Below are 72,089 nucleotides of genomic sequence, written 5' to 3' on the forward strand. Positions count from 1 at the left end.
CACCAACAATCTAAATCCGTGGATCAAATCCGCCACCAAAAGTCATCACCCTCAACCTCAATCCGCAAGCTCTGCCTCCGCGAAGACACAACACCCCAGCGTCAAAAGTGATGTGACCAAAAACCTAATACCCAAACAACAACCCACAACCACCAGATCCACGAAACTGAAGAAATAGAGGCGAGCACACAACGCCAAAAAGAACTTAAATTTTAATACTTGTTAAGTTTAAAATTTTAAATTGCTTGTGTTATACAATTAAATTTTGATAATATTTTTCTCATTTAATTGTTTCAAATTATTATACTCAAATAATTATTGAAAATTTAAAACCAAGTTTTGAAAAATTATAATTAGTTAATAATTTCATTAATATTTTTCATATGAGTTTTACAAATATATGGAAAGTATTTTCAATATTTCATATTTTAATTCTATATAATTATTTTTTTAATAACTAATATATAAACTGTATTGTAAAAATAAGAGTTTAATTACTATGAACTCACAACATAAAAATATTTTGCTCAATCATCGAATTAGAATTAAGAAATTTGCCAAATATGGATTTAACAATTTTTAAAATGAAAAATGGAGTGGTATGATTTAATATATGTGTAAGTTTCTTACACTGTTAATATATATATAAAGTGTCATTAGATATATTTGAACTTTTTAAATAAAATAATAATTAATTAATATTGTTTATAGGAAATAATTATATGATTGACCCAATGAAATGACCCACATAAAAAAGTCAATCATATTAAAGAGAATGAAAATGATTAAATATATTAATATATGTGTAAGTTTCTTACATTGTTAATATATATAAAGTGTCATTAGATATATTTGAACTTTTTAAATAAAATAATAATTAATTAATATTTTTTATAGGAAATAATTATATGATTGACCCAACGAAATGACCCACATAAAAAAGTCAATCATATTAAAGAGAATGAAAATGATTAAATATATTAATATTTAAATTACTTATAAATATATTATTTGATTTATTTCTTTTTATTAATTAACTCAAAATGTATAACAAGCTACCATATATATGTGAATGAATTATGGTATATAAGTTACACATTTATTTTACCCTCATAATTATTCTCCTACACAATGTTGACTTGATGGTTAAAGTCTCTTAAAGTTACCAAAGACCATAGGAAGAATAATAATGATAGTCAAACATTCATTTATGTTGAGAATAATTTTTATTAATATTATCTAAATTTAATTTCATTAATATATGTATATATATTCTTGAATATTTTATTAATATATATTTATATATATATACTTATATTGTTAATTAGTTTTACACAATTAAACAATGGAGTTGCTGCCAGAAGCATGCATTGCATCTATTCTGTCTCGTACCACTCCAAAGGATGCTTGTAGGCTCTCCTTGGTTTCCAAGACATTTTGTTCTGCTGCTGATTCCGACACTGTTTGGGATCGTTTTCTCCCTTCGGATTCTCATTCCATTGTTTCCGAATTTCCTTCCCTTGCCAACGCTCCTTCAAAGAAAGCTCTCTACCTCGCTCTCTCTGATGACCCTGTCATCATCGACGAGGGTAAAAAGGTACATACTTTCATCGTCCATCTCATCTGATTGTTGAATTTCTTAGATTAGGGTTTCCAATCGAAGTATCAATTGACATTTGGGTGTTCTCTGATTAATATATGAAATGCATGTAGAGCTTTCAATTGGACAGAAAGAATGGGAAGAAGCGTTACATGCTTGGAGCCAGAGATCTTTCCATTAGTTTGGCTAACGATGAGCGTCACTGGTGCTGGAAAAAGCTCCCAGAGTCAAGGTCAGATTTTGGATACATTGTAATTGTTTTAACTTAATGTAATAAATTGGGCTCCCATAGTGAAAACTTTACAATTAGGGTTTTCTTTTGTTTGTTCAGCTTGTCGTTTCTTTCTTTGATTCAACACCCTCTTGTAAACTTTGGAGTATATTAATGTTGGGTAATAGTTGATGATGTTGCTGCAATTACCATTGCCACTTTATGCCGTAGTACTCTTAGAAACAAAATTCAGGTTATTGCTAATTACTATGCCTAAATAAGCTAGTTTTGACCCTTTCTAAGAATTTATTTAGCAATACCTCTAGATAATGTTAGACCTTAACACACTCTCTTAAATTCATTTGTCCCGTGGCAATTTCCGCATCATTGAAATTCGCATATTCAATTTGATTTGTTGATGTTTATAGAAATGACTTCTTCTTTTTCTTCTTCCCGTATTGTAATATCTAGTTCTAATATAATTACATAGATGTGAAATATTTAATTTTAAATACATTAGTAATCTGATGAGATAGAATATCATCAAAAGAATAGCACCAGAGTTATTATTCTTTTACTGAGCTATTGTTAATTAGCATTATCCTAAAAATACTCCTTCAGTGAGGCAATGAATCACTCTTGACATTTTTTTTCCTGTATCCTTATCTTTTCAACTTGTGCAAAATTTTGGACAGGTTTCCTGAAGTTGCTGAGCTTCTTCTTACGTGGTGGCTTTTAATTATTGGAAGGATAAAAAAAAATTCCTTGACCCCAAATACTCAGTATGGAGCTTTTCTTGTGTTCAAGATGGTCCGTGGCTTTAAATTTTATGATTATCCTGTGGTGTTATCAGTCGGCATCGTAGGTGGTCATAGCATCAACAAAAGGGTCAATTTGTGTCTTGAATCATTGGAAGATGAGGCGCACGACCAAGTAGAGAGATTACCAGGTCCAAGTGTGAGAAGAGATGAGTGGTTGGAGATTGAGATCGGGGAGTTCTCCAATTCAGGCCTAGAAGATGAAGTCATCGAGATGCGTGTTATGGAAATTAATGGTTTTATTAAGAGCAGTCTCATTATTGAAGGAATAAAAGTTCGACCTAAGGAAGACAATTAAGCAACCAAATTTATTTCATTGAACTATGCATGCATGGGCCTTGGTCTTGGATGGATTATAGTGCTTCCAGATTTGAAGCTTCATGCTTTGAACATGCCATGTGCATGTTAAGTGTTCTTCTACCATGCTATAATTCGTATCATAATTCTTATAACATGATTATGTTTATGTATCCTGAAATAATTATGTGTTTTGGATATTAGCCTCGGGTGAATGAACTTTTGATTGAACTAGATTTTTAATCCGTATAAAAGTATTATTCAAATATTTAAAATTAAATATAAATATAAGTTGAATATTAAATTTAAACATAAATATATTGTAAATTTCAAATGACTACAAGAAATTAGAGTCATAGGAGCACTTACCTTACAACGGTTTACCCAATCGTCGTTAATCCTTTACAAAACAAATACTACTAGCGGTTCAAGCAACTGCCACAAGTGACCCAATCTTATGGCACCCCGAGTGTTAAGTTATAGCTGGTTTTTCAAAAGCACATGATAACTGCAATATGATATTAGAGTAACACAAATAAGACTCAAAGAAGTCTCACATTGTATAAATTTACAAGTGTACAACAGTAAATAAGTTAAAGGACTTATACACGAATTGCCTTAAGTACGTTAAGGTTTTGTGGTGGTGTGGATGCAACTTAAATTCTACCATCTAGCTTTAAACCCTTGTAACCACAATATGCAACCACCGATAACATCAAACCTAGGGTCACCTTTTGAGTTGAATTTTTTTTTTTGAATCAAGCTTCTTTTATTTCATTTAATTTCCTGAGATCTACCTGTTTGAATCAGTATTGTTTGATAATTTATGATTTGAAGGCACATGAGTTTCTGGGGGAGGAAGATGTTCTCAGCACTGCCGGTACGTCTAGCCCAAACTCATTGAAGGTAGAAAACCTTAAACTTCGCCTATTCCTTTCCTTGTGATCTTCCTTCGTGTGAATTCTATTTGAAATTGTATCATTATTTTTAGAGTATGAGTTCTCAATTAGGTCTTGTTATTTATTTTGTAAAAGATCTTTCTCAGTTCATGTTTTGACAGCTTTACAGCCTTATACCTCGTCTTATTGAGGATGAGTCTAGTCTGTTTGAACTCCCTTTGTTTTATTTCTTCCACTGTTTTATTAAGGTTATTAGAATATATACTGTCATCTCTGCAATTACTTTTACAACTTTCTTATAAGTCATAGGGATAAGATTTATCTCCGACAAGATAGGTTATAGTAAACACAGTTCAAGTCAAAATTCTGTGCGTTTAAAACTTTAAATGAATAAAAGAGTGATGATAAAAATGCATTTCATTTATTAATGAACTCTTGCATGAAACCTTTTTGGAATGATATTATATATGAGTTAAATTCACTTAAAAATATTGTGCGCCATATTTGAGGATCTGCAAATCCTGTCATTCTTTTACAACCATTCAATATCAAATTGAATAGTTTTCAATTCATTCTAGTGACGGTTAACGGATATGGTATCATCCATTGCTCCCTCTGTCATTTAATTGACAAGCTATATTTAAACTCTGAAATGTTCCATAGTGCATCTAACGTTGCTTGCTATACCAATTTCCATTACATTTCTTTCGAATTTTACAAGTAAAAAAATTGTTTCTTTTCTAGAGAATTTGATATATGTATATATCAGTTGGAAGTTTAAAATTTGCATCTTATATGGGTTTTTCACTATTTTTTAAATGCATCTTACCTAGCCCTAGTTAACCGAGTTTTTTTTATAAGCAAAGAGATTTTATTAAGGGGGTACAAGGGGTACCCTAACCCTTAATACAATAGAAGCGAGAAGAGAAAAAAAAAAGGGGTAGAAAAATAAAAGGAACAAATGTAATAGTGCAACCATGTGACATGTCAAGCTACCCAACCCAACAAGCAAAACCTCACAGCTGCTAAAAAGCATATAGCAGTGAATATACATTTAGCAGTGAATATGCTTTTGAAAGAGAGCCTACACAAGATCAAAAAGCGTGATGCCAGTAGCAGCTTACAACCCCTTCATGCCCAAGGAGTACACAGCAAACAGCTGCACATCCTAGCAGGGGAATTGCAGGGATCCCAAACAGATGCAGGGGTTCGAAACCAAATCCATGCCTTTCACTTTGCATGTAAGCCAAATCCATGCCTTGTATTGAATTGTATCCAATGCTGATGACAAATCAAAGGAATCTCCATTAAAAATAACATTGTTCCTAAGATGCCAAATGAACCAGATTGTGGAGAACCAGCTCTTGAATTTTTACTGTGAAAGGCCTATGCTATTGGGTGGAGGAAAGGGCTTTTGAAGGTGAAAAATGGGCAGTATCAAAGGTAAGAAAAATCATCCCTCCTAAAATTGGCTTGCTATTCTGGCAAGTTTGCCATAATAAGATTGCTTGCAAAAACAATCTGTTGAGGCGTGGAGTATCTCTTGAGGATAATGGTGTTTGCTCACTGTGTAATCTTGAACCCGAAACTACTGAGCATCTGTTTGTGCATTGCCGTGTAATATGGGGATTATGGACTGATATAATCAGCAGAGAAGGAGTCCATTGGGTTGCCCCAAAATCTCTGGCAGATTTAGCTGAGGAATGGGAATATTTAGGTGCTGTTTCAGACCCAATTCTTTGGAACCTAATCCCTTATTCCATGATATGGTCTATATGGATGGGGAGGAACGATCTGGTCTTCAGGGAGAAAGATTTTAATAAGACTGAAATATGGGACTTGTAACATCCCGATCTGACGACTGGCCTCACAGAAACAACACGAGTCTTTTCAGTGCGCTTTGTCCTCCTCACGCACTTCCCGGGAAAACTTCCCGGGAAAACTTCCCGAGAGTTCACCCATCATAATATTGCTCCAAGGCAAGCACACTCATACTTGGAGTTTTTATGAGTTGGGCTCCCGAAAAGAAGATGCATCTTGTTGTTATGAGTAGTGCCAATCAAATCTTTTATGTCATCCTCAACTGTACAGTCTCATACCTATATAGTCTCGAAATACCTCTTGTTCGGGTGCGAGATCGATTCATTCATGTGCGATGTGACTAAATTTTGTAATGGTAGTCGTCCAATAGTCCAAGAGAAAAGATTAGGCAGCACCTTCTTGTGAAAAAGTAGCACCATAAACATGAGCATAAGCTTTAAGTAATTTTTTTTTGCTTTCAAATTGTTGGAAAATTAGGGAAAAAGAGTTGTGCCGTGGACGAACCACTGCCTTGAAAGCAAAAATTCTGGCAGACCTCCGGTGCAATCCATTGTCGGGTTTGCTCCCCAAGGTTAACACAGCCGCATGTAAAACATTGTGCACTCAGAACCTAAACATGCTGGAATCTCTACAACAATGCTCAATATACACAAAAGGAGAGGAACGCACATTTTGTATTTTTAATATCTATCAATCCTATTCTCACTTGTGTCCACGTAAAAACCAACGGACATCACCTATATTACTCATCACTTGACCAAATGAAACCAATCTTATATAACAACCATGAAATAGTCATACTCGTCCCTCTCTATTCAACGACCATCAGCCATGATGATCATATTAAAGGGTGATTAAAAAACCATTAAAAAGGAGTTTTAAGACCAATAAAACACAAAAATGTAACCGATATAAAACTTACTCAAGCTACTCAATATTTGATAGAGTAACAGAAAATGAGAATAAAGATGAATTGAATTTCTTGAATGTCATTATTCCAACAATTATGTCAATGAGCTAACCAGTGCATCAATTAAGCCGTGGAAATGTTTAGTGATTAGTTAATGCTAATTAATCTTTCGTAGGATTTTAAACAAGATCATGCATTTTAATATTTGAACTTTTGGGAATATCACTTTTCGGGCTTTCAAATATCATCTTGCCAAGACTGAATTTGTTTCTCATATTTTATGTTTGAGTGATGAGTTTCGTTTGATAATAACGTTTTTTTTTTTTGTTACAGAGAGGAGTGTGAGCACCCGAAAAGAAACAAAGAGAAAACTAGCCCGGGATGAAAACGTTTTTGAACATTGGCTAAACATCATTTTTAAAGGGTCAAAATTCATTGATGTTATGACAAATCATTTTTGTCCCTAAAAGATAACTCAAGTAGCAAGAGCTGGGGACATATGAGTTGGGAGGGGGAGGTCCTGAGGTCAACATAAAATTAGGAAAAAAACTATTATTGAATGTGTTATATAATGAAATAATAAAGCAATAGAAACTTCAATAAATAAATATAGGATTAAAGATTTTTCTTCAATTTTGTAAATGTTGTTTACGCACATCCCAATTGATTTTCATCAAATCAGAAAAATATTTTTATTTTTTGAATTTGCAACCCGTGATGAGAGAAGGCAGAAATGGAGGCTATGGTCGGGAGGCTCCGCCGTGGTTGCAGCGACCATGGAGTCACCTGACAAGGAGTTTCGCATGGCGTAGGGAGGAGGAGCAAACAGGGCGACAGCGAGAAATTTTTTTATGGGGCTCCAAACGAGTTCCAAACCAGAATTTGGGACAACAACGTTATGGAAGTGCTCGTGCTGGACAATGGCAGCAAAATGGAGCTTCTAGGAATTATTCAGAAAGAGGGATCCGGAGAGATAGATCAGGGAGGTTTCAATCGAATCGGCAGCCACCACCAAATTTTCAAGGGGGTGCAGCACAATACAGGCAACAGCAAGGTACCCGTTTTCAGACAAGAAGCAATGGGACTCAAAGATCCAATCAGTTAAAGGAGTCTTTCTCGATTTTTGTGGATGGCTTGGGAGATTGGATGACACTACAGAATTTAAGAGCAATCTTTGTGAAGGCAGGGAGGCTTCGGCATGTGTTTATTCAACAGAAGAAGAAATACCAACGGCGCTTTCGTTTTGGATTCTTGCGTTTTTACAGTGATGATGAGGCATGGAAGGCGATCCGCATGTTCCATGGCCTGCAGTTAGACGGTAATTATCTTGTGGTTCAGAAAGCGAAGACTCAACGACCATTTCCTCACCTGCGGTTCCTTCATCACGGACACATAATTTTGAAGCCAAACGGAAGGTGTGGAGACCAAAAACACAGCAGCAGAAGAAAGAACAAGGTTTTCCATAAGAGAATAAGGTTATTTCAGTTCAGACACAAGGTGTTGCTTTCCAGTCTAAAGAATGCCAGCTACGTCTCGCTGTGTCTGACGTGGATGAAGAATGGTCCAGAAATGTGCTAGGGCACGCACTTTGTTGTCTATGCCTATGGAAGTCTTACAGGAACAATTCAGTCAGATTGGTTTGTTTAAATTTCGCTTAATGCCGCTTGGTGCAGATGAAGTGCTCTTGGAATTTGAAAAGAAGGAAGAAATGGAGGAGACAATTGCAGAGTGCAGATTTTTATTAGAGCAAAAATTATACGATATGAAGTCTAGCACTGTCTTTTCTTTTGGCATCGTACAACATGTCTGGATTCGTCTGTGGCAGGTTCCGTTGGGTTTATGGACTAAATCTTTTTTCGCTTCTGTTGGAAATAGGCTAGGGACCTATGTTATGTCTAGTTATGCTACCTTGTCGCGCCATAGAGCTGATTTTGCTCGCATTTTGGCACGTATGCATCATCCAATTCTACACAGTTTTACCATGTCGGTTGATGTTAGCGGAACGTCGTGCATAGTTCTGGTTGAGAAGGATTTGGTAGCGTATGACTATGGGACGGTAGAGGTCATGCCGTCGACGCCAGTCAAAATCTACAACTCAGAGGATGATGAGAGCTATGATGACGGGAGGATGGGGGATGTTGGTAGAGAGGATGGTGCAGTTTTGTTGGATGTGCAAAACTCTCATGGAAAAGATTATGAATATGCAGTTGATGTTGATTCAGACGAGGAAGACGAGGTTTACAGGGACGGAGTGACAAAAGGTTTACAGTTTTGTGGCGGTTCGACGTCAGAGGGAGTGATGGCGGCTGCGTGCGTGGTGCTACCGGAGGGGGAAAATTTGCCGGGGAAGGAGGAGAAGCCAGCGGAGGTTACGAAGATGATCAAGGCGTCAGTTACGGGTGAGGAGGTTGAGAAAAAATCAAATTCAAACAATTCAGGAAATATTCAAACCTTGGAAGCCATCAAGTCAGGAGAGGAGCAGAAGGAATGTTTACAGGTGCTCATTGATTCTGGTTATACGTTAGAGGAGATTAAGGAGTGGAGAAATAATTTAAAAGCTGAAGATATCTTGTTTAATGGGAATCAAATCTTAGATAAATATATTCAAAATCAAGGTAAAGGATTTGCAGTTACTGGTTATTCTTTTAATGCCCAGGATCTGATTCAGAAATCAAATATTTGTTAGCCTTTTAATTCACCTAACTGGGTCCCGCAGAAATTAACTCAGTTTAATGGGGTTGGGGCATGTTTGCCTAGCATAACAACTCAACAAAACGAGTTTTTGGGTATTGAGACAACTCCAACATCTTTGCCAGCTTCTGAGATGCGTGGCATTACAGACCTTTTTGTTCACACGTCTCCGCACCAAATAATTCGACAACGCGCATCCCCTTCTGCTACTGTGTGTCTCGCCTCTTCTCCAACGTCGCCATCCCTAACGTGTTTCCCTCTCACGTGTTCCCCTGGCCCTCATGCTTCTGTTGATCCGGTGACTCTGGCAGTATAGAACTCGCCAAACACAAAGTCCACCACGAAGAGTTCTCGCGAGGGTGTCCAAAGGGAAGTAAAAATAAGCCTCAACCTCTCCCAGTCGATTTTGTAGAGCCTGTACAGGGGGAAGATGGAGTGTCTACTATAGCTCAGAGAACTTGGCTACTTGGTAAACAATTGGGTTTGAAACCGCGAGGGTCGGAAGCGTTGATGCTTCGTGGTTTAGAGGCTCAAATTCGTCAAAACCACCCCCATCTCGAATAATATGGTTCTCATTCGGAGGAGGAGCAGGTTTACATGCTCTAAAAGAACATGTTTTGCGGGCCTGGTGTTGCTGATGTTATTTTGATGTTGTTGTTAGTGTGTAATTGGTTGTTGTTGTTGTTTTCTGTCGTTGATCGATTAATATGCTTCGACAAGAAGTAGATTGTAGAGAGGTTAACCATGTCTGCAGGGAGGAAGTCTCGCAGATTGGAGGTGCTATGAGGATTGACTGGAACAGAGTGTTGTACCCTGTGAAGGTGGTGTTAATTAATATAGTCTTTGGGTACCATTCATGATCTGATGGTGATGAGGTGTTGGTCGCGAGCAGTGTTAGTGATGGAGTGAACATTGATGCTTGGTTTTTGGGATATACCAGGATGGTTAGTTTCACTACAATGATGTCTGGATATTGAGATGGCAGCATGGTTATTATATGTTGGGGCGTGTATTATGGCTTGTTTGGAAATGACTGCTGCAATTTTGTTGTTATGCGTGATTGCTGAAGCTAGATCTCGTGGCATCATGTGTTTGAAAGTACAGGTCATGACTTGCAGTTGTGTTGTTTTATTTGGCATACCATTTATTATTTCTTGGTGTCTTAGTTGGCTGAAGCACCTTTTCATTTTGAAATATTGACTTCTCATAAGTTTGTACACTTTTTCCTTGCTTGGTTTTTTTCCTCTGGGTTTTTCCTTGCAAGGTTTTAATGAGGCATTCCTATGAGACGTTTTTTATGCCAATTGGTGATGTCTGGGGTTTAGGTTGCGTGGTGCGTTGGGTGCTATGGATTTGGGTACAATGATGTTCATATTGCGGTGTTTTGACATTTTCATTCTTCATGCTCATGAGGGGTCTGTCCTCATAAGTTCATTTACATCTTTCAATAATATTTTCATCTTAACTTTTCAAAAAAAAAATCTTTATTTTTTGAAATTAAAAAAATTAATTGTTCTTTTTATGTGACTTAATATGATTACATATTACATATTACGACTTCATATTATTTTCCCAATTTATTTTCTTGTATTTCAGATGCAATCATTATTCTCAATATTCCAAATGTCAGATGCAAAAAAATATGTTACTTGACAGTACAAAAAAAACTTACAAATTTATGTTTTACTATATCTAAAATTTATTTTTTTTATTAAATTTTGTATTTTTTTTGGAAAAACCAAATATTTGTTTTTTTTTATGAAATATATATATATATGGGCTTAAATGCACTTTTGGACCCTCATGTTTTAACTTTTTGCGATCGTCAACCCTTATCTTTTTTTTCTACGAATGGGAACCCTATTCTTTCAAAACGCTGCACCGTTTACCCTTCCGTCCAAATCCGTAAAAAACTTGACGGAACACGCTGATATGGCATTCCACGTGGATAAAAGGGGGATTTAAAAAAAATGGCTTAAATGCACTTTTGGAACCTCAAGTTTACATTATTTTGCGATTGTTGACCCTAGTCTTATTTTTAGTTTGAATGGAGACCCTAATCTTTCAAAATGTTGCACCGTTTACCCTTCCGTCGGAAGGCCATGTAAGTGGGTTCCGTCAAGTTTTTGACGGATTTGGACGGAAGGGTAAACGGTGCAACATTTTGAAAGATTAGGGTCTCCATTCGTAGAAAAATAAGATCAGGGTCAACAATCGCAAAAAATATAAACTTGGGGGTCCAAAAGTGCATTTAAGCCTATATATAATATAAGGATAGAGTTGAGAAATGTCCCCTCTCAACATGGGTACAGTAACCACGTCAACAAAAGTTGACAACAAACCTAGCTATTGTGGCAAAAAAACCTCCCCAAAACCTAAACCCACAAGCATAAGCACCAAAACCCTACCAATAACCTCAAAACCAACGAACACCACTGAGCTAGAGCTAGGACCCAAAACCTAAGAAACTAAATACATACAGTAAAAAGCACAAAGAAAGCAGAAATAGACACAGCTTGGGTGGAAACCAACATTAGCATTGCCTCCCAACCACACGCGGACCCAACATCCTTAAAAAAGAAACCCATCAACACCAGCAGGAAGCCAAAAACACCGAGGCTGGAAGGCGACCGTAGCCTCAAGGATCTCGTCAACGCCAATGAATATTTAGAAGAGGAAGCAAACACACCAGCAGGAAGCGATCAACACCGAGGTTGGAAGACGACCGTAGCCTCAATGAACATGCCAATGCCAAAGAAAGAAAAAGAGAGGAAGTTGTACCCACCGCTCCAGCAAGCGTCAACCTCACTGAAGGGAATCATGCAGTTGATTAGTGCAACGGAATAAAATTCCCTACATGAGAAGATCTTGCAAAATGCATGTTTCAAAGTTCATGTTGCAATCAAACCCATAGAGGGGTAATAAGACTTACCTCTTGAAGACAGTTTGGGCAAACAAGGCACTGGTATCCTCGTCTCTACAGAAGTCCACGCGAATTCTCCCACTAGATCTCCCTTGCAGCTCCTTGTACTAGCAGAGGCAAGAGTGTGTAATTTTCTGATCTAGGGTTTGAGCATCTCATGCTCTATTTATAAGAACCCACAAGGAGGCTAACCCTAATTCTTATTGGAGCCTTATTGGGCTTATCCAATGGGCTGGTCCAATAAGACATATTTTCTAGTGGGCTAATTCTATGCGTGTGACCCTATAGGTATCTCTTACATATTTAGGTTGTAATATTTAAATATAAATATTAAGCTACTAATGCATATACCAACAATCTCCCACTTGCACTTGAGCTTAATAAAGTATATTTAATATCACTAATAATGAGTGGTATCAAGTAATACATCACTATGACCTAAATATTAAGAATGCCCTTGCACCGACATAGTATACCTTGTGACAAACATTTTATATGATTGATCCCTTTGTCCTTATATCTAATTGAACCAAGGCATGGATGTGTCATCCTTGTATTTTCAATTTATGTTCCTCGATACCCGGGAAGACTTTCCAGAAATAAATATCCCATATTTACCCTTTCTGAGCATGGCCATACATTTCAAAGTCTTACTCTATCAAGTGACATGTAGATATTTACTCCTGTTACATAGGAGGGACAAATCCTATCTACATCACTCACATTCCTCCACATGATTCGTGTTATACCCAATTATTGCCTTTATAATTACGCTGTTATGGGTAATGTTTGACGACATTAAAATATAAGACTACTAATGTAGGAATCATAGTGACTTCAAGTCAAAGGATTACATATACCATTGTCACAATGAGAATCCTTTATGACACTCACGTAACGATCCATGTTACGTTCTCATAGTGGGTCAGTCCAGCACACCATTAACTCTTAATGTGTGCCCGCGTGAAGACTTGACATCTCATGTCCATGATCTATGAGATTTAGATCATTTAATCACTCACGCACTAGTCTTAATATTGCCCAGATATTAATAACGACTAGGGACAACATTTAAGGACAATTTTTTTGTAGAATCTCACAGTTAAGTCTACTACTCAACGTCTTACAAATTTGTATATACTATTCTATGGACATTAATATTCTTTAAAGAAGTATCAAACTGAAATGCCTTTATTAATAATAATAAAATGATACAAAACGTGTCCAGAACAAATTAGATCCAAGTGCATATAATAATGGTCTCCCACTAGAACTAGATGTAAGATCAAGTTTTGATCGAGTAGTACAACTCTATGTTTTGATGATTACAAGTTAACATTTTAGTATGAACAATTATGGTACTCTAACGTGTTTTTCTGAGTGTGCTATTTACAGGCTCTGACCTCAATTCAAGCTCACACAAATCAGAAGCACTGTGCATAAAGAGTGACCCAAGCAACGCTTTCGCAACATCTATGTTCACTCTGAACAGTAGAAACGCTTCAGAAGATCTGAAGTCACACAAGCTCTGATATGGACTCAGTCACTTGAAGTTCTGAAGATCCAGACGTTCTGACAACCCAGACACTCTGAAGGTTCAGATGCTCTGAAGGTGTAGAAGACTCTGAAGATCCAGAAGCTGAAAAGTGGAAACTCTGAAGATCCAGAAGCAAGAAACTCTGAAGACCATGTACTTCCCTCTGAGTTCAGAATCAGAAGATACAACGGTCAGAGGATCTGTGCTTCCCTCTGACTCTGATCAACTGGCTTCACAAGTTCCAACATGAAGCATTCCCCTGATCAGAAGTCTCCTAGGTTTAAAGGTCAAGTGACTATCCAAGTACAAAAGCAAATGTACTATCCTGACGACCTACCTAGCATTCTCAGCCACAGCAGAAGCTGGAATTTCCAAAACTGCCCTCCAACGGTAGCATTTCCATGCAGCGTTCAAACCCTAATCCTTGGAGTATAAATAGAGGCTAAAGATTGAAAGATGCGGTTGGAAGAATTACACACGCGCAAGCTATATTCAAAACCTTCTAAGCATTCTTTCATCTGAATTCATTGTGTTTACTATTAGCTTTTCAGAAGCAAATCCTTTGTAAACATTCCTTCTTAAACAGTTGTTTAGTTACCTTTAGGAGATCAAGTTTGATCGGATCCTAGAGAAGACTAAGAGAGTGAATCTTAGTGTGAGCTAAGTCAGTGTAATTGTTAGTCACTTGTAGGTTTCAAGTGCAGTTGTAACACTTACCTGATTAGTGGATTGCCTTCATTCTAAGAAGGAAGAAATCACCTTAACGGGTGGACTGGATTAGCTTGAGGGATTTATCAAGTGAACCAGGATAAAAATCCTTGTGTGCTTTTCTATCTCCTATCTTAAGCACTTAGTTCTCGAAAGATTTGTTAAAATCTTTAAGGTGGAAGTTTTATCTTGAAAACGTTATTCAAACCCCCCCTTTCTACCGTTTTTCATACCTTCACTAGAGCCAATCAGGCATAAGTTTAATGCCTATTGCGCTAGTGTGACTATCATGCTTCTGTTGTGCAAGAGGTTTAGTCAAGGGATCAACAACATTATCATCAGTATGCACTTTGCATATTTTCACATCTCCTCTATCAATTATTTCTCGGATGAGATGAAACCTTTTAAGTATATATTTGGATCGTTGATGAGATCTAGGTTCCTTAACTTGTGCAATGGCTCCATTGTTGTCACAATAGAGACTCATTGGACCCACAATGTTAGGAACCACACAAAGTTCCATAATGAACTTCTTGATCCAAACTGCTTCCTTTGATGCATTTGAAGCAGCAATATACTCAACCTCTGTGGTAGAATCAGCAATTGTCTCTTGCTTTGAACTCTTCCAGCTCACAGCGACGCCATTTAAACAGAACATGTAACCCGATTGTGACCTCGAGTCATCTTTCTCAGTTTGGAAGCTAGCTTCAATGTAACCGACTACACTTAGCTCATATTCCCCTCCATATACCAAGAATGTGTCCTTAGTCCTTCTCAAGTACTTAAGGATATTCTTGACAGTAATCCAGTGACCTTCACCGGGATCTGACTGGTATCTACTTGTTATGCTTAGTGCATAAGAGATATCTGGTCGAGTACATAACATGGCATATATTATAGATCCAATTGCCGAGGCATATGGAATATTACTCATGCGTTCTCTCTCTTCCTTATTGGAAGGAGACTGAGCCTTCGAAAGGCTGATGCCATGTGACATAGGCAAGGATCCTTTCTTGGAATCTTGCATGTTGAATCGTTTCAACACCTTATCAATGTATGTACTTTGACTTAGACCAAGTAACCTCTTAGATCTATCTCATTAGATCCTAATACTCAGTACGTAGGTTGCATCGCCTAAGTCTTTCATGGAAAAACACTTTCCTAACCAAGTCTTCACTGATTGAAGGGTAGGAATGTCATTTCCAATCAGTAGTATGTCATCCCCATACAAAACTAGAAAAATGATTGTGCAACCACTAATCCTTTTGAAGACACAAGGTTCATCCTCATTTTTAATGAAACCAAAATTTTGTACAGCTTAATCAAAACGGAGGTTCCAACTTCTAGAAGCTTACTTTAATCCATAAATGGATCGTTGTAGTTTGCATACCTTATTGGAACCATCAAGCATAACAAAGCCCTTCGTTTGTGCCATATACACATCTTCAAGAAGATTTCCATTTAGGAAAGATGTCTTGACATCCATTTGCCAAATTTCATAATCATGGTATGCTGCTATAGCAAGCAAGATCCTGACAGATTTAAGCATAGCAACAGGGACAACGTCCTCGACGGAATCTGAAGCAGGAACAACGAAAATGAAAATGCATCAAGGAGAAAAGGGAGACAGAGTCTATTTAGGAGATGAAGAGAGAGGACATAGAGTTTAGGGTTTTAGAGAGAGAAGGGTTATGAATGAAAATTATAAAATAAATTTTAGACATAATCATCAATCGAGCATGTACAAAAAACTCAAATTTATGATTTCTAATAACTAAAATAAATTTTGTTCTTTTAATCTGTAAAATATCTTTAGTCAATAACACCGATTTAAAAAAATCACACAAAAAACAAAAATGAGATGCACAGGTCAAAAATCCTAGTACTATAAATGGGAGAAGTTTTTTCAACTTTGCGGGTAAGAGAGTAATTCAATAAATCAATGCACATGAGTAAATATTTTCTCATGGGCATATATGTAAACCTAATTTTCTTAACCGTATACAAAACATCTTGATCAACCAACCGTGTATCATTTTCATATAAAACCCTTTAAGAAACATTTTAACATTCTTGGTTGTTTTCTTTGTTGCATTTATAACTCTTGATTGCGGTTAGGAAAATATCAAGAGTCTCTTCATTTTTCTCCCATATACGAAACATATTTTCATTCCAGGGTTCTGTGCTGGCGTAAGAATGCTGTGAAAAGTGTATGTTAAAACTTACAAGTGAAATGATATAAAATATTTTATATGCATATGTATTAATGGAGTTGTAGTCATTTCCAATGCTAGTCCGAATCATATTCTTACCTGACTGCGATTCAGATTATTCAAAAGGTGATTTCTCGCCACAAGAAAACTAATTAAGCCGCGATTCTAAATCAGAGCGGGAATAAGACTCGTCAGGGTTCTGTTTGTGAATGTGTGTACATTTCCGGAACTTTTGACTGTAATATCGATAGAGTTTGTTTCCAAGAACCCGAGGAAGTTTTATTTAACCTCCGCAGAGACTTTTAGTGAACTTCTAGGTCGCGAATAAAAAAATTCACGATTTCGATTTGAGTTTTTCGTTTTCCTGCCTTGATTCTATTTCCACAAGGAATCTCTTCCAAGAAGGAAATATTCCCATCCGAGGAAAGTTTCCCTAGTCAAATCACCGTTTGATCTTGGAGCAAGTTTCTCCTAAGATATTTTCTCACTTAAGTGGACCCGGAGCAAGTGTCGACCTTTTATGGAGGGATACTTGGCCTAAATAAGTGGACAAAAATGCCAAAACATTATGAGTTGTCGAAATTAAATCCTTAGGGTTATTTCATCCCTTTCAGTTGTCGAAATTTTGGCATTGATTTTGTGTCTTTATGAGTTTTGTAGCTCGAGATATGTGCGTTTTAGCGAGCAAATGTCTTGCTGCCCATGTGTGTGACCTTAAGTCTTTGTATGATTTTTCCTGAATTATTTACTTGGACTTTGGACTTGAAATTTTACTGGGGTTAAAGAAAAGTGTTTTGTATCATGTAGTAAAAATATTAGAATTTTCAAGGTTGGTTTCATGTGTTTAAAAGTTCTCCCAAGAGGAGGCTACACAGTTTTGAAGTTTGTTGAATGTTTTGATGAGTAACTTGTGGTTTTTGTAGCATATCTCTTAACATGGTGACAAAAAATTAGTGAAAACGGTTTCAAATGAAATTTATCTTATAACCCTACATTTTGTGTGAATTGCAAGGTGTTTTGGTTCCTGGCCTGGTCTTGATTGCAGGTGGAAGTTGGGAAAATTTACTCCCCGAGTAAACCGTGACAGTCTGTACTGTTTTGGGCATAACTCCTTGTGTACGATTCCAAATTGGGTGGAATCACTTTTGTTTGAAATATAACTTGAAGGCATTCAATCGGTGAAAGTTTCATGATTTTTGGATTTTTATTTTAATACAGTTGTTATTTTTAATTCTCTCATTTTTCTCCTGTTTGCATTTCTGGAACAACGGTAGTGTATGATTTTTACTTCATTCCATAAGTGTTCAAATTATATGGAACTTGTATGGTTAGAAAGAGGACTTAAGGATATGTTATAAAAAAAATTATATTTTTCTTAGTTTTTTATGTGGTTGAAATGCGTCAATTAGAGACTAAGTAAAGTACGCTTTAATTAAGGTATGCGGAGTTTGAGCACGGAGCTAGACTTGCAAGGAAAGATCACAAAGGGAATCGACCAAGATAAGGGAAACTCTCTTAGCTACTGGCTATATGATAAACATCGAGGGTTGTTGATGATTTCTTATGACGATATGAATTGTTGATGAAGCATGGTTATTTGGATTGATGATATTGCTGAAGTAAGCTTCAGATTGTTGTTTGTTATTTATGCATTACTTTCTGAGAGTATGCCTGAATATGTTGTAATAATTTCTGAATTGTGCTGAGACTTTATGATTATATCTACTGTAAATACTCCATGTTGTTTAAGAGTGATTTGCAGGTATTAGCAAGTACGATCCGACAGGAGGTCCGAACTACTGCTGCTGTTTGGGATCAAGATTTTTTGGGGTGATTACCTTGGGATAAAGAGGGAATATTTTGAAAATAAAACTTCATGATGTAATTAATTAAGGAAATAGAGCTTTCCTTTAATTCTAAAAGAGAACTGTAACACCCCGATTTTCAGGTGTCACTTTAGTAACTCAAGAATAAAATAAAGCGGAAATGCAAGTATTTTTTTTTCTTTTTAAATAAAAAGACTTGTCGAAATAAAGACTCAACCCATTCGCGATTAACAGCGAATAATATACAATATAAGCACATCCCTCGCTGCAACCAAAAACATCGCCACGAGTGTCCTCAAGTGACGGAAAGTAACATCAAGTAATTGAAAGTAGCGCCCGCAGGCAAATAAGTGCAACTCATAGACAGAGTCATAAGTTTTATAAATACAGTCATCCAAGAAAGTAAGTTAGCCCAGAACGGCTTCCAAAAGACCTCTTACGTCCGACAAACTCCCTGTGATCCTCATGGAAGAGAACCACACAAAAAGCTAATAGTCGGGGACCTACCCTGCCCAAAATATAGACACGACTAGTCAGAGCTATGACACTATCACCCAACCTTAGTAGGCTCTAAACACCCATACCCTATACTTCCATCATCGACCCTCATCTGGTCATGCATTCAGTCCGGGTCCTCGTCGAAACTTCAGTAATGGTCATGACGCTCCTGGTCCTCCCCGAGTGATGAATCATCTCGAACCAGCTGTCGAACGTCTGGCAGCAGGCCGACCACCCAAACACAGACATACAAACAAAGCCAAGGCGCTAGGTGTAAGACCCGGAATTAAATAGACTATTTATTTATTTAACTCCTTAATTCACGGCAACGCGTATTATTTATTAATTACTTGTTATTGATATATTATTCGCGCCACGAAGGCGAGAAATACCTTAAGGAATATTTTCCTTATAGTTATTTAATCGCGCATTTATTTTGTAGTATTTTTATATTATTTTCTTAACTCAAATCTAATCGCGATTCGGAAAATTAAATAAGTAGTAATTAATTTCAATGTCTTGAATTTATAAAGTTATTTAAAAGTAAGGATTTAATTATAATTATTTTTGTGTGTATTATTTTATTTTTAATTTTAATAATTTATATTCTTTAATTTATCTCTCTTTTATGAAGAGATGACCTGCTCTAACAGGTCATCTTTGTTATTTACTTGTGATAGCCTATCAAGCATCACAAAGGAATATCCTTTATTATTTTCTCACCTCAACCACCAAATTAATTCATTCTTATCTTTCCAACTCACCATCTTTATTCCCAACCACTCTTTCAAATTTCTACTCCCTCCGGTCCTATTTATAAGCAACAAAAAAAAATTCACATAGTTTAAGAAATGTAGTTAAACTAGGTAAAATGTCTTAAATATGTCTTGAATCAAAATAAACTTCCAAAATTACCCTTTGTTATTAGTGTTGGAAAGTGAGAAAGAGAAAGAATAATTAATCAGACACATTTTACAAGTTAGAATTAATAAGGGCATCATTGGAAAAAAATAATTAATATAGCTCAAACTTTCATTTGGTTCTTATAAAAAGGACCAAGATTTTTCTTCTCTTTCATCCTTATAAATAGGACCGGAGGGAGTACTCTATCTTTCTCTCTCATTTAAATTTTTCAATTTTCTGATCACTTTCTTTCTCTTACGTGGGCCCCACCCCAATCAGAAATCAATTCACTCTCTCACTCACTTCTTCTCCTTTCTTCTGGTGAAGCAACAAAAAAATACCACCACCATCACCATACTTCTTCTTCTCCCATGGAAGCCGCCACCACCGCGAGCCTTCTCCTCTCCTCACGCGAGCCAGAGCACCACCACCTTCTCCCTCACGAACCAGCACCATCAAGCCATCATCTTCCTCTTTTCCTTGCCTCTGGTTCAGATACGAGCACACCACCAACGCCCAACACCATGAACGACGCCGCCACAGCCACCATGGAGGCGAAAACCAGAGAGAAAATGAAACCCTAGCCGCCACCTTCAAAGTCCGATCTCCGGCGAACCACTGAGTTTTTGGAGAAACCAACCACACCATGGAACTCCCCTCGACGTGCGCTGCAAAACCCCTAAAGAAATTTCTGATTCCGACAACCTTCGCCGGAAACCGCCGCCGGCCACCGTGACCACCGTCTTCTCCGGCCAACCTTCGCCGGAGATGTCACTGAACTCAGAACCAGGAAGCTCTCCGCCTCCTCTTGCTGAATTGATTATCAATTTTGGGTAAGAGATTAATCCTCCCTTCCAATTTCTGCTTTTCCCTTTTCAAAACCCTAATTCTAATCCTCTTATTCATCTGCTCAGTCCTTGTTTGAACTGTGCCAGTGTTGTTCAACATTCATGGTCCTCAGAGGAAGGCAAAAGCTGCTGTTAGAGAAGAGGAGGAAGCAAATTTAGAACCTTAGCCATGAGGCTTAAGGTAGAAAACGAAATATTTTTCTGTTTTGGGTATTGTTTTAATTCTTGTAGGGGCTGAAAATGTTTTTGAAAATGTAAGGGTATTTGAGATGGTTAGATTACCTCTGGATGAGCATGGGTTCGATATTAGATTAGGAGAAATTTATGCTGCTGTTGTCTTGTGATTGTAGTAGCCGCTGTTCTGCCAAAACTCGTGTGTTTCGGTTCAGATTTTGGAACTGTGTTCTTCATAAAAATTGTAGCATTTTCTGTTAGCAAACTTTTGCCACTGGTTTCATGTAATTGCGATTTCTCTAGCTCAAGTTATACGCATTTTAGTGAGCACGGGTTAAGCTGTCCCGATTCTCACGAACTGCTGTAGTATTTGATTTTTCCTGAATTTTGTACTTCGAATTTGGACTTGAAAATTTATGAGAATTTACAAAACCTGTAGATGAAATCAGGATAAAAATATTAGATTTTTCGGAGTTTATTTGACGTATTTAGAAATTAGCTAAAGTCGCTGTACAGTTGATGTTCGTTTTGACAAAATCACTTATTTCAAGCGAAAAGCGTTGTTTATGGAAAAGTTTGAGAAAACCTTTCATTTTAAAATTATATTACAATGTTTGGAGTAGGAAAACATCTTTCGAAACTTACTTACGTATGTTGTTTATTCGTTTATGAAAATCAAGAACGTTCGAGTCTTTACGCACATTTATTCGTTAAAAAGCGATTGCGAAAAGTTTTGAAAGTCGAACGAGTTTTTTTGAGTGTTATAGAATAAGTGTTCGAATATTACTCACTGTTAAGGGATGCTTAGGAATAACAAGATTGGATAGAGATAGAACAATTAAGTTTGGATTTCCGAGTGAGGAATTAGACTTCGAAAGGTATTAATTAGAATGGATTAAGTTGTGATGGAAATTTTGATGTTGGAAGATGACTTAGGATTGAATCTTGAATTCCAAGAAGTTTATGAGCTTTATTGTAAATACTTGATTTTAGAAGGTCTAGATTTGAAACTTTGGAAGTTCGAGGACTTAGATGTAATTAAGGGATTAATTGAGGACTAGAACTCGTTTCTTAGAGATTGAGGACTTATCTATAAGTTTGGAAATTTTGTAGAAGCAAAGTGGAGTTTCGAAGCGACTAGGGTTTCGTGTCTAACGAGATATCACGAGTTTAAGATTAAGAGAAATGATTCGATCGTTTTGAAGGAGCTTATGAGTCTTGAATAAGTACATGATCATTAGATAAGAGTTGTTTGTCTTGGAAGTTAACTATGGTTTATGGATTTCTTTATAAGAGTTAGTGAATTTGATAAGAATTGATACTGATATGGTGTTCAACTTGAGGTATCGATTGCGAGGGTAACGTTGAGACGTTAAGTTGTTGTAAGTGATTTGATAAGTAATCTTGAGGATAAAGATATTAATTGAGGAAGATGATGGGATAATGTCGTTGCGAGATGTTGTGTTAATTGACTTAGCAAGAAGCTTTGCGTACGTGTTATTGTGAAAAGCCTCAATGAGCATTCTAATAGAGATTAAGAACTCTAAGGAAAACGAGAGGAATAAGTATTCGTTATGTGAACTTTTCTACTTTAGCAAAGGTATATGATTTGGTTTTAAAATCGTTTCAGTAAGTCAAAAGCTTTTGAAGCATCTTAAATTGTGTTATTGTTTGTTGTCATTATTACGACTTGTCTTGATTTCTGAAACTGATCCTAATGGGTTATAACCATTATGGGGATTAGGCTTAACATACGTTCGCTTCGAGTCAAATGCCTGAAGTCATAGTTTAGACTTTGAGTCAGTTATGTGTACTCATGAAGGGTACGAATGACGGGAGCGCTTGACGTCGAAGCTAAAGAATAAAAGGAAGCGAACCGACACTGGAAAGCAAAGATGTGTTGGGATTGAAATTGCAGTTAGTATGGGAATTGGCTAAGGTGAGGGATACTCACTGAATACTAGCTAATGTTTTAGGTGTCGATGAATTCGACTTGATTTACTGTTTATGCACTTGATTGTGTTTGACTGGGAAAAATGTTTTCTGAGGCTACGGCTGACAATTGATAATCATTTATCGCTTGAATTGTTTTTGAGATTGATTCACATGCTATGTGCTAAATGGTTAATCTAGGATGTGTTGATATTGATTTACATGTTATGTGCTAAATGGTTAATCTAGGATGTGTTGATATATGTGTCATGACTATTTGATTGTGCCATTTGATTATGCAATTACACATATATCTGTTGTACGCCAGAGTGAGGATCACGGGCTGTCATGCCACACTCATCATGAGATTTTGGGAAAGTTTGACGGGACGAACCGTGGTTCGGACCCTTATTATCATTTTAGTGGATCGAGACCTTCTCTGGGAGTTACTTGGGATTATGGGATCTTTTAAACTCATAAGATTAGAGACAAAACTAAATGGAAACCATTTCACAAGGAAAATTCATAAAACATTAAACAACCTCTGAACCCTTTAAATAATGATAACAATCTCAGATGAAAGCTTAGGGTTTGGATATTAGCTTTGGAAAATGAGAAGTGTCGCCGAATCCAAGATTTAGGAAAAGCTATTAAGTTTCTGAGTATTTTATACTCTTTGCTCGATGAGCAGTTTATTTATTGGACTATCTAAAGGATAAGTCAGGGAACTATAAGTTTCCAAGTACATTGTTACTCTTCGCTCGCTGAGCAGTTTTTGACCATCGGATGGAGATGAGTCAGATGACTCGAGAAGTCATCATGAGTGGTTGCACTCTTTTTATATTTAATTGTCTTTTGTCGGAGAATCGACTTTTACCTTAGGGTATTCTTTTTAGAGACAATAAGTTAGCTAGAACACGTGACGAGTGAGGTCGGAGACGTTGTTTGGCTAATCATGTTGCATTCATTCACACACTTTGAGGTTAATATACGGCAGGAAGTCGGACCTCGATGGATTCCAAAATGGTCTTAAGACCCGGATTTCCATATAAGAACACTACGGTGATTCTTAGTAGCAGATGGAAATGGCAGACCTACGGGTTCACTGCTGATCTGACTACATTTTGTTTGGTATAAGAGACGCCCGAGCAGAAATGGTCCCACCTTGGCCGGTGTTAGGGCTGACTCGATGGTGCCCATCCCTCCGGATTGCATCTTGTTCCTTAGCATTGCATTCATGCACCATGCACACTGACTTAGTTGCCGAGTGTGATTGTTACTTGTTAACTTTATTTGATACATGTTAATTGTCATTATTTGTCATTTATATTCATTGGAAGTTATACAATTTATAATGTTATCACAAACTTCTAAGCCTAAGTAGCTATCCCCTAAACTTTACCTATTGGGTGTATTACTTATGTAATTCTTTGGAGTTGACCCTCGCGCCTTTTGTTTGTGTTTTGGCGGACTACGCCCATTGTCAGACAACGATAGGTGGTGATGCGAGCATATGCTACTTCATGTCGAAGAACTATAGAAGACTCGAAGAATAGAGTCGGGTGTAAGGCTAGAGCCTTTTGGGTAAAGAGCTTATCATTGTTGGTTAAAGCTTATAGGATTATTTTATAAGTATTGTTTAAAGTTTTGGGTAGGTTCCGGTGCATTGCTATCTTGCGATTCTCCGATTTAGAAATCGTAGGGAGTATATCGGATTTATGAGTCATTGCATAATAAGATTCCTCGTTGAATCTAATTCTATTCGTTAGGTTTGTAAGTTGGGTTCATCTGTTGTTACCTCCGGGTACTTGCCCTGTTTAAGGCTGGATGTAAATTTATATACAGTTGGGAGTATGCATTTCATGATTTAGAAATACTTTGAAAAGAAAAAAAATACTCGCATTTATAAATCCCTTTTAGAAAATATTGCATATTTATTTTAATAGGTTACTAAAGTGACCCCCGGAAATCGGGGTGTTACACTAGGGTCAACTTACAGTATACAATAGATAATACAAACAACATGTGAAGAATAGGGGGTATATATATATATATATATATATATGTTGTATATATAGATATAAGTTCCGTATTGCCTACCCTAAGGTATATACATAGCATGTTATCAATCTCTAACAACAGTTCAATATGCAATATCTCAACAATTCAATCCTCAACAACTTAAACAATTCAATATTAACCAACTCAACAGTTATAGTCAGGGTGCATGATGTATCATGCAACGTCAATTCAAAATGTTTCGAAAGAAGTAGGCTGGGCACGATCGAGTCGGTCCTAACACTGCCATTGTGTCGACCATAACCCTCAGGTGTCACTTACAACCTTGACATAGCCGGATCACTCCTAACCCTGTGGGTCGACTTTTCCCTCCGCTATGCCTGACATCAACAGGTCGATCCTAACCATACGGTCGATCATATCCCCCATCGAATGCCCGAGTTACCCGAAGGCATGCTGTACCCGAAGGTATATAATGTATCGAAGATATATACTGTACCCGAAGGTATACTGAACCCGAAGGTATATACTGTATCCGAAGGTATATACTGTACCCGAAGGTATATACTGTGGTTCTTGACCATAAGCTTGCTTAATCAGCAAAAGTGTTAGAGTTTGTTGGCTCTAAAAATATCCTGAGATAAATGTCGATTCTGCGACAAAATGCAATTAAAACAAAAACAGTGCAATCACTCATGATGATTTCTTTGAATCATCTGACTCATCCAATTTGATGGTCACAAACTGCTCAGCTAGCGAAAGAGTACCAATGTACTTAGAAACTTATTATCCCCTGGCTTTTCTTTTAGATAGCCAAACAAATAAACTGCTCATCGAGCGAAGAGTACTTATGTAATTGGAAACCTATAGTTCCCCGACTTATCCCTTTAGATAGTCGAACCATAAAACTGCTCATCGAGCAAAAGAGTATAAACATACTCAGAAACTTATGAGTTTCCCCAAAACTTGGATTCGGCGACATTTCTCATTTTCCAAAACTAGTATCCAAGCCCTAAGCTTTTATCTGAGATTGTTATCATTATTTAAAGAGTTCAGATGTTGTTTAGTAAATTATGAATTTTCCTTGAAAATTAGTTTTCATTTATGTTTGTCTCTAATCTTATGAGTTTAAAAGATCCCATCATCCCAAGTAACTCCCAGAGAAGGTCTCGATCCACTAAAATAATAATAGGGGTCCGAACCTCGGTTCGTCCCGTCAAACCTTCCAAAATCTCATCATGAGTATGGCATAACTACCCGTTTTCCCACACTTTGACGTACAACAGATATATGTATAATTGCACAATCAAGTTAGCACAATATAACAATCATGGCACATATATCAACACATCCTAAGATTAACCATTTAGCACATAGCATGTGAATTAATCAACAATCAATCAAAGCAATAAGAAAATCCCAATCAACAATGTCAGCCGAAGCCTCAGAAAACGGAGACACACATCTCAATTAGTTCACTTGGCCGAAGCCTCCAGAAAACATTTTCCAGTTCAAAGCGATAAACAATATTCAGTGCAATCCTCAATATCAAACAATATTCAAGTCGAAGTTATCGACGCCTACAATACAAATAGCTAGTAAGTAAGTTTCCCTAACCTCGAGTTGTTCCAGTCTCGCGGTGCAGGTCTCGCTCACAAGCTTGTTCAGTCAACCCCAAAGTTTCCACAATTGAACCTTTGAGCAAACAAAGCAATAATGAATCAAAACAAGTCGATACAGTCGAAACAATCCTAACTAATGTTCGACAACGCTCATGAAGCTTCTGTGTACAACATTCTAACGCAAATGGAAGAGTTTCCCCGAATGGGTGAGTTTTGACTCGTGAAACCAAACAGAAATTCTAATATTTACCTTTGCTCACTAAAATGCGCATAACTCGAGCTACAGAACTCGGAATGACACGAAACCAAAGCAAAAATTTTGGCGCCTCGAAGGGCTACAGTAAGCATAAGGCCAACCTTGCCCAGATTTGAGTTTCCTCACTGTCCTAACACAAATAGGTCTCGGCCACTCTCCAATTTAGCGTTTCGGCGCTTTTTCTTCGATCTAATTTAATTCCTAGGTAGTTTTAGGGTAAAACTAGGGTAAAGAAACTGTCGGAAAAATTTTAGAACGAGCGGGTCGATATACGACTAGTTAGGGGCACTTTGGTCCAAAATTAAGGTTCAAAAACTCAAAGTCAAAACTTTGAAAAACAAATTTGATGGGGTCGTTCACAACGACATTTATAGCAACTAATCCTAAGGGCACTAAGTCGGATTGTGGCTTTTCGAAGATAAAGTTTCAATATGTGCGTAAATGGGTTTTTACACTGTTTTTCATATCAACGGCGACTCGATCGAAATCGGCGCGCAACGGCGAGAGATTCAGCTTGTTGGGCAATTATAGAAGGTAGTTCAAAAGAAAAATCGGAAAAATCGAACAATTTTACGAAAAGCTCGAAACTTTGAGCTCAGAAAGAGATAAAGAAACGCGATAAAAAAAAACGATCAGAGGTAAGAAGTGAGTAGATTACCTCTGTGCCGTGAAGTAGAGACAAACAGCTCGAAGATCGGTCAAGAAACGACAAAGTTCTCTCCTCCCCCTCTTCTCCTCAAGCTCGCGGCCACACACACAAGGAATGACAAGTTTTTGTGTTTTTTTCCTATTTATAGGAGAGTGAAATCGCGATAAAAGGAAAATTTCGCAATTCCGTTTTTTGCAGTACGTTCATCTGTGAATTCTAAGCGAGATTTTGGCGACAGAATTCCAGAACTCAAAACAAGTCTCTTGAATTTGAAGAAAACGATCCAAAAGCGGTGTGAGTTATAATACTCCGAAAAACTACTTTTTGCTGTGAAAGTCGGAAGACAAAACTTCCTTCTGAAGAAAGGTTGGAAACGTCGAAAGAAATCTGGTTGCGCGGATGGAAACTTTGTTAGAAGCTCCGAATAGAAAAAGTCTTCATTCAGTGTTGGAATTTAAAGCCTTGAGAGAATAGAATTTAGCGTCGTCGGACTTCCGAGAAGTGAAACCTATCGTGCGTACAGTCCAGAGTTCTAAAACGAAATGCTGGTCGAGGGAAAAATAAAGAGAACTTCTTATTTTTCCAAGGATTTTGAATTTCGATTAAACAATGCTTTAAGAGCAGAAATAGCCTTTTTCGGACACTCTCGACCTTAGTCGGGTGTGGATATGGCTCGTGCTAGCTCTTATACTGAACACAGTACTATCCTCAAGCAATTTCCTGAACGTTATTCTTCATCAAGTCGTCCAAAACAGCATTATCCTTTACAAGGTCATTTTGCGGTTAAACCGGTTCTACTCTTGGGTTGGAAAAATAATTAAAATAATTATTTAAATCCAAGTCTGAAATTTGGGTCTTACAATAACCCTTTATGAGAAGACTTAGAAATTCGAAATGAGGTTTGGAAACGGAAAGGTCGGCGATTCGAGTTTTGAGAAAAGAAGAGAACCTGACTGCGGAAGTCAAGAGGATGGGTCGTCGTAACGGTAGAAGTCACTAAGGTGAGGGAGGCACTCCTTACTATTGTTTTGCGAACATTTGGCGGATGGGTCGTCGTGACTGGAATAGTCATTCGGGTGCGGGAGGCACTTCTTGTTGTTTATATGCTTTGGTCAAGGACCAATGCTTACCTGAGGGTACCATGGAGACTATTAGACCAAGATTTGGTTATGTTATACATCTCTAGGTTTTGATGATAACAAGTATATATTTTGAGTGTGAACAACTTTGGTACTCTAACGTTTGTCTTTTGTGTGTTTGACAAACAGGTTCTGATTCTGGTTGAAAGTGGAATTCATCATAAGTCAAAGACCAAAGTGTTGACTAACAAACCGCTTCTGCACTTTCTACGTTTTGATGAACGGTAGTTTATTGCTTCAGATGTTCTGAAGATAAAAGCTCTGATGAGGATTCTGAAGAATCAAGTGTTGAAGACTCTAAAGACCAGAAGTTATGAGTGAACGGTCAAAGACTCTAAAGACTTGAAGATTCTTAAGACCCAAAGAAAGCTGGCTCTGAAAACCAAGTGCTTCTACTCCGAAGATCAGAAGTTCTGAAGTGAACGGTCCAGATGCCGAGGACTTGAAGTTCTGAAGATCCAAGCATCCTCGTGACTCTGATTAGAGGCTTCACAAGTTCCAACATGAAGCACATCTGAAGATCAGAAGTCAAATGCAAAAGGCAAGGGTCACTATCAAATAGTATGTAGTGTACTATCCTGACCGCTTACCTAACGAGGATCAGCCATTGTACGATCTGGAAATTCCAGATATACCCTCCAACGGATAGAATTTCACAACGGAAAAATCACTCAAGGCTTGGAGTATATAAAGGCTTAAGAAAGGGAGAAAATGCTAAGAAACTTATTGCAATCAACCTACACTCAAGCGAATACCTTAGCAATTATTTTCTTCATTGTTCTAAATCTGTTTACGCCTTGCTTGTCTTAGAAGCACTCTTTGTAAACCCAAACTTTGATCATATTGTTTGTATTCCTTAAGGGACCGGGTAGGTCAGGATCCTTGAGAAGACTAAGACTTGTGTGTCTTAGTGGTTTCTAGTTCTTAGGTGTGTTAGTCACTTAGCAAGTTGTGCTAGTGCAGTTGTAACAACCTTTGATTAGTGGATTACCTTCATTCGACGAAGGAAAAAATCACCTTAACGGGTTGACTGGATTAGCTTGAGGATTTGTTCAAGTGAACCAGGATAAAATCATTGTGTCCTTCTCTCTTTACTCTTTGCTCCCTTACTTTTGATACCTAGAGATTTGTGTAAAACTTCAAAAGGAAACTTTTTTATTGCAAAACCCTATTCAAACCCCCTTTCTAGTGTTTTTCATACCTTCAGAGACAATGAGCGTCAGCTAGAGGCGTGTATCCTGTGCGGAAGTTACATTGTCTGGCTAACCACGATGCACCATGCTTACATACTTTTTCACGCGCGAGTCAGTTTGTTCAAATAGAGTGGGTTGAATCGACTCGGCGAGGTTATTTTGACACGCACAAGTTTGTATGTTCAAGTAGAGTGGGTTTGATCGACCTGGCGATGCCTGTTTTGCACGCGCATGTCAGTATTCAACTAGAGTGAGTTGGATTGACTTGGCGATGCCTACATGAAACAATCAGCGCCCAAGAAGATAACTTGAAGATAATGAAGAATAATCCTGTGCACCCTCAAACATTCTATCCCATGCATCAACATGAAAGCAACAGTTCAACTTAATAAGGCATCATGGTCTAAGTATCAAATATCCACTCTATGCCTAGAAGACCAAGGATGTGGAAGAAAGAAGAATGATGGAAAGTAATGTCTTTAAGACAATACCAAGTTTACAAGCATGATGATCTGGCATTGTCTATACATTCATGGTGTGATCAACTAAAGCACACAAGGCAAATTCAACTTGTGCTAAGACCTTACATCGTCTCTAGAATGAGCATCCTATCTCTCCGATCCAAGAAGTCAAAGCTCACAATTGGGATCGTCCAGAGTTCCAACGTCCCACTATCACAAGGATCTAAGAAGTCATCGTGTGATTCCAATCCTATGCGAAATATCTTTATCTCAAAGAGATATCAAGTCATGAACACTCAAGCAATCATAAGATAAATGAGTATCATGAAGAATCAACTAAAGCAAGAAACTAGAAGCAAGCAACCAAAGCAAAACACTATGTTTATTCACATGTGACTAGTCGATCCTGACACAATGCACAAATCAAAGTACAAAGCTAACACATCCACAGAAGCTATGAAGCGTGCCTACAAGCCGAAAGAAGAAATGTCTGATCAAGCACTAGCTTCAACGGTCAAGAGGCTATCCCAATTCAAATTAAGCCTGAACATGCTAAGCTGAATTCAAGAAACCAAGTACATCCTAAAATTATCATGGACGATGAAGACCTGTTCAAAAGCATTCCTCAACAAAACTAGAAGTCTTATACTTTTGACACAAATCAAAATATTTGCTATCAAGTACTTGTGGTTAGAATGGCTAGTTTAAACTCTCTAACGTCCACTGCATACACTCAGTAAGTCTCGCACCTTGTAGCAGCCATATACTCAAGACTCAGTATAAATGACATATACAACTGAAAGAGAGCAAGGTTGATGATTGAGGAGAAGCGATCACAATTGAGAAGAGCACTAATTATGGAAATTGTCAAATGAGCCAACAATCAAAGTGTTTGAAAGTGAAAAGAAGAGAATGAAATCAGTAAAGAAAGGTGAAGTGAGAATGAGCTAAAGAGTCAAATCTTGAGAGAAAAAAAGAGTGAAGAGAAGAGCATGAGGTGTCAAATTCAGATATGCAAAAAAGAAATTGAGCTACAGAGTCAAATTCATATTGATCAGAGGAAGAAGATAAACATAAAGATGAAGAAGAAGAGATAGAATGCACCAATTGAGGGGGAGCATTATCAGTTCATCAAGAAGTGCATCTTCTACATGAGTTCTCACAAGCTGAAGTTGTTCATCAATTCAAGAACCATGTAGCAAGAGGAAGAAGAAGCTCTCTGAAGTTGAGGATCCAGTTTTGAAAATCTAATATCTAGAAGACTTCAAGAGAAGGCACAAAAATGAAGAGAAGCAAGGCTGAGATGAATCAATTGAAATATCAATGCATATTCCTGAAGTGAAGAATGATCTTGATCATGATTCTCCAACGCCAACTCAGACCATAATGAATTCTTGAACTCTCACCCTGAACTCTAACATGTCTTGTGCGGGTCGCCTAGTTAGATCACTGTTCAAGGAACCCGCCCCCAGGCCACGTTTGAAGGCTGCCACATAGACCAAAGGATTGGTGTCATCCATCTGAACATACAATTTGCTGAAACGAGCCATGCATTATCATCTCACCCTGTTGTTGGAGAACGTTAAATAGGTCTGCTGTAGTTGCCTTTTGCACCTGATTTGCTGAAAATTGAGTTAGAAACTTTGTTGACAAGTCAGTAAAGTTTCTAATTGAGTAGGGCGACTGCTTAATAAACCAAGTCGTTGTTGTTCGTCTGAACCTTGAAGGCGACAACCTATACTTAACCGCAACCGTAACCCCGTCTATATCTTAGTGTTGAAGTAGCGAAGGTGGGTCCAACAGATCGGAGTTTCCCGCGTACATATTCCACGTGAGTGTCTGAAGGTGCTCCAATATGTTCATCGCCAATGCAAAAGGTTTGAACTCCAATACACCTTCCTCCTCCATGTGGCGTCCATGACGAAAATCTCGCATCTAACGTAAATACTCCACCTCAGTCTACAAGTGCTCATTCTGTCTTTGCACTTCTTGAATGGTATCCAGTACCTGACGTAAGTCCGCCAACGTCACCCCTGTCTTTTCACCTCCGACTCCACCACCGATTTAGATCTCTAAACTCCACCACCAGCTGGTCCACCGTGTTGTCCTTCGGCTCCGTAAGCTCCGCCGCCTTTCCCCCCAAAACACAAAGCATGACGGGGGGCGTGATGGCGCTGTCCGTACAGTGTGCATCGTATCTTTGACTCAACCACCACTCATTGTCCTACACCCTCTCAACGTCAATGGAAAGGACAGGTAGGTCAAAGCCAGTGTTCTGGACCTAGACCTGACTTAGACTAAAGACCCTTTGGGGAAACCCTAACAGAGTATAAAAGTGATAGAGAATAAAGGTATAAAGTTGTTATGTCATAAAATGAGGTAAAAGATCCTTAGTACAATAAATGACCTCCATTTTATAGTGGGGATGGTCCACAACCCTAGTCTATTTGGGTCATTGGGCCTCCTAATCCTCGACCTAATAACCTTACATAAGAAATATCCTAAGTCCGGTGCCTAGTAGGGATCCTTATCCCATGCAAGAGTGAGGTCACCCTGTACAAGCAACTTGTTTAGCTTTAGGTCGCCACACTTCTCTCACACCTCGTCTATCACCATCTTCTCTAGGTCGCCTTACGACCTTGGTCTGGACGAGTCCTGGATGGGTAGGGCCTGTCCAACCCAATGTGTGATGAGAGGAGAGGATGGTGAGTGTGTATGTGATGAGAGGTTGAGGGTTGATTTTTATTTTGACAGAGTATTTTGGATTTAAAAAGTTAGAGATGAGATTAAAACTGAGAAGGGATGACATTAATTAAATCCACTGTCCATACTAATTTGCAAAAATGAATTTAGAATGATTTAGCTTAGGTGGATAAGACAAAACGAAACAAACTGAAACCGAACAAGGGAGCGAGGTTGTCGCTGTGACATTGTCATGTTATATTTGAAGGGGGCAAGGCAAGGGCTTCGCTTTCAGTTACAGAGGGAAGAAGATGGGTACCCCCCTTAAACCAGCAACAACAATGGATACCATCAATGATCTCATCGAAGAGGCCAAGCTTCGTTTTCTTTGGTGGGCTCTTTGTATATTCGCCATTTCCTATTTCTTAACTCGTAAGTCATTCCAATTTCATTTTATTTCATTCATGTTGTTTTCTATTTAATGTCGCGATGATTTTTCATGGCATTAGTATTTTTATTTATTTATCTGGGGCAAGTGGCTATTTTCCTATCTGCATTTTGCTTTAGGACGACAAATTTTGAATCTTTGATTAACACTTGCTATTTTGCTATCTGGGTTTTGCTTTTAGGCTTCAAATTTGGAATATTTGATTGATATATGCTATTTTGCTATCTGGGTTACGATTTTAAGACTACAAAGGTTATTACTATTATTATTGTTATTGTTATTTTAAATGATGTTCTTTGTTGTTCACACAGATACAAGTAAGTCAATGTGGATGAATATACCCATGTCCATTCTTGTTGCTTGTGCTCTGCGGATTATTCTGAACAAGGTGGAGTTCCGTTGGAAGGTTCAACCACCTAGATCGCAGACTTACCTATCTCATTTGGAGAAAAAGCAGTTGTCTCCGGACAATGCTAGCCTCTCTACTTTACCTGGTCCTCCTGAATGGAAGAAGAAGATTGATTCACCCGTGGTAGAGGCTGCCTTGAACGATTTCATGGATTTGATATTGAAGGATTTCGTGATAAATATGTGGTACGCAGACATTACTCCAGATGGGGAGTTTCCTGAGCAGATACGCGACTTAATCATGGATGCTCTTGCTGAAGTGTCTGTAAGGGTCAAAGATATAAACCTTGTTGACTTGCTCACAAGGTATATGGTTTTCTCTTTTCTATTATTTGCTTCTATGAAGAAAGACATTTAATGAGTTATTGATTTGCCACTGGGATGATGATTTATTTTCTACTAGACAATATTGAAAAATCACTGATCGTGTTATGTCTTACCTACACTGCAGAGATATAGTTGATTTAATAAGTGATCATATAGACCTTTTCAGAAGAAATCAAGCTGCTATAGGTGTTGATGTTATGTTAACATTATCTTCAGAGGAGAGGGACGAGAGATTGAAATTCCACCTGTTGAATTCTAAGGAGCTTCATCCAGCACTAATATCTCCAGAGAGTGAGTACAAGGTGTGAGTGGAGTTTCTGGATTTTATCTATGTTCGGCATTAGAGAAATCTGTCTCACCTTATCTAATTGTTTCTATTTCTTTAGGTTCTTCAGCGGCTAATGAGTGGACTATTAGCAACAGTGCTTAGAAAACCGGAAGTTCAATGTCCTGTCATTCGATCTATAGCACGGGAAATTTTAACTTGCTTGATTTTGCAACCTGTACTGAACTTGGCAAGCCCTGCGTATGTTGCTTAATTTCATTTACTTTAAGCCTTTCTTGTTGCTGACACTCAAGTGGGCTAATTTGTAAGAAAATATAATTACAAGTATAAAAATATCTTGTCTATTGATCTAAGAAAAAAATGTTTAGCTTATTGTTCTATTGATAAAATTGAAAACATTTTAATAGATGAACATGGTAGAAACTGGACTTCTTGATTTGTTCAAGAAACATATCGTGTTGGTCATTTGAGACTGAGAATGTTGTAGAGTTTTAACTATATATGTTAGAACTGGTACCAGAAGATAGGAGAAGAAACAACAATATAGAGAGAATTGCTATCCAGAATCGATGTAGATTTATTGGATAGGGAATGAATTACAAGTTCTTGGAGAAAAGCATCTGATTCCCAATGAACCAGCCCTAACCAAACCTAACAACTTCTCTGAAAAAAACTACCTAACTGAGGAGTACTCCTCTTATTAATACTTAGCAGAATTACTAAGAACAAGTCAGTTAGTTAGTTCTGTAACTACCTATCCTGGCTCCTAACATAAACCTTCTTAATGAGAGGTCTCGGCCTAACCTTCACCCTGTCAATATACTTTTGATAACATTGCAATTTTCATTGATAAAATTATATGTGTCTTGATAATCAGGTATATTAATGAGCTGATTGAATCTCTTCTACTTATCCTCAATAATGAGGGTTCAAATTGGACGGGTGGAGGTGATCAATCAACTGATGCTACAAATCATAATCATGGTCATTCGGTTGGTGGACATGATAGTCACACAGGCTCTGCTGACTGGGCACAGATGCTAGAGGCTGCAACTCAGAGAAGAACTGAAGTTCTTATGCCGGAGAATCTTGAGAACATGTGGGCACGAGGAAAGAATTACAAAAGGAAAGGGAATAAAAAGGCCAAAGATCATGCTACAGATCATTCACTGCCTGATAGAAATTTGGCTCAGGAAACATCAGTGAGTAAACCTGGAACATATGCAGTTCCTGAAGGAAAGTCGTCATCGCATCCATTGCATACTGTGGGTTCTGATCCGCTAATAAATATTGGAAACACAACTAGGTCAGAGTCTTCACCAGATCCCGAAAAGGAATTATCCTTTGGAGCTGATCATCAAGTTGATGAAGGGAATGATATCAAGGATCACACTTCTAGTAAGCATACAATTCCGCTCAAGAGATCCAGCAGTTCTTCTGTCTTGGGAATCCAACCTCATAATGGATGGTCCATTGTGTCAGAGTTCTACACGCCTGACCTTGAGAAGCGCGGTGAAGGACTTCGAGGAAAGAGTGGTTCTGACATGGTGGTTAGGAGAGAGGGACTTTCTGTTCCCAAGCTTCGGTGCCGGGTATGGACTTTTAACTGTAAAAGATGTGACATATGAAATATACTATTCCTATCCAAATTGATTTTGGAATCTATTTTGCACACACTTTTATAAATCAAAATAGATATGCTGATAGATGGGATATTGTGCTGTGGAAGCTTTTCTTAATTTGATTGTTGTTTGCTTTCAAATTGTACACTGCAGGTCATGGGAGCATATTTTGAGAAACTTGGATCCACATCTTTTGCCGTATATTCAATTGCAGTGACTGATGGGCAAGAGAATACTTGGTTTGTAAAACGAAGGTAGAAGGTCTTCTTATTTCATTCATTTCTATAGAAGTGGGCATGCATAAGTTATGCTTGATTGACTGTTATATTTTGCAAACAAGTTAATTAAATATAGGTTTATACAGGTTTAATAGTTTGAAGTTTAATACAACAAGATATTAAGATCACTGAATTATATTTTTGTTGAATTATTCTCTGATTGTTAACCCCCAGTGTTATCAAATATCCGCCATTGCCGCGCAATGACAGTTTATCATGGCGGTTTTTTGGCTTTCCGCCATGGCCGATATCCCGCCATCCGCAATTAATAATACTGGTAACCCCTTTATTGGTTGGTTAGTTTGTTAGTTAGTAGATAGTTTCAGGTAGTTAGTTAGTTAGTTAGAGATGAGAGGTTATACACAAGAGGGAGGAAGTTTAGAGACGGCTATATTTTGTTTTGGGAAAACTGTTAGTGTGAGAGAACCAAGTAATACCTGGCTGTATCAGCAATTTTCTTGTGAATAAACACATTTTCTTCCTATATTCTGAACCAGTTTCTATCATTCTCTTTCCCCAATTTTTAAGTTTAAACTGATTCTTGATAGAGAATAAATATGATGCAGTTTCAATTTGCTTTTTTCAATATTTGCATTTGTGCTTTGACATCACTGAATTTTCTTTTGGTGACACATTCAGGTACAGGAATTTTGAGCGATTGCATCGGCATCTAAAAGATATTCCGAATTACTCATTGCATTTGCCTCCCAAAAGGATATTTTCCTCAAGTACAGAGGATGCCTTTGTCCATCAGCGTTGCATTCAACTGAATAAATATCTACAGGTATATTTAGTTGTTGTCTAAATCTCTTTAAAGAAATATTTCATGTTGCACTTTTTTAATAACTATGTTTGCATCAATTATGTTGTCTTGCTTCAGGATCTCCTGTCAATAGCTAATGTTGCTGAGCAACATGAAGTTTGGGACTTTCTTAGTGTTTCCTCAAAGGTTTGTATCTCCTAAGTTAACATCTGATGAGCGACCTTTATATAATTTTTTCGTAGTATATAAAGATTGATAAGTGACAATGTAACTAACTTTTTTTCCCTGTGTTTTCCCCCCTGAAGAATTACTCTTTTGGGAAATCTTCTTCAGTGATGAGGACCCTGGCAGGTATATGGTTTTTACATTTTGGATTTTGATCACATTTGCAGTTTAAGTTCTCAGGTTATAGCTATTCTATGCATGAGGACCTGTTAGTTAAGATTCCACTGTCTCCAATTCTAGTGCCACATAAGTTTGTGGAACTTTGATTAGTAGTTCTGTTTATTAAACTTTTCAAATCATTGTTCGTGTGGTTTTTCACTCATCCAAATCAGTAGGATAGGAAGCTTTTGCCTGTGCCATGTTAGTATGCTTTTTTTCTTTATCAGATGGTTTATCATGCCAATGAGATGGGCAGTTGGAAACTTTTCATTATATTTTGCACAGATTGGGCAGGATAGAATAGGGTCCTAGGCAGCTCGCTTAACTTATTATCTCTTAGAAACTGACCGAACCTCACAGTGATGTTGAATAGGGGGTCCTCTGTCTTTAATATTTAGGGTTTCCACATTGGAAACCAAAGCTGTTTTATTTTACAAAGTTGTTCCAAAGATCTTATTATTCCCAATTGATAGCAACTTGTAAATGGCTTTTGTCTTCCATTTCCTTTATAATATAGATGGGTGTATCCCTTTCTTTGTTTACCAATATATTAGGCATTTGTATGGAACATAATCCTGATTTGCAATACATTAGGCATTTGTATGGAACATAATCCTGATTTGCAAAGGTTTTTCGGTGTAGAGTTATTTATTTATTTGTTGTATTTACAATCTGAAATATAATATGATACGCTTGTAATTATAAGGTATACATTAATATGTAACACAAAAATATAGAACATATAAATCATGTGACAATATTCTTCTTACTAAAGGTGGGGAGATCTGAAGTTGAGAATCAGCACATATGGATAAGGAGGACAGTATGAGAATATTTATCTGCAGTATAACAGATGCCTACATGGCCCTGACAAATGAGGATAAAGAAGTGAATTTGGGTCTAGAAGTGAGATAAATGTGAAGATAAGGGGAGTAGGAGTTAGGCAATAATTTGTGTGAAAGTTTCGGGGCCCTTTGGGCTGGGATGTTGGCAGATCTTGGAAGATCTGCAGGTGTTATTATCTTTATTTTCTGTTTTTTTGTGTAATTAAGATGGACTTTCCCTATTGTTTGGAGCCATACTCCATTTTTTCTTATCAGTTCCTATCATAATGCTTGTGTTTTTATACATGGGCAGTAAATGTAGATGATGCTGTGGATGATATTGTACGCCAGTTTAAAGATGTTTCAGATGGTTTAATGCGAAAAGTTGTTGGTGCATCACCCACCACCACTGAAGGTTCTACTACATCTACCACTTGGAACACTTGGAATATGGATGAAATGGATAAAAGTATTCTGAGGCAAAATGCTGTAGAGAGTGCTTTAAGCTCTGATAATGAGGAAGGTGAAAAAGAAGTTAATATTGATAGAGAAGCAGCAGAAGATAATGAGTGGCATTCTGACAATGAATTGACCTTGAAGGATTATTCACAGCAGATCATAAACCCTGGTAATGAGTCTGCTAACTTGGATCAAGATCGGAAACATGATGTGATGATGGAAGCAAAGGTTGGCAAGGATGTTCCACCTACAAATCCCACTCTACTCCCTGATTATTTGGACGATCCAGTTGGTGTGCCACCTGAGGTCCGTGCAATCAGCCGAGTTTCCTTTCTTTTATGTTTTTCACATCACATATTGGTTGATTGAGAAATTGTTTTTTTCATAACTCAATGGTGCGTACTTAAATTATGCATTAGCTGCCTATTGTCTCTGGGAATAGTCTACTAACTAGTATGCTTCCTACTTGATAAAATTGGGGACATCATTTATGTAACTAATACATGATGAGAATTGTGCAATATTAATGATTTTGTTGAGTTAACTTCATTATCTGGCTAAAGGCTTGCTTGAATTCTGTGTGTGTTGGTTTGTATCCACCAAATACGGAATGAAGGTGAGCTGTTTTCGGTGTCCTAGATTTCATAGATCCATTGTGTTAAAAACTCAGGTGCCATGATTATTTGTGGAACATTTTGAAATGAAAGTTCTTTCCAATAGTTTTTTATTGCAAGTTGAAAATTTTAACCTTGAGGCAAACATGATTGTGTGCTCTGAGAAAATATTTAGGAAACCTTCTGTCCCTTCTACGGAAAGAGTAATGATTTGAGAACCATAACAAAGCACTTGACTATTTAACAATAGGGTTTTAATTAAAACATTTTTAAAACTATAAGGATTCAATTAAAAACTTCAAATATATAGGGACCCATTTGGACATTTCTAAAACTTATAAGGAATTTAACCCTTTCTTTGTTTAGAGGGCACTCTATTAACCTTCATAATTTTAATCATTTTGCAGTGGGCCCCACCTAATGTGACTGTCCCTATTCTGAATTTGGTTGATAACATATTTCAGCTTAAGAAAAGAGGCTGGCTAAGGTATGTTATTCCTGCTGGTCTTTCTTCTGCATTTCCAAGTCAGGCTTTTATTGTTAAAATAATGTCTCTATATTGTCTAAAATTTTAATCTCTTGTCAATCTTTTGGTGCTGTGTTTGATGTGTTTGTCTGGCTTGCAAATTGATGAATAAGGAGAAACCGAGAGACAAAATAGACTGAATCTGTGTGTTTAAACTACACAGCAGAGGTTATTAACTTATTATATATAATAGGTTTCCCTATATACATGAAATTGTGTTACCTAATAATAATAAAGATAAGATATTCTACTTATCAATAAAATAACTAACACTTCTATAAGATATCTAACAATATCTAACACATGTTTAATTGCGCATGTTTAGAGTAATGGTTGATTTCTATACTTTCGCCAAAGAGTTTAACATTTTAGAGTGTCTTGTGCCTGACATGCTCTGAATCATAAAAATTTCATGGTGATTTTTTGTGAGAATGAGAGGGGGGGGGGGGGGTGTTGTAAAAATAAAATCCTCTCTCTGGCATGGGACTGTCTTAATTTTTTTTTTATCTGATTTGACAATAATAATTTACCATATGCTGCCTATGATAGCTTTATGATATCCCCAACTTATTCATGATGATAACCATAATCAGATTTCAAACGTTTGTAACTTGCTTGAAATTTTGTTGGTTTTAAGCTACATGGGTATGATTGAGAAAAATATTAAGTTATAATACTGTTTATTTCTTTAAGTTCTAAGGACTGAGATAATGCTAATGCTAGTCCTTTACCTGATCATGCAGAAGACAGGTATTTTGGATATCAAAACAGATATTACAGGTTGTCATGGAAGATGCTATAGATGATTTGCTCCTAAGTGAGATTCATTGGCTCCGCAGAGAGGATACCATTGCCCAAGGGATTCGGTGGGTCCAAGATGTAAGGATTAAGCAAAGATAAACTGTTGCGAACATGGAAATTCATTTTTTGATGCAAATTGGAATGCTAGATTTAACTGCCTTCAATAGGGTGTTTAAGGCGATATTCTACCATCTTTTCCACAATAGTTACTACCCTGACTTAACTCCAATGCATTTATTCCAAATCCTATTTTGTTTGTCCATCCTTTTATCATAACATTCTTATTTCAGCAAGATTGAGCTTATTTTCTCGTTTCCTCTTGATCACTCAGCATTCAATCCCATCCAACATTGTGAGCCTTATCGATGTGTGCTATGATTTTCTCTTAAGCTTCACTGGTACTTTTCTATCACAATAACAATCTAAGCACTCCTATATTTCCTCCACCTTGCTTGAATTCTTTGGCTTGCATCTCTCTCTATATCCCATCCTTTTTATGATGGATGTGAGATATTAACTATGTAACTTGAGATATGATATGGTCTCCAATTTTCACATATAAGTTTAAATTAGTTTTCCTGTTTCCACATTTCTAGCTTCCCATTTTATTTTCTCAAATTTTCACCTAGTAACATATCATTTGCAAAATGCACGCATCAGGGCTCCAGCTCTTGGATGTGATCAGTGAGCATATCCAAAGCCAAGTCAAAACAGTAAGGGCTCATAGTTGACTTTTGATACTGTCTTATTGTCATAGGAAAATCTTCTGTGGCCCTAGTTTTTGGACACCAGTCTTGTTCCCATTGTACATATCTTTATTGCTTAAATATAGGCAATATGAACTCCTTTTCTCTCCAACACCTTTTGTAATGCCTCTCCAAGCACTTTTTCATATGCCTTTTCCAAATTAATAACTACGTATTAGTGCTTTTTAGTCCTCTAATATTTCTCTATTAATCTTGTTAATAAGTACATCATTCCATGGTTGATTCCCCAACTTAAAACAAAGTGGTTTTTACAAAGGGTTCTATGAAGCATAAACATCTTCTTTCTTCAGATGTCGGAGTGTTGGACACTTTTTGATATTCACTCATATAACATGTGTAGGACACTTTCTACCAATGAGAGAGTGTGTTGCTAACATTTCTCATCATTAAAATAAAATATTCTGTCTAACATATTAGCTCAGTATCCTTGGGTCATTATTTTGTTCTAGAATACAGCTTTATATGTGAATTATCTACCTACTTATTGGCTTGTAACTGCTCGGCATTTTTTTTCATCATTGGATGGAGCTCATAAATTATTGATTGTTAGGACTCTAGAGTGTTTGAGGTTTTCAACCATATCATACACTTTTTACTTATATTTGTTGAACTTTTATACCAATTAAGATGTGATTATCAGTTACCACAACAATATGATAAATAATAGCATTTTATTAATAATAACTCATTCTAACTTGTAGTGTATAAAATCTCTCATTTGGTTTAAATTTTGTATTTTCTATCTTAATTTCATACTAATTTTATGTGTTGTACACTTGTATTACATATGTATCATGTCCTACAATTTTAAAAACTTGTCTTGTCCATATCTTGTCGTATTCACGTCATGTCTCACATATGTGCTTCTTGAGCTTGATGTTGTCTACTTATGCTTGCAGATCCTCTGGCCCGGTGGCAAATTTTTTTTAAGAGTACAGACCCCTCAGTTATTCATTGGTGGCAATGTAATTGATCAAAATCCTTTACAAACCATTGAATCTTGTGGGAGCAAGATTGGCAAGTCACAGTCAGGATCTTTTGAGCAACAGCTTGAGGCTGCTCGTAGAGCAAGTGACCTGAAGAAACTGCTCTTTGGTTAGTTCTGTTTTATGTAAAATCCTTTGTAGGCTTATTTGAAATGGGCTAGTGGATACTCTTGTACTTCTGAAATTTTATTTGAACATTTTTCATTTATATTTTGATCTGTCTTTAAGATGAATGCAAAAGCCTCCTTTAAAATTGACCCATTTACCCAGACACTTACAAGGTATACTTCTAGTAAACATCTAAAATGGTTTACCAAATTACACATTCCAGTTATTACTAAGTGATAAAAAAATGTATACATTCCTATAGTTCTAGTCTTTAAAAGGAATTTTTCAACTTTTCTTCTATTTGCTTTAAGCAGATTGCGCAGCTTCTTAAATTTTTATGTAGTGCTGAAATGGCACTAACTTATAAATATGGTCCCATTATACTTAATGTGAGAATAACTAAATGAATGGTTCTATGAACATAAATTACTAGACTGCCAACTAGATGGGGTACTTAGTCAAAGTATGAAGGTATTGATACAATACCCTCTATAAATGTGCTTGTAATTCTTTCTGCAAAAAAAAACATTGTTATCCTTTCACTCCTTTCTGTTTTACTCTTTATTTTTCGATGATTTTTGTTTATTCTATTACTTGTTTCTTAAATTTCTTTCTGCATTATGGTTTGTTAGTTACTCTTTGTATGAACAGAATCTTAGATTCCAACCTAATGGTACTTTTGAATTTCCAAAAGCTTAGATGTATACTATTTATGTAGAAAAAGTTTTCCATGCCCTACTAAATAATAATGAGTTTCCAAATTAGCATTGTAATAAACAAGGAGAGGGCAACACAACCCTCTAAATTAGAGAGGGCACGAGAGAGCTACCCTTGTATTCATATGGCTCCAGCCAATGACTCAATGAGTGCTAAGAACACTGATAAGAAGCATTTAACATACCCTATTAAATGCTTTTCTATACTTAAAAAAGTAAGCATTAAATGGTTTTGTATTTTTAATGTTAATAAATGTTTGTTTTTCAAAATATACTGTCCAGTTTTATGATAGAAACAAGCCAAAGAAGAAGGAAGAAAACACTAATATTATTCAAGTAACCCCAGGCTTACAATATGTTCCCAAAAGATGCTACTCCCCCTTAGTTCTCTATTATTTATGGTGGAAGATCACTAGTTAGTTGAAATTCATGACATAGTGCAACCTTCACGTTTTATAATTCTCTTGAAGAGAGGTTTTGTTGTGAACTTAACGGCATCGTTGCTGAATAACATTCTCTGAAATAATGGTATTTTCAAGTCATTGTGTGGTCCTTAAAACCTTGTAAAAGTTGAAGTTCAGCACTTACATTCTTAGAATTTACATCACGAGACTCTGACATATAGTTCTCTCCAATTTTGTCAGATGGAGCTCCCGCAGCCTTAGTCAGTTTAATCGGGCAGAAACAGTACAGACGTTGTGCCAGTGATATATATTACTTCAGTCAGGTTAAAGCTCTTTCCCATTGATGACTTATTTATCTAATATTTGTTGTCTGGGTACAATCAATTGTTATTTTTCATTTTAATCAAAACGGGCTAATTCATTTTCTGACTAGGTGCATAAGTAGTCTTATTTACTAATTTGAGTGATCTACTTTTTTGGGCTTGAGTATTGTTGAGAATTCAAGTGTGAGTTCAAGTCTCACATTGGTTAAATATGGATGAGGTGAAGACTTTATAAGAGATGTGACCCATAAACTCAATGGCTTATGGTTTTGGGTAAAGTTGTGATATCCAGATCTCTTGTGGTCGTGTTGGCTCATTGGTGCATGGTCTCATGCTTTAGGCTCCCTCAATCTCCCCAACAAGTATCTTTTAAACTTATTTAATCCTTAACCCATAGGATCATGATGGGAAGACACTAGAGTTAAAACCTGTTCTGACTAGGTCCCTCTCTAATCATGTATTAGAAAATCGGCTTCACAACTTACCCCATTGGGAGTGTTGTAAGGGACAGACAGTATGAGATGCAGCAGCAACGGAAGCTCTAGTCACTTAACTGCAATAGGATTTCTAGATCAAGGGGGGCAATCCCTTCTGACTTGGAATCATGTCTTCTCTTTGCCTCTTGAGTTTTTGTTTTACTTATCCCAATTACTTTTCTACTATACTAACAATTATACTTTCTCATTTCATTGTAGTCTTCTATATGTGTAAAGCAACTTGCTTATGCAATCCTTGAACTCCTGCTCATATCTGTCTTCCCTGAGTTGCGCAATGTTGTCATGAGTGTTCATGAGAATATGCATGTTCACCAACCTGTATAGAGTTCATTGTATGCTGGTTGGAGTGACCTGCTGTGTTCAAGATCAGTTCATCAGTAGGAAAACAGTGTTTTTTGCTGTATGGTGCCATGGCTATGGCTTTGCTGGCGGGTAGTCATTTTGTAAGTAGCAAGAGCCATGGTTAATTGTTTTTTCTCCACCAAGGGAGCTTGGGGAATTAATTAGTAAACTTAGATTGTGTACAGAAAAGTTCATTTTTGTGGATTCATTATTCTTTCTCAAGGCATTATTAATTTATTATTCTACGGGAGTTGTGTTTGGCAGACTTGTGAGATGCATCTAGGCTATGTTTGAATATTCGTTGGGTTAGTGTAAATGAATGTTAGCACACACTTTAAGATAAAAAACGGATGAAACTTTGCTAATAACTTGAGATGAAATTCCGTTACACTTAGTAATCTAGTGAACATCCTTTGTCATTTACCATTTCCTTCTTCATCTAATTGCTTTGTTCACCTAATGAATGTTGTTTATTCGAATCCTTCTATTATTGACTAATTATTTATTTTTTCTTCTTTTGCCTTTCCTGAAACTTTTCTTGCTCTCGCTCATCATAATAAAGAGTCATGAAGTCAGTTTGGTTGGAGGGGAACGTAGGGGAGGAGTTTTTTTTTTTTTTTTAACTTATCTTGTCTAGTCAATTTTTTACGAGGGGCGGGGCCAAAACTCCTCATACAATTTTATATCTCCTCCAAAAGTGGGCGGAATTGAAGGGGAAATATTTCATTGGATAAATATGTCTTTCATTGTGTTTAGTTTCTTAAAAGAAGAACTAGACAATAAAAGTAAATACATTTTGAAGTCTCTCCCTTCGTGATCCAGATAACAAGGGGTTATTTCTCCTCTCCTCTCCTCTCATCCTCTTAACCAAATGTGATAAGATTTGAAGTTTATCCTCCCCTCCATTAAAATCTCTCTTCATCTCCCCTTCTTTGAACTGAAAGCACCCTAAATCTTAATGCCATATAGAATGATATTACAAATTTGTCTCTTTGTCTTCCTTGCCAACCCCCCCCCCTCTTGAAATTTCCCTGTTGGCATGAAGTAGATTCATCCCTCCCTTGTATATACAAAAATGTGAAATCACGATTCAAGAGAACAAACCAAAAGTGATCGAGAACAAACCAAAAGTGACAGAGACAAACTTGTCTTTTAAACCAAAATGATGCACATTCCATGCTTTTATATGTGATCTAGGAGGAACATTTTTTTGGGTGGGACCAACTAAAAAGTATTGTTTCCATCAATTTTCTCTTCAAACCAATTAGGGGAATGTGCATTGGTTTATGTGATTTCCTTCCAAAACTAATCTTACCTTCTATGGGCTCAGTCTGTTGGGCCAGCCCGCCACTGTTTTGGGGAGAATTGGGCTAGAAAATGTAATCCAACAACCCGTTTAACCCGCCTCGTTTTGGGGCAAGCTGGGCTAGAAAATAGGTGTTACATTCTTTGGGTATCACACTTAACAGTTATATAATAACTGTGTTTTAATCGGTGAAGGAGGCACTTTCAGACATGACACTTTTGATGAGTGGGTAGCTAATTTGTATAGAGGATTCTTACATCTAATTTAAGGAGGATTTGAGATAAGACTATGTGGAGTTCATTTTGGACTTAAAAGAGACAGAATATGATCTGGTTTGTTGGTGATTTTAGAATCATCAATGTATTTTAGTAGTAATGTGATCTACTATAGGCTGATGCAATTACGCGTTAGGCTCGGAATCGAGTCAGGTTAGTGCGGAGTGCACGCTCGGTGAGCCAACGCATAATTGACCGCGAATACGAACCGGGGTCCAAGGGGCGGAGCCCCTGGCTGGGGTCCCGCTGAACGTTTGTGACCCTAGTTTGAAATTGTTTGAAAAGTTGTGACTTAATTTCGAACAGTTGTGACCATTCGTGCAGCCTCTTATATAAGGTTGCTTGCAGCCTAAGGAATGAATACAGAAAACCAGAAACAGAATTCTGAAACAGAAATTCGAACAACACAACATCTCTCTACTTTCTTTATCTGTTCTCTTGTGCCAAGAAACAGATTGATTGTCAAGCATTATCCCAACAAAGATTTCGTGAACCCAGGCAATTATAGGGTCAAAATAATTTGTTCGGAAAGTGGACGCTCACGATTCTTGACTTTATCCAGGATTATCACAACCAGATTTCTAACAAACGAACAAATTATTTTACTGATAATCATGGCTGGAGAAGGCGCTGTCAAGGAGATGACTACTAAGTTCGGGAAATTGGACAAGTTTCAAGGACAAGACTTCAGGCGTTGGCAGAAGAAGATGCATTTCTTGTTGACAACATTGAAGGTGGTATACGTTCTGTCTACACCGATTCCTGAACTTCTGGAGGAAGAAACTGTTGAAAATATAAGAAGCAGATCAAAGTGGGACAATGATGACTACATATGCAGAGGACACATTCTTAACGGTATGTCTGATCCTTTATTCGATATTTATCAAAATGTGGAATCTGCAAAGGAATTGTGGGATTGTCTTGAAGCCAAGTACATGGCAGAGGACTCATCCAGTAAGAAGTTTTTGGTGACTGATTTCAACAATTACAAAATGGTTGAATCAAGGTCTGTCATGGAACAATACAATGAACTTCTACGAATTCTTGGACAATTCACACTGCACGGATTGAAGATGGATGAAACAATATCTGTCTCAAGTATCATAGACAAGTTGCCCCCTTCATGGAAGGATTTCAAACACAATTTGAAGCATGGAAAAGACGAACTGTCTTTGGTCCAACTTGGAAGTCACTTGCGCATAGAAGAATCTCTAAGAGCGCAGGAGAGTGACAAGGGAAAAGGAAAAGAAGTTGCTGGTCCCTCGGTTAATATGATCGAGGAGGGTAGTAAGAACAATAACAACAAAAACAAAGGAAAGAAGCGTGCTTTCAAGAACAACAAAGGAAGTTTCGGTTCTAACAAGAAACCGAAACTAGAATGCTGGAAGTGTGGTAAGACAGGCCACTTCAAGAGGGATTGTCGTTCTGGAAAGAAGCATGATAACGCGAATGCAAGTGGTTCGGGAAAGGGGTCTAAGGACCAATCCCAAGAACAAGGTCAGAAATCAATTCATAACTTGAATATTTTGATTAAACATTCAGTTTCATTAATTTCTGAAGCATTTTATGTGCAGGATGATGCTATTGCGTGGTGGATTGATTCTGGCGCCACAACATATGTTTGCAAGGATCGTTTCTGGTTCAAGACTTTTGTTCCAGTGGAAGATGGATCTGTCCTCTACATGGGAGATCATCACTTTGATCCTGTTGAAGGCAAAGGAAGCGTGGTGTTAGAATTCAGTTCTGGAAAAACTATTACTTTGTTTAATGTTTTGTATGTTCCTAAACTACGTAAGAACTTAGTTTCTAGTCCTGTATTGAATAAGCTTGGATACAAGCAAGTGTATGAATCCGATAAATATGTATTATCAAAGTCTGGTGTGTTTGTAGGATTTGGATATTATAATAATGGTATGTTTATGTTGAATTTGAATGGAGTTCCTAATGATTCTGGTTCTATATTTATGTCTTCTTTGAATGTTACCAATTCATCTTTATGGCATGCTCGTCTAGGACATGTACACTATAAAAGAATGCTTGAAATGTCTAAAGATGATTTAATTCCTGTTTTTGATGGAAATGTAGAAAAGTGTAAAACTTGCATGTTAACAAAGATCACTAGGCAACCTTTTAAAAGCATAACAAGGAAATCTGTCATACTTGAATTGATACATAGTGATTTATGTGATTTGCATGCTACTCCATCATTAGGACATAAAAAGTATCTTGTCACTTTCATAGATGATGCATCTAGATTCTGTTATGTTTATTTGTTGCATTCTAAAGATGAAGCCTCAGATAAATTTAGAGTTTATAAAACTGAAGTTGAATTGCAACAGAATGTGATGATTAAAACATTACGTACGGATAGAGGTGGTGAATATTATGATCCTGAATTCTTCCAATCCGTAGGAATCATTCATGAGACTACGACACCTTATACACCTCAACAAAATGGTGTGGCTGAAAGGAAGAATAGAGTTCTTAAAGAAATGGTGAACGCCATGTTATCCTATTCTGGTTTGAGTGAAGGGTTTTGGGGAGAAGCCATGTTAACGGCTTGCTATTTGTTAAATAGGGTTCCTAATAAAAGGAACAAGACTACCCCATATGAACTTTGGTATAAGAAACGACCCAACTTAACATTTCTACGTGTTTGGGGTTGTAGGGCCGTGGTCAGACTCCCGGATCCTAAAAGGAAAACTTTGGGTGAAAAGGGTGTAGCTTGCATCTTCGTTGGATATGCTGAACATTCCAAAGCCTATAGGTTCTATGTTATAGAACCTAATGACTCGATTTCTATTAACACAATTATAGAATCAAGAGATGCCATATTTGATGAGAATTGTTTCTCTTCTATACCTAGACCAAAGGACCTTATATCTAAGTCGGATGAACCTACAAAGGATGATCATTCAACTGATGTTCCAAGTCAGACACTCGAACATCAGAAAAGCAAAAGAGCTAGAAAACCTAAATCTTATGGTTCGGATTTTCAATTATATTTAGTTGAGGGATCAAAGGATCAGATTGATAATCAATACTATTATTGCTATAGTATAGAGGAGGATCCAAGAACGTATGATGAAGCTGTGAAATCTCGAGATTCTGCTTTTTGGAAAGAAGCAATTGATGAAGAGATGAGTTCTATCATGGAAAATAATACTTGGGTATTATCTGATTTACCACCAGGTTGTAAACCATTGGGTTGCAAATGGATCTTCAAAAAGAAGATGAAAGTCGATGGTACAATTGACAAGTTTAAAGCTAGATTGGTAATCCAAGGCTTTAGACAGAAGGAAGGGATTGATTACTTCGATACCTATGCTCCAGTTGCTCGTATCACTACTATTAGATTGTTGATTGCTTTAGCGGCTATTCACAATCTAGTGATCCATCAAATGGATGTCAAAATAGCATTCCTGAATGGTGATTTGGAAGAAGAAGTGTATATGAAGCAACCTGAAGGATTTGTAATGCCTGGTAATGAGCATAAGGTGTGTAAGCTAGTTAAGTCGTTGTATGGGTTGAAACAAGCTCCGAAGCAATGGCATCAAAAATTTGATGAGGTTGTTTTGTCTAGTGATTTTATTCTAAACCAAGCTGACAAATGTGTATATAGCAAATTTGATACATCCGGTAAAGGAGTCATTATTTGTCTATATGTGGATGACATGTTGATCTTTGGCACGGACCAAAATCAAGTTGATAAAACAAAGAATTTCTTGTCATCAAAGTTCTCCATGAAGGATATGGGAGAAGCGGATGTTATTCTTGGTATTAAGATTAAACGGGAGAATAAGGGGATTGTAATTACGTAATCTCATTACATTGAGAAAATACTCAAGAAGTTTAATCATGAAAGTTGTTCTCCGGTTAGTACTCCCATGGATCCGAGTGAAAAACTTATGCCAAATACAGGTAAACCTGTGGATCAACTCGAATATTCAAGAGCTATAGGCTCTTTGATGTATGCTATGATTAGCACTAGACCGGATATTGCTTTTGCGGTTGGAAAGTTGAGCAGATTTACTAGTAATCCTAGTAGACATCATTGGCATGCGATAACTAGGGTATTCAAGTACTTGAAGGGTACTATGAATTATGGATTGTCATATGTGGGATTTCCTTCGGTATTAGAGGGTTATTCGGATGCTAGTTGGATAAATAATGTTGAAGACTCATCCTCTACAAGTGGTTGGGTGTTCTTGCTTGGGGGAGGTGCCATTTCGTGGGCTTCCAAGAAGCAAACATGTATAACTAGTTCTACAATGGAATCAGAGTTTGTGGCATTGGCTGCTGCTGGTAAAGAAGCGGAATGGCTAAGAAACTTGGTATATGAGATTCCATTATGGCCTAAACCGATATCACCAATTTCTATCCGTTGTGATAGTGCTGCCACATTGGCCAAGGCTTATAGTCAAATGTACAATGGAAAGTCTAGACACTTGGGTGTTAGACATTGTATGATTAGGGAATTAATCTTGAATGGGGTGATATCCATTGAGTTTGTTCGGTCGCAACAAAACTTAGCTGACCACTTGACGAAGGGGTTAGCTAGAGACTTAGTGAAGAAGTCGGTAATTGGAATGGGATTAAAGTCCATTTAAATCTACTTCCTATGTTATACCCAATTCCCTTCTAATACAACGTTAGAAGCTGAATTCAATGTGGAAAGATCATAGTTGGAGATTGGAGCACTTGTGTTTATCTTCCCAAGGTATGTGCTCAGACCTGCAAGTGATGGCTAGGTTGAAGTATATCTTCTTAATGGTTCTTTTGGAAAATTGTAAATGCAGGTGCAAGATTAAAAGGATCACCTATGTAAGCATGAAGTTTTGCCGCTTCAAGAAGCTTGGACTTGGCTTCCTATATGCTTATTAATGGATAAGGACACATGGCTTGTAAAGTGTCAAGTATGAATAGTAGAGTGTTGTAGAAACATATGTGTACAATATCTTTAGATATTCAAATGGGTTGACGGGTTCAATCTTTAAAGACACCCCGATTCTCGAGTATTTGGAATGTGTATTTGTACTAAAGTGGAAATTCAATCGCAAGATATTTTCATTTATGCATTTGTTTGATCGTTATATCTGTGTGTTATAAATTTGTATATATGGGGGGGATTTGTTGGTGATTTTAGAATCATCAATGTATTTTAGTAGTAATGTGATCTACTATAGGCTGATGCAATTACGCGTTAGGCTCGGAATCGAGTCAGGTTAGTGCGGAGTCCACGCTCGGTGAGCCAACGCATAATTGACCGCGAATACGAACCGGGGTCCAAGGGGCGGAACCCCTGGCTGGGGTCCCGCTGAACGTTTGTGACCCTAGTTTGAAATTGTTTGAAAAGTTGTGACTTAATTTCGAACAGTTGTGACCATTCGTGCAGCCTCTTATATAAGGTTGCTTGCAGCCTAAGGAATGAATACAGAAAACCAGAAACAGAATTCTGAAACAGAAATTCGAACAACACAACATCTCTCTACTTTCTTTATCTGTTCTCTTGTGCCAAGAAACAGATTGATTGTCAAGCATTATCCCAACAAAGATTTCGTGAACCCAGGCAATTATAGGGTCGAAATAATTTGTTCGGAAAGTGGACGCACACGATTCTTGACTTTATCCAGGATTATCACAACCAGATTTCTAACATGGTTTTCCAACTTCAGTGGCTTTGTTCGGTTGAGTTTCTAATTTTTGAGAGACTAATTGTAGCGCAAGAGAGAAACAAAATGGGTTGTTGAGGAGCTGTTGATTCAATTTTTGGTAGTTCTTTGTTGATTTATCTGCATCATTCACTTTCCAAGGGTGCAAATGAAAAGGAAATAGTTTCAATTTTTCCCATCAAGAGGATTATTCTCTTCATGGGAAAATTACTTACTTGATTCTTATCTGTGTGGAGCTATGCCTATTTTTTTATGAATATGAGTTGGCTATCTAAAATTTTCATTCACTTAAATCTTAATAGTGTTTTTTTTTTTAAAAATTGTAGGCTAGGCTTAATCCAGTTTTTGGTCCCCAACCTTTGTCATAAATATGCCTTTGTTCTCTTTCAGCAAAAACATTTCTAAGGTTAGTTTGATTTGTTTGTAATTGAATTATAGGAAAGGATCTAAGTATGGGGCAAGTGTTTGATTTGTTAGTTAGTTTATTTTTATGATGTGATTAAGTTACGTTTGTCAGATTGTGATCTAATTCTTGGTATTTTAGAACTTATCTAAAGTTAGCTGCCTTATGAGGTTTTGTTAGATATACTATCAACTACCCTCACTTATCTCCGCTCCTATTTCCCATGTAAATTATTTAAACTTAGAATTTCAAAGTCATTGGAATCCTTATATTTCAATCGTCTTATGCGGGAAATTAATAAACCCACTTTTATAATTATCAAGCTGATGTTATCATTATTTTGTTGTATTACAACTAGTACCTTAGCCCGTGCGTTGCACGTTTAGTTTATACTACTTTACAATTTATAACCAATTATTAATGAAAAAGAAGTTATTCATGACAAAGAAGGTAACTCGTAAAAAAATAGAAAGTTTTACAGAAAACAAAGCACTGTCATGATCAATAGAGGAAACAGGTAAAATAACATAAATTCAAACATTTGTAGAAAGACGGGGGGAACAACATTTGTCCATACGGATTACACGTGGGTGTTAGATTTGCCACCCAGGCAATAGATCTAACACCCAGGCTTTTTAAAAAAATGGCAGAAGTACCCTTCGGAAGATAACATTCCGAAATATATTGGAAACATGATGTTCCGAAACATCATAAAAATATGATATTGACTGTTCTCCTGACTTACCTATGGAAGTTTATGTTCCGAAAAAATTCGAAATTTTATGTTCCGAAAATAAACACGGAGGGACATTTTGGTATTTCCCCACTTTTAAGTGGGGTGTTAGATCTATTGCCTGGGGTGGCAAATCTAACACCCATTACACGTTTCTTGGAATAAAAAAGAACAGATATTAAAAACATAAAATTACATCAAACAGAACTACAGACTTCAGCTCAAACAGAGTGGAAGATAACATCAACAATCCTAATATCTTCAGTGGTGAAAAGAATAGACATGATAGTGCCAACACAGACACAATGCAGTTGGCAAAAGAGTCTCCAACCCCTGCCAATGTTCGCTATATTGAATCGAGGAGGTGCAAGTATGATGCAGCTCACATGAATACCAGAAGGCCCTCTCATTCTTGGAATAAATATCTTATCACATGATCTGTTTCCTGTGAAGACATTAGCAGCAATCACGTTGTTACCCAACTCAGATACAATTAGTCGAGTCCCATTACAAAGTCCTCCAGATTGATCAATGTTGAGTAGTAACATTATTGGTACTCCAACCTTCAATTGGGGATCATGATTCAGAATACTTGAACATTTAATGGAATTTAGAAATTCACTTGTAAACCATTCAGGTTCTACCTCTAAGTCAACATCTAATTTGCAAGTAGAGTTAAAACTCAAATACTCTTTCGCATCTCTAAGAATATTGGGCAACATATGATTATTCACCTCCTCAACATTCTCCAATGTTGGTGCAAGAACTGCTCTTTCCTCATAGAATCTATCATTTTTAGCCTCCAACTCCTTTAACATGTTTGGATAAGAAAAATTAATCAGATTTTGAATATGATCATTGTTGCTATCTATCAATAGATCAGCTGGAATATCGATGGTATCTTCCCCCACCTCATTAAAATCTACTTTGCCATCCCCAATTTTAAGGATCCATTTAGCAAACTTTTGTACCTCCTCCTTGTCTGCGACAAATTTAGACCCTTGGTTAATGTGAGCACTTTGCAATATTTCCACAAATAAGATAAATTTATGGCAGCATCAATAATTTCAGAGCGGCTACCTTTCTGATAAGCCAGCAAGATTTGCCTAAAATCTCCACCCAATACAATAGTCTTACCACTAAATGGGACATTTAATCCAGGACGAAGAAAAGGCTTCATTAGATCATTCAATGTTTTGTCCAAAGCTTCAAAACAATGTATGTTTAGCACAGATGCTTCATCCCATATAATTAAACTGTTCTTTTGGAACAATTCAACCTTTGAAGATCCTTGTGGAATATTGCATGTTGAACAATCATTAATAGCTATTGGGATCGAAAATCTAGAATGTGTTGTTCTTCCTCCCGACAAAAGTAGAGAAGCAATTGTTGGAAAATATTAGGAAGGAAGCTGCGCCGTGGATGAACCACTGCCTTGAAAGCAAAAATTCCGGCAGACCTCCGGTGCAATCTGTTGCCGGGTTTGCTCCCCAAGGTTAACACAGCCACATGTAAGGTAATGTGCACTCAAAACCTAAACATGTTGGAGTCTCTACAACAATGCTCAGAAATCTCAAAAAGAGGAAGATCGATTCTATTTTCTTCTATATCAGACACAAGCCGTTCATCCCCTTTTAATAGTCTAACTCCTCTCTTATCAAATTGAAGCATAATCAAGTTTATGTTATAAAACTGTCCATAGTACAAAAGAAACCGAAAGAAAACATTAAATCTCAATTAATGTGTTTAACAAATGATAGTGTAACTGAAAAGGAATCAAAAGAATTTTCTTGGTGTCATTAATCCAACAATCCCCCACTAATGACAACCAAGAAAGAGATAATTTTCTGAGCAAAGAAAGTTAATATTTGTGCTTAAGTGTTAATGTCCAAAGGATTGAATTAACACGTAGTGAAGTGAGGCAACAACTTTTGTCAAAAAAGTGAACGAATCTTGAACTAGTTTGACTTGGTTGGAACCCCCAATACACACACCATAACTTTAAAATGTAGAGACTCCGCGATATAATATTAAAGCCATTTTCCGAACCTTGGGATCCATGTGAGTATTTTAGAAAGACTGCCCAAGTCTTTCATAGATGACGGCTTTTACCATCTCACTCACATGTTTATTCACATAAATGCGTCTCACAAGCATTTAAGTGCGTCTCACAAAGCACTTTCACAACTGTGAATTGAATAAACTTTATATATTTGAAAGTATATCAAGTGCGTCTCAAAAGCACTTTCTCACATATATATTAGGTATTTCTCAATAGCACATCCAAAATCATTATGTATCTCCAAATACATTAAGTGTATCTCAAAAACACTTTATCAAAGATACATCAAGTGCGTCTCAAAAACACTTTTTCTTTATACATCAAGTGCGTCTCAATAACACTTTATCAAAATACATTAAGTGCGTCTCAATAGCACTTTGTCATGATACATCAAGTGCGTCTCAATAGCACCACCACAAATGGCTATGTATCCTTTTAAATATATCAAGTGCATCTCTAAAGCACTTTATCTCGAATATATCAAGTGCGTCTCAATAGCACCACCAAAATTAGCTATGTATTTCTTTCAAAATAGCATTACCCCACGTCATAAGGATGGAAATGTAATGCATAAGAGTAATCTTACGACTTAGTTTGACCAACAAATGAGTATCCATCGTATTTTCCTCTTTGTCAAGGCTTAAAACTCATCCTCCTCCACGCATCAAAAACAACTTTCTTGATTAATCCTTTAGAAGATCAACAATATTTCTTTCACTCATTTCCTATTCAAGGGAAATTACAAAATTCATAATCAATTGTCTAACAATACTATAAGCATTGTTATCAGCAACTCCATATAATGCTTGTAAATCACAGTAAAAAGATATTGTTGATATAGGTCTTCCCTACAGATAACATGCTTTTTGATCTGACCTGCTAACTCATCAACATCAATAATCTTAGCACCATAATTATTTCATTTTTTTTTGATACGCACCATAATTATTTCATTAACATCAAGTATTACTGCTTTATCAAAATACCCCCACCATATAAGAAATTTACAATTCATGAAACAAATATGAAGCAGCTAGCTTTAAGATCACTATCGATCAATTCTAATATGGATCACTCCCTAGTAAAATATATATCCTATAATGAAAGTAAGCCACCACTTACCGGTCAGGTTACAAGTGTTGTGGTGTCCACACACCTTCAAGAAATTGAAAAGCTCCATGCCATAGTTTTGCACTGATCACGTTCTGCATGGTTGATTGCATACTTGACATTTCATTGTCATGATCACATAATCATTTGATAATTCATCACCTCTTTCAGATCGAGCAATCTCACATCCTAATTCAACTCATGACTGGATGAGGATAACAACAAATTTCATGAGTGATTCCATATCTTGCATCAAAACAATTGTACTTTATCCAGAGAGCAATATAAGCATTTGGAAATGATCCTCTATATAAATAATTTATATATGAAGAGGGCAACACTCAACATGCCAAGAAATGCAAACCGATCGATAAGTAACAAGCAAAGTGAATAATTAGCATGAATAATTAGTTACTTATGGGATTTTGCATTGCACGTCAAAATAGTCATAATAAAAATAATCTTGTGTGAAGCGAATGATACTTAACTTTATTCAGAAACTTGGCTAATCCATTGGAAGAACAAGTTTTGCACCTTTTTGATGTTGGAGAAGTTGATAAATAACCATAAATATTTTTGCTTTCAAATTGTTGGAAAAAATTAAGAAGGAAGCTGTGCCGTGGACGAACCACTGCCTTGAAAGCAAAAATTCCGGCAGACCTCTGGTGCAATCTGTTGCCGGGTTTGCTCCCTAAGGTTAACACAGCCACATGTAAGGTAATGTGCACTCAAAACCTAAATATGTTGGAGTCTCTACAACAATGCTCAGAAATCTCAAAAAGAGGAAGATCTATTCTATTTTCTTCTATATCAGACACAAGCCGTTCATCCCCTTTTAATAGTCTAACTCCTCTCTTATCAAATTGAAGCATAATCAAGTTTATGTTATAAAACTGTCCATAGTACAAAAGAAACCGAAAGAAAACATTAAATCTCAAATAATGTGTTTAACAAATGATAATGTAACTGAAAAGGAATCAAAAGAATTTTCTTGGTGTCATTAATCCAACAATCCCCCACTAATGACAACCAAGAAAGAGATAATTTTCTGAGCAAAGAAAGTTAATATTTGTGCTTAAGTGTTAATGTCCAAAGGATTGAATTAACACGTAGTGAAGTGAGGCAACAACTTTTGTCAAAAAAGTGAACGAATCTTGAACTAGTTTGACTTGGTTGGAACCCCCAATACACACACCATAACTTTAAAATGTAGCGACTCCGCGATATAATATTAAAGCCATTTTCCGAACCTTGGGATACATGTGAGTATTTTAGAAAGACTGCCCAAGTCTTTCATAGATGGCGGCTTTTACCATCTCACTCACATGTTTATTCACATAAATGCGTCTCACAAGCATTTAAGTGCGTCTCACAAAGCACTTTCACAACTGTGAATAAACTTTATATATTTGAAAGTATATCAAGTGCGTCTCAAAAGCACTTTCTTACATATATATTAGGTGTTTCTCAATAGCACATCCAAAATCATTATGTATCTCCAAATACATTAAGTGTATCTCAAAAACACTTTATCAAAGATACATCAAGTGCTTCTCAAAAGCACTTTTTCTTGATACATCAAGTGCGTCTCAATAACATTTTATCAAAATACATTAAGTGCGTCTCAATAGCACTTTGTCATGATACATCAAGTGCGTCTCAATAGCACCACCACAAATGGCTATGTATCCTTTTAAATATATCAAGTGCATCTCTAAAGCACTTTATCTCGAATATATCAAGTGCGTCTCAATAGCACCACCAAAATTAGCTATGTATTTCTTTCAAAATAGCATTACCCCACGTCATAAGGATGGAAATGTAATGCATAAGAGTAATCTTATGACTTAGTTTGACCAACAAATGAGTATCCATCGTATTTTCCTCTTTGTCAAGGCTTAAAACTCATCCTCCTCCACGCATCAAAAACAACTTTCTTGATTAATCCTTTAGAAGATCAACAATATTTCTTTCACTCATTTCCTATTCAAGGGAAATTACAAAATTCATAATCAATTGTCTAACAATACTATAAGCATTGTTATCAGTAACTCCATATAATGCTTGTAAATCACAGTAAAAAGATATTGTTGATATAGGTCTTCCCTACAGATAACATGCTTCTTCATCTGACCTGCTAACTCATCAACATCAATAATCTTAGCACCATAATTATTTCATTTTTTTTTGATAGGCACCATAATTATTTGATTAACATCAAGTATTACTGCTTTATCAAAATACCCCCACCATATAAGAAATTTACAATTCATGAAACAAATATGAAGCAGTTAGCTTTAAGAGCACTATCGATCAATTCTAATATGGATCACTCCCTAGTAAAATATATATCCTCTAATGAAAGTAAGCCACCACTTACTGGTCAGGTTACAAGTGTTGTGGTGTCCACACACCTTCAAGAAATTGAAAAGCTACATGCCATAGTTTTGCACTGATCACGTTCTGCATGGTTGATTGCATACTTGACATTTCATTGTCATGATCACATAATCATTTGATAATTCATCACCTCTTTCAGATCGAGCAATCTCACATCCTAATTCAACTCATGACTGGATGGGGATAACAACAAATTTCATGAGTGATTTCATATCTTGCATCAAAACAATTGTACTTTATCCAGAGAGCAATATAAGCATTTGGAAATGATCCTCTATATAAATTATTTATATATGAAGAGGGCAACACTCAACATGCCAAGAAATGCAAACCGATCGATAGTTACAAGCAAAGTGAATAACTAACATGAATAATTAGATACTTATGGGATTTTGCATTGCACGTCAAAATAGTCATAATAAAAATAATCTTGTGTGAAGGGAATGATACTTAACTTTATTCAGAAACTTGGTTAATCCATTGGAAGAACAAGTTCTGCACCTTTTTGATGTTGGAGAAGTTGATAAATAACCATAAATATTTTTGCTTTCAAGTTGTTGGAAAATATTAGGAAGGAAGCTGCGCCGTGGACGAACCACTGCCTTGAAAGCAAAAATTCTGGCAGACCTCCGGTGCAATCTTGATCGAGGCCGTACCCGATACAAATAATTAATTTAGAAAACTGTAGTAACTAGGAAGTGACTCCTAGGTCGTTTCCCAAGGATTATCGTTTCAACAAAGACTCAATATTAAAAACACACAAACGCACACACTCGGGGGGGGGGGGGGGGGGGGTTTGTGATTCAGTTTCAAGGATCAGCAGAAAGTAAAACAGATTAATAAAATCAAGTAAAGACGGACGAATCCCTTTGTTCAGTATATCGCTGCTCAATCACGGGTATCTAAAGATCAATTCTTGTTATTAGTTTCCAAGTTCGTGAGAATTAATTAACTAAGCGATAACTAATTCACAGATTCCTAAACTAAGCGATTAAGAATCGTTTACGCCCTAATATGAACTAAACGAACATACATCATCTTCTATTCCTAATCATAAGGAATTAAGCAAACCTAAGCCAGAAGTAGAGATGAAGAAAACTAATCAGGCGAATTCTATTAAGCACTATACCTCAAGAGCGCGATACACTTTGCAAAGGAATTCGTTCGAAGGGAATTAGCCTTCCATGGATGGGGCGAATTCAGCAATTAATTTGGAGGAAGCAGGGAATAAAAGCATAAACCCTAGCAGAGCTCTAATAATTACTGAAAAACGAAATTATATTAAATAATAGCAGAAGGCAAAAGGTCCTTGTTTCTCTCAGCACAAACCCTTAAATAAGAGCTGAGATCACAAATCCTAATCAAAATCAAATCCTAAAAGATATCAATAAATCCTATCAAATCCGAAAGATAGAGTTTTAAAATAACAACCTAAATAAGTTTGAATCTTAAAGATATCAAACTTAATTTATTCCGAAATTAAATCCTAATATTTCCTAAAATACAATCTTCACTCCAGCACAATTAAATCTTCATTCCACAAATCTCCAAAATGCCCTTGATGTTAAATAAGACCTGAAAATAAGAATAAACGTAATTAGACCAAATAATATGAATCACTGTCAAGCAAGGTCAATTAATTACGAATAATCATTAATAATGGAAAATTAAGGCTATGTAAAATGGGTAAAAAATTGCTCATCAAATCTGTTGCCGGGTTTGCTCCCCAAGGTTAACACAGCCACATGTAAGGTAATGTGCACTCAAAACCTAAACATGTTGGAGTCTCTACAACAATGCTCATAAATCTCAAAAAGAGGAAGATCTATTCTATTTTCTTCTATATCATACACAAGCCGTTCATCCCCTTTTAATAGTCTAACTCCTCTCTTATCAAATTGAAGCATAATCAAGTTTATGTTATAAAACTTTCCATAGTACAAAAGAAACCGAAAGAAAACATTAAATCTCAATTAATGTGTTTAACAAATGATAGTGTAACTGAAAAGGAATCGAAAGAATTTTCTTGGTGTCATTAATCCAACAACAATGTCACTAGATGCTACATTTAATACAATGAGTCCTTTAGCCCTTATTGCCGCTGACAAAGTGTTCCATACAAATGTTTTTCATGTACCCGAAAGCAATATAGAAAAAAGAATCCACCATATTATGCATGTAAGTTATTGGCGTTACTGTTAGACGATTGTTGAATCTGTTGTCCCAGCATCGCGTAGTGTAAGGCCCAAGTTTTTAAACTTATGCCAAGTAAATAGAATCCTATACACGATTAGGGTTGATGTATCGTGAAGGGAAAACCTGAACTAGAGTTTACCAAATGAAATAAATTTATGAAGGAGAAAGTTCAGGAAAAGTCAAAGGATTGCATCATGATCGATAAAAGTTATAGCACGATCGTTATACGCTTAAACCTAGGTCAGAAACCCTAGTATATAGCTAGTTTTCACTTTTAGGCACGACGGAAGTTAATTCCAAAAATCTTCAAAGAAATGTTAGAACTTCTCGTTTTCCATATATCACAATCGTTTCGAGGCGAAACTCTAGAATCTACGAACGTCCGATTCCAATCATCGGAAGTTTGCCGAAACCGAAACCCTGGTATTTCAAAACCCTAGAATCAACCGACAATGAAGACTTTTTCTATTCGGAACATCAAATGAAGATTCCACACGCGTACACCCATTTCTCTTGATGATTTCAATCTTTCTTCAGAAGGGAGTTTTCTATTCCGACATTCGATGCAAAAAGCAACTTATCGGGTAAAATAGTTTTACACCGACTTTGCATTAGTTACCAAAAATATAAGGAGATCTCATTTTAGTTTTGGAATTCTTTCGCCAAAACCTATCTTAGAATTCACGGTGAATGAAGCCGGAAAAATCAGATTCGCGAAACTTTCATTTTACCTCGTTTTGACAACCTCTATATATAGCCAAGAATGAGAAAATATCACAAAATCTTACCCATTTCCACCAAGAGGGCCGCGAGTTTGCATAGGGGAGGAGGAGAATAGATTTTCTTCATTTCTTGCTTGATCGTCGATTAATCAGTTGCTACTTCAAGGTTTCGAGGTATAGTCGCTAATCCTTACCTCTGATCGCTTTTTCCATAGCTTTTCTATAGACTTTTCTGAGCTGATAGTTTTGAGGTTTTTGCAAAACTATCCTGAATATTTCATTTTTGATTCTAAACATCTTCCTTACATGCCCAAGATCACTTCTGTCGGATTAGATTTTCCGTTATGTCGCCGAAATTCCGCCGGAATCAATTTATGCCTTAAATACCCATTTTTGGAGTAAAGCTTCAACCTTTAGGCTGAAAACTATCGCCTTAGCTTAGTGCTAGTAGGATTAGTTGTCATAAACGTCGTTGGTGACGTCCCTGTCAAATTTGCTTTTTGGGATTTCAGTTTTGAAATTCTAAGTTAAAAATCATGACCAAAATACCCCTGCGACAGTTTTTGATCCGATAATTTTTCCGAGTTTAGAATACCCTTAGTTACGGCTAATGATAGCATAGGAACCAAGTTTGATCGAAGAAAAATCGAACCCTACAATTACCAAAAGTGGCCAAGCCCTATAGAGGAGGAGGAGGAAAATTCCTTTTTCGAAAACTTGTCCTTTCGCGCTAGATTATCGTACCTCGGAGTATGTACTACTTCGGGTAACCTTAGTAGGTATTGATAGCTTAGTTTCCGATAGATTCTGAGAGTATTTCTGTGGTTTTGCTCTAAAGGTGATTTTGAGGAATTCCCAGAGGAGCAAGGCTTTGCTTGTGAGGAAGAGCTAGAAGATCATCCTGGAGAATCTTCAGGTGAGGGCTACTCACTAAATCTCTAGTTAATGCTTAGGGTCGATACTTTCGACATTGTTTACTGTTTATGCACTTGTTTGTGTTTGATTGGAAAAATGTTTTCTGAGGCTTCGGCTGACAATGTAGATGATTCATCTACTGAATGTTTTTGAGATTGAATTTCATGCTAAGTGCTAAGTGGGTAATTTAGGATGTGTGATGCATGCCTTACATGTTAAGTGCTACGTGGTTATTGCATAATATGTTGATATATGATATGTTGGTTGATTGTGCTGAGTTAAATTATGCTTTTGCAATGGAATCTGAGATTCTGAAAAGTGAGAATAGCGGGCAGGTCATGCCGATTTTATTTTGAGAGCTTTGAGAAAGTTTGATAGGACGAATGAGATTCGGGCCTTGTTATGGTGTTTCATGGATCGAGACATTCTCTGGTGTTATTTGGGGATTAGGAGATCCCGAGAACTGATAGGATTTGCGATAAGACTAAAAGGATACTATTTTGTAAAGAAAACTCATAAGACATTAAACAACCTCTAAATCTTCAATTAATGATAATAAACTCGAAAGGAAGCTTTGGATGCAAATCTTAGTTTTGGAAAACGAGAAGTGTCGTCGGATCCAAGGGTGAGGAAGTTGAGAAGTTTTGAGTATGTTGATACTCTTGTGCTGTTGGAGCAGTTATGTTGTTGGGCTATCCGAGGGATAAGCCGGGAAATTGATAGTTTCCGAGTGTGTTGATACTCCACTGAGGCGTGAGACCTTGTGGAAAGCATGGATCGTCACTGAGGCGTGAGACCTCGTGAACAGCATGAAGCTTCACTAAGGCGTGAGACCTTGTGAATGCGGGATAGTCCACTAAGGCGTGAGACCTTGTGGAAAGCGTGGATCTTCACTGAGGCGTGAGACCTCGTGAATAGCATGGAACTTCACTGAAGCGTGAGACTTCGTGCAAGTGTGTAAATTCACTGGGGCGTGAGACCCCGTGAAAGCATAAAACTTCACCGAAGCGTGAGACTTTGTGAATGGGTGAGACTCCACTGAAGCGTGAGACTTCGTGAGAGCATTGATGACTCGAAGAGTTATCGTGAGTGGTTGCACTCATTTTATGATTATTGTATTTTGTCGCAGAATCGACTTTTACCTTAGGGTATTCTTTATAGAGACATTAAGTTAACTAGAACACGTGGCGACGTGTCGAGTGAGGTCGGAGACGTTGTTTGGCTAATCACATTGCATTCATGCACACATAGGAGGTTTATACACGGCGTGATTACCGGACCTTCGTCGGTTTCCAAAATGGTCATAAGACCTGGAATGCCGTGTAAGAGCGTTTGTAGACGTCTCTTGTAGCAGACCGAAATGGCAGACCTTAGGGTTTACTGCTGATCTGGCTACCTTTGTTTGGTGTAAGAGGCACGCGGGCAGAAATGGTCCCACCGTTGCTGGTGCTAGGATTGATCCGTTTGATGTCCATCCGTTTCCGGAATGCATTGGTTAACTGGGTTAACCGCCATATCATATCATGCAACATGCATACTGACTTAGTTGCCGGGTGTGATTGTTACTTGTTAATCCTATTTGTAACATGTTAATTGTTATTACTGCCATTCATGTTCGTTATGGAATATGCAACCCTAGGATGTTATCCCTAGCTATAAGCCTAAGTGGCTATTCTATTATCTGTATCTATCGGTGCTATTAATTACATAATTCCTTGGAGTTGACCCTCGCGTCTTCTGTGTGTGCTTTGGCGGACAAACGCCCTTTGTCAGATGTCTTTGGCGGGCTGGTTCACGACGGTTCACCCTTCGGGGGGAACTAGGGTTGAGATGCTGGAATAGAAGCGCATCGCGGTTGCGAGAGGAGGACGGATGGTGTACATAGACTAGGTCGTTCTGGATTTCTAATTCGGACGACGATCATGCCAGTATGTAGGTTTTAGTGCTGGTGTGAGCTCCTCGAGATGGGATTAGTGTAGGAGTAGAGTCTTAGCTCTGAACATCATTTGTTTCTTTGGGGACAGGGTAGTTTCCCACCTATAGCTTTTTGTGTGGTTTCTTTACGGGAATCACAGAGAGTTGGTTGGACTCAGGAGGTCTTTTTTCAGGCCGATGGGCCAGCTTAATCTCATCTTTGAGGGATGGTGTTGCGGACACTTACATTTTTCTTTTGGATTGTAACTTTTGCCTTCGGGCGTTACACTTTTCTCATTACCCGTCACTGGAGGTTTACTCGTGACGAGGCTAGCTACTTACAGCGGGGGGGGGGGGGGGGGGGGGGGGGGGCTGTAATATATATTGTGTATTAGTTCTGTTATCTCTCGCAATTGCGTTTATTTAATTCAGTCTTGTCTTAGTTATTATCAAAAAAAAAAATATTCACGTTTTTCCACATTAAGTTTACTTTTGGTTACTAAAGTGACGCCACCGAAATCGAGGTGTTACATTGTGGTATCAGAGCACAGTCGAGTCTTTCGGGAGTTGTTGGGGAATAGGTCTTCTGTGCTAGGTTGTGTGACTTTGCAAAGAGTGAAAATTGATTGTCTGCAAGCGATTTTTCGCTTAGAATTGATTGAAGTTATTGCTTACTCATATTGTATAGTTATACTAGATGCTATCTTATGATGAGTACTAACTGTTTGTTTAACTTAACAGAACATGGTGAACACTAACCAATTAGCTGCGATGATGGCCACTATGGCCCAAGCCGTGACAGCGCAAGCAAACGATAATGCGATGAGGCGTGCTGCTGAGGAGGCACGTGAACAGCATCAGCGCCAGAGGGAAGTAACTCTGGACCAAAACAAAGGCCTGAATGATTTCAGGAGGCAAAACCCACCAAAGTTCTCTGGTGGTACTGACCCAGACGCAGCGGATCTCTGGATCCAGGAAATCGAGAAGATTTTTGGCGTCCTACAGACTGTTGAGGGTGCCAAAGTGGGCATGGCGACTTATCTACTGCTCGGTGATGCTGAGTACTGGTGGAAGGGCACCAGGGGGATCATGGAAGCTAACCATGAAGAGATCAACTGGAACTCTTTCCGGACCGCATTCTTGGAAAAGTATTTTCCAACAAGTGCCCGGGATGAGAGGGAGGCACAGTTTCTGACACTCCGTCAAGGAGGTATGTCTGTACCGGAATTTGCTTCGAAGCTGGAGTCTTTGGCGAAGCATTTTCAATTCTTCAACGATCATGTTGATGAGCGCTACATGTGTAAGCGCTTTGTTAATGGACTGAGGCCTGATATTGAGGACTCAGTGAGGCCATTGGGAATTATGCGCTTTCAGTCGTTGGTGGAGAAAGCCACAGAAGTGGAGCTAATGAAGAATAGGAGGTTGAACTGTGCTGGAACTGGAGGACCGATGAGATCAAGTTCTCAAAATTTTCAAGTCAAAGGGAAACTTCAAAACAGGAGGCCATATCAGCGCCCTGCTGAAAAAGGATTTACTTCAGGATCTTACAGACCCATGACGGGTACTGCTGGTGGTTATGGAGATCGGACTTTGAACAGGGAGATGACCTGTTTCAGATGTGGGAAGCCGGGGCATTATGCTAATGCTTGTCCCGACACGAGGCCCAAATGCTTTAATTGTAACAAAATGGGGCATAATGCCGGTCAGTGCAGAGCACCCAAGACGGAGCCAACCGTGAACACTGCTCGTGGGAAGCGTCCCGCTGCTAAAGCAAGAGTTTACACCATGGACGGTGAGAGAGCTGAGGGGTTTGTCACAGGAGAGCGCAAGAACGATGGTAACCTTCTAACCATTCTTTTTCATTCTAGTATAATATGTTCCATTACTCTCGTAGCGTGTGCAAACACACCTAACTTACTTATACTGTTTAAGCTTTGACCTTATAGTTATTACGCCTATTAATACCTTATTTGACCGTAGCTCGTATTTTAGCTATAGAAGTTACACGAGGTTTAGAATGACATGTTAAGCCTAGAAAGTAGTCTTCTACCGATGCGTTTAAAAGGAAGCTTGAAGCTGAAGAATGAATCTCGTAGAGATTTCTTATGGATAGTATACGTATGATGTTGAGGGCGTGTAGTTCCGTAGCGGAATCGTTGAGGATGTGATGTCAGGATATTTGTGACTATTGGATGATAGGAACTCATTGACTGTTCCAGTAGGTTTTTCTAGATTTCCACCTTCGATGTATTAGGCCTGATCAACTTAATATTGAGGGGGTGATATTCGGAATCACAGCTGGATATGGACTTTGATAGAAGGATTGGTAAGATTAACTGGAGTTGATCGAAGATTAGTTGAGTTTGGGAGGAAAAAGTTCTCATTAAGTATTTTTTTTCCTTGCGAAGGAGTTGTAGTTTAAGAGATGAATATTCTTTTAGGAAATGTTGGAGAGTTACAGAGCATCAGAGATCCAAACTTGGAAAAGGTCTAGGTTTTAAGTCTATTAATTCTTGTCATAAGTGTGTAGGACTTGAAGTTTGTCATAATTTGATTGGGAGATTAAGAAGTTTATCGACGAGATGGTAATCAAGTTACAAGAAGGAAAGTGTTAGTATTAAGATGAATACTTGAAGTTATCATATTTGGACAAGCTACTCAGAGTCTAATAGTGAATGGAACTTTGTCATGGATTTCGGTGATGCACGCTAGAGTTAGCAAGTGAATTTTGCTCAGTTGAATAAGAATCCTATGATTAAGATTGACTTAGGGAGTTGAAAATCATGTATGAGTAAGGGATGTAGTGGTGATAGCAGTTACGATAGTAGTTAAACCTTCTGGTAAAGACCTTTGAGGTACAGTTATGAATTGATCTTCTAGAGGATAAGTCTCGATTTATGCGAAGCGTTAGGGATTTCAGAAAGTGTAAATTGGTTTGAGTGAGGAAGGTTTTGAGGACGAAGACGACAATAATGGATTGTTGGATATTAAGATGATGATTAGCTTATGAGTGGTCGACGAACTGATGATTAAGGGGATGAGTCTTGTAATGCACGAGGTATTAAGACTCAAGTCGAGTTTTAATTTGATTGGTGACTAAGGAGAAGATCAAGGAATAATATCCGAAGCTTTTACTGAACCCTAAGTTTCGAGGACGAAACTTTCTTTTTGGAGGGTAGTAATGTAAGGCCCAAGTTTTTAAACTTATGCCAAGTAAATAGAATCCTATACACGATTAGGGTTGATGTATCGTGAAGGGAAAACCTGAACTAGAGTTTACCAAATGAAATAAATTTATGAAGGAGAAAGTTCAGGAAAAGTCAAAGGATTGCATCATGATCGATAAAAGTTATAGCACGATCGTTATACGCTTAAACCTAGGTCAGAAACCCTAGTATATAGCTAGTTTTCACTTTTAGGCACGACGGAAGTTAATTCCAAAAATCTTCAGAGAAATGTTAGAACTTCTCGTTTTCCATATATCACAATCGTTTCGAGGCGAAACTCTAGAATCTACGAACGTCCGATTCCAATCATCGGAAGTTTGCCGAAACCGAAACCCTGGTATTTCAAAACCCTAGAATCAACCGACAATGAAGACGTTTTCTATTCGGAACATCAAATGAAGATTCCACACGCGTACACCCATTTATCTTGATGATTTCAATCTTTCTTCAGAAGGAAGTTTTCTATTCCGACATTCGATGCAAAAAGCAACTTATCGGGTAAAATAGTTTTACACCGACTTTGCATTAGTTACCAAAAATATAAGGAGACCTCATTTTAGTTTTGGAATTCTTTCGCCAAAACCTATCTTAGAATTCACGGAGAATGAAGCCGGAAAAATCAGATTCGCGAAACTTTCATTTTACCGCGTTTTGACAACCTCTATATATAGCCAAGAATGAGAAAATATCACAAAATCTTACCCATTTCCACCAAGAGGGCCGCGAGTTTGCATAGGGGAGGAGGAGAAGAGATTTTCTTCATTTCTTGCTTGATCGTCGATTAATCAGTTGCTACTTCAAGGTTTCGAGGTATAGTCGCTAATCCTTACCTCTGATCGCTTTTTCCATAGCTTTTCTATAGACTTTTCTGAGCTGATAGTTTTGAGGTTTTTGCAAAACTATCCTGAATATTTCATTTTTGATTCTAAACATCTTCCTTACATGCCTAAGATCACTTCTGTCGGATTAGATTTTCCGTTATGTCGCCGAAATTCCGCCGGAATCAATTTATGCCTTAAATACCCATTTTTGGAGTAAAGCTTCAACCTTTAGGCTGAAAACTATCGCCATAGCTTAGTGCTAGTAGGATTAGTTGTCATAAACGTCGTTGGTGACGTCCCTGTCAAATTTGCTTTTTGGGATTTCAGTTTTGAAATTCTAAGTTAAAAATCATGACCAAAATACCCCTGCGACAGTTTTTGATCCGATAATTTTTCCGAGTTTAGAATACCCTTAGTTACGGCTAATGATAGCATAGGAACCAAGTTTGATCGAAGAAAAATCGAACCCTACAATTACCAAAAGTGGCCGAGCCCTATAGGGGAGGAGGAGGAAAATTCCTTTTTCGAAAACTTGTCCTTTCGCGCTAGATTATCGTACCTCGGAGTATGTACTACTTCGGGTAACCTTAGTAGGTATTGATAGCTTAGTTTCCGATAGATTCTGAGAGTATTTCTGTGGTTTTTCTCTAAAGGTGATTTTGAGGAATTCCCAGAGGAGCAAGGCTTTGCTTGTGAGGAAGAGCTAGAAGATCATCCTGGAGAATCTTCAGGTGAGGGCTACTCACTGAATCTCTAGTTAATGCTTAGGGTCGATACTTTCGACATTGTTTACTGTTTATGCACTTGTTTGTGTTTGATTGGAAAAATGTTTTCTGAGGCTTCGGCTGACAATGTAGATGATTCATCTACTGAATGTTTTTGAGATTGAATTTCATGCTAAGTGCTAAGTGGGTAATTTAGGATGTGTGATGCATGCCTTACATGTTAAGTGCTACGTGGTTATTGCATAATATGTTGATATATGATATGTTGGTTGATTGTGCTGAGTTAAATTATGCTTTTGCAATGGAATCTGAGATTCTGAAAAGTGAGAATAGCGGGCAGGTCATGCCGATTTTATTTTGAGAGCTTTGAGAAAGTTTGATAGGACGAATGAGATTCGGGCCTTGTTATGGTGTTTCATGGATCGAGACATTCTCTGGTGTTATTTGGGGATTAGGAGATCCCGAGAACTGATAGGATTTGCGATAAGACTAAAAGGATACTATTTTGTAAAGAAAACTCATAAGACATTAAACAACCTCTAAATCTTCAATTAATGATAAGAAACTCGAAAGGAAGCTTTGGATGCAAATCTTAGTTTTGGAAAACGAGAAGTGTCGTCGGATCCAAGGGTGAGGAAGTTGAGAAGTTTTGAGTATGTTGATACTCTTGTGCTGTTGGAGCAGTTATGTTGTTGGGCTATCCGAGGGATAAGCCGGGAAATTGATAGTTTCCGAGTGTGTTGATACTCCACTGAGGCGTGAGACCTTGTGGAAAGCATGGATCTTCACTGAGGCGTGAGACCTCGTGAACAGCATGAAGCTTCACTAAGGCGTGAGACCTTGTGAATGCGGGATACTCCACTAAGGCGTGAGACCTTGTGGAAAGCGTGGATCTTCACTGAGGCGTGAGACCTCGTGAATAGCATGGAACTTCACTGAAGCGTGAGACTTCGTGCAAGTGTGTAAATTCACTGGGGCGTGAGACCCCGTGAAAGCATAAAACTTCACCGAAGCGTGAGACTTCGTGAGAGCATTGATGACTCGAAGAGTTATCGTGAGTGGTTGCACTCATTTTATGATTATTGTATTTTGTCGCAGAATCGACTTTTACCTTAGGGTATTCTTTATAGAGACATTAAGTTAACTTGAACACGTGGCGACGTGTCGAGTGAGGTCGGAGACGTTGTTTGGCTAATCACATTGCATTCATGCACACATAGGAGGTTAATACACGGCGTGATTACCGGACCTTCGTCGGTTTCCAAAATGGTCATAAGACCCGGAATGCCGTGTAAGAGCGTTTGTAGACGTCTCTTGTAGCAGACCGAAATGGCAGACCTTAGGGTTTACTGCTGATCTGGTTACCTTTGTTTGGTGTAAGAGGCACGCGGGCAGAAATGGTCCCACCGTTGCTGGTGCTAGGATTGATCCGTTTGATGTCCATCCGTTTCCGGAATGCATTGGTTAACTGGGTTAACCGCCATATCATATCATGCAACATGCATACTGACTTAGTTGCCGGGTGTGATTGTTACTTGTTAATCCTATTTGTAACATGTTAATTGTTATTACTGCCATTCATGTTCGTTATGGAATATGCAACCCTAGGATGTTATCCCTAGCTATAAGCCTAAGTGGCTATTCTATTATCTGTATCTATCAGTGCTATTAATTACATAATTCCTTGGAGTTGACCCTCGCGTCTTCTGTGTGTGCTTTGGCGGACAAACGCCCTTTGTCAGATGTCTTTGGCGGGCTGGTTCACGACGGTTCACCCTTCGGGGGGAACTAGGGTTGAGATGCTGGAATAGAAGCACATCGCGGTTGCGAGAGGAGGACGGATGGTGTACATAGACTAGGTCGTTCTGGATTTCTAATTCGGACGACGATCATGCCAGTATGTAGGTTTTAGTGCTGGTGTGAGCTCCTCGAGATGGGATTAGTGTAGGAGTAGAGTCTTAGCTCTGAACATCATTTGTTTCTTTGGGGACAGGGTAGTTTCCCACCTATAGCTTTTTGTGTGGTTTCTTTACGGGAATCACAGAGAGTTGGTTGGACTAGCTACTTACAGCGGGGGGGGGGGCTGTAATATATATTGTGTATTAGTTCTGCTATCTCTCGCAATTGCGTTTATTTAATTCAGTCTTGTCTTAGTTATTATCAAAAAAAAATATTCACGTTTTTCCACATTAAGTTTACTTTTGGTTACTAAAGTGACGCCACCGAAATCGAGGTGTTACACGTAGGACATCTGTTCTAAGGGAACTAGAATTTCACATTATGCAAAACATCTTATCTGAAAATCAGTTTGCCTTTACGAAAGGTAGACAAATAGCTGGTTGCATTTTAGTAGCAAATGAAATTGTTGATGCGATGAAGAAAAATCGCCAAGGAGGTATTCTTTTGAAGCTTGATTTGGCAAAGGCTTATGACAATGTTGATTGGCCTTTCCTAATGGACCTCCTTGGGGAAATGGGCTTTGGTAGTCGATGGCTAAGATGGATGGAGGAATGCGTGTCGACGGCTTCTCTAGCGGTCTTAGTAAATGGCTCTCCGACGGATTTCTTTAAAATTGAGATAGGGTTGCGTCAAGGGGACCTTCTATCCCCCTACTTTTCAATATATGTGTTAATGACCTTTCATGCATTTGAATCAGCTCTTAATCTTTCCAAATCCTTGTGGGTACAACGTCGGAGAATCCTTATTCATCAACCACCTTCAATTTACGGACGATACTCTCCTCTTTTGCCAAAATGATGAGGAGAAAATTAAGAACATTGGTGCTATTCTTGAAATGTTCCTTGCTATCACGGGGTTGAAGGTGAATTACTCGAAGTCTTTGCTCATGGTGTAAGGCCCTAAATTCATTTTGTATCGTTTTTGAGAAAAATTGAA

General features: G+C 37.5%; 3 protein-coding genes and 1 long non-coding RNA gene across 5 annotated transcripts; 3 read left to right on the top strand and 1 right to left on the bottom strand.

Moving 5' to 3' along the window:
- The first annotated feature begins 1,345 nt into the window (after positions 1–1,345).
- Positions 1,346–2,927, top strand: LOC130735193 (F-box protein PP2-B11-like). The gene is made up of 3 exons (XM_057587277.1): positions 1,346–1,597; positions 1,714–1,832; positions 2,507–2,927. The coding sequence occupies exons 1-3, from the start codon at positions 1,346–1,348 to the stop codon at positions 2,925–2,927; spliced, it is 792 nt and encodes a 263-aa protein (XP_057443260.1).
- A 17,090-nt stretch (positions 2,928–20,017) lies between these two features.
- LOC130735194 (uncharacterized) lies at positions 20,018–21,207 on the top strand. The gene is made up of 2 exons (XR_009018333.1): positions 20,018–20,688; positions 20,770–21,207. It is a non-coding gene; the product is annotated as an uncharacterized LOC130735194 (long non-coding RNA).
- An 11,764-nt stretch (positions 21,208–32,971) lies between these two features.
- On the top strand, positions 32,972–44,958 carry LOC130737420 (uncharacterized). 2 transcript variants are annotated; one of them, XM_057589180.1, is made up of 15 exons: positions 32,983–33,262; positions 33,590–33,992; positions 34,138–34,315; positions 34,400–34,539; positions 35,177–35,891; positions 36,075–36,175; positions 36,839–36,983; positions 37,080–37,148; positions 37,268–37,313; positions 38,484–38,935; positions 39,651–39,730; positions 40,513–40,648; positions 42,237–42,432; positions 43,792–43,874; positions 44,570–44,958. In XM_057589180.1, the coding sequence occupies exons 1-15, from the start codon at positions 33,142–33,144 to the stop codon at positions 44,693–44,695; spliced, it is 2,991 nt and encodes a 996-aa protein (XP_057445163.1). In that variant the 5' UTR covers positions 32,983–33,141; the 3' UTR covers positions 44,696–44,958. The 2 variants fall into 2 exon arrangements, with proteins under 2 accessions (XP_057445164.1, XP_057445163.1); XM_057589181.1 differs by lacking the exons at positions 43,792–43,874; positions 44,570–44,958 and having other exon boundaries at positions 32,972–33,262; positions 40,513–40,635; positions 42,237–42,405.
- Positions 44,959–53,323: 8,365 nt separating this feature from the next.
- LOC130735918 (uncharacterized) lies at positions 53,324–54,282 on the bottom strand. Its single transcript, XM_057587788.1, has 2 exons — positions 54,183–54,282; positions 53,324–54,084 (listed from the first exon to the last, which is right to left on the bottom strand). Exons 1-2 carry the CDS (start codon positions 54,280–54,282, stop codon positions 53,324–53,326), a joined length of 861 nt encoding a protein of 286 aa, XP_057443771.1.
- Between the last annotated feature and the right edge of the window lie 17,807 nt (positions 54,283–72,089).

The sequence above is a fragment of the Lotus japonicus genome, chromosome 2 (genome assembly GCF_012489685.1).
Source record: "Lotus japonicus ecotype B-129 chromosome 2, LjGifu_v1.2".
Lineage (NCBI taxonomy): Eukaryota > Viridiplantae > Streptophyta > Magnoliopsida > Fabales > Fabaceae > Lotus > Lotus japonicus.

Excerpts from the sequence above, each read along its gene's own strand:
- LOC130735193 (XM_057587277.1), top strand. The coding sequence starts at position 1,346 with ATGGAGTTGCTGCCAGAAGCATGCATTGCATCTATTCTGTCTCGTACC. Across the intron at positions 1,598-1,713 it reads TCATCGACGAGGGTAAAAAG|AGCTTTCAATTGGACAGAAA; the intron begins GTACATACTTTC and ends AAATGCATGTAG. Across the intron at positions 1,833-2,506 it reads AAAAAGCTCCCAGAGTCAAG|GTTTCCTGAAGTTGCTGAGC; the intron begins GTCAGATTTTGG and ends AATTTTGGACAG.
- LOC130737420 (XM_057589180.1), top strand. The coding sequence starts at position 33,142 with ATGGGTACCCCCCTTAAACCAGCAACAACAATGGATACCATCAATGAT. Across the intron at positions 34,316-34,399 it reads CTCCAGAGAGTGAGTACAAG|GTTCTTCAGCGGCTAATGAG; the intron begins GTGTGAGTGGAG and ends CTATTTCTTTAG. Across the intron at positions 36,984-37,079 it reads AACTGAATAAATATCTACAG|GATCTCCTGTCAATAGCTAA; the intron begins GTATATTTAGTT and ends GTCTTGCTTCAG.
- LOC130735918 (XM_057587788.1), bottom strand. The coding sequence starts at position 54,282 with ATGAAGCCTTTTCTTCGTCCTGGATTAAATGTCCCATTTAGTGGTAAG. Across the intron at positions 54,085-54,182 it reads CTTGCTGGCTTATCAGAAAG|ACAAGGAGGAGGTACAAAAG; the intron begins GTAGCCGCTCTG and ends AATTTGTCGCAG.